The following is a 68519-nucleotide window of genomic DNA, read 5'->3' as shown; positions in this document are numbered from 1 at the left end:
AAAATATTGAGCGACACAATTTAACAATGTCTTTTAAAATCGTCATATAAAAAAGGATATTAAAATTAATGACAAATAATTGATTTTGTCACTTAACCTATTTTTTGTGACAAAAATAAATCACCTTTAATTCTTATAAAATATGACGAATCAAAGTGTCACAGATAAAATTATTAGTGACAAAATTTGCAATGTTAGTAATTCAAATTGGATCGTCATAATAATAAATTGTCATTAATACTTTCATTCATTAGTGATGATTTTACAACGTCACAATTTTGTTTAAAGTCATTGAAATGTTTCCCACCAAATTTGTTTTGGAGGTAAATTTTGGCTCTAAACATATAGTGACGGAAAACAAAGACCATTTTTAAAATTGTCATAATATATATATCAACACTAAATGTGACAAACAAAAATGTCACCTTTTAGTATATTTTGTGACGTTTTTACACAACGTCATGTAAAAATTTGTCATAATTTGAGAATTTTGTTGTTAACTCTACCTAAACTGGTTCGCAAATACCAACGGGATTTTTTTCGACTCCTTAACCAAATGATTCCCCTTTGTTTCGGCTACCTAAAGTATATTGATGTTGTTAAAAGAATAATGCCTCATTTATTTCATTTATTCACCCTTAATTTATAATACAAAGGTTACATGTATATATACAGAATTGTAAAATAACTGCTACTAACTGCTTGTTAACAACCCTAACAACTCTTAACTAACTAACTAATATCTATTATCTCACACTCCCCCTCAAGTTGGTGAGTGAAAGATATATGCAACCCCCAACTTGGTTGTCAAATACTCATGTTGCAGAGTACCAAGCACTTTAGTCAAGACATCTGCAGGTTGTTCCTTGAAGGTATGTGTTCAGCTGTGATAAACCCTTCTTGAATCTTATCTCTAACAAAGTGGCAATCGATTCAATATGCTTCGTTCTTTTTCATGAAAAACAGATTAGAAGTAATCTACAATGCTGCCTCACTGTCACATAATAGCTTAGCATGCCGATTTTTGTCTCACTCCAAGTTCATTCAGCAGTCCACTTAACCATACCGACTCTGTTAGTCATGGCCATACTTCTATACTCAGCTTCTGCTGAAGAACGAGCCACTGTTATGTTTCTTTGACTTCCAAGAGATCAAGGAGTTTACCAATTTTATGCAATATCACGTTACTGACTTTCGTGATATCAGGCAAGTTGCCCAATCCGAGTCACAAAAAGCAACTAACTCACATGTACTTGAAGCATCTAAAAAAATTCTCTGCCCATGATTCTTTTTAATATATCGAACAACCCTCAAGGTTGCTTCCATATGCACCTTTCCAGACTGATGCATAATTGGCTTAGGTTGTTGCACTGAATAGGCTATATCAGGCCCGGTGTGGGTTAAATATATGATATTCCTATAAGTCTTTGAAACGGTGTCTTGTCAATCATACCTTCGTCATCATGCTTCAAACATTTAGTATCTGTGATAAGTGCTTAATTTAGTTAATATTTTGCTTTTAAATTACTCCTTAATCATTGGTTTTTGTGGCTTATTTGTTAGTTTTGATTCATTTTATGTGCAGGAAGTTAGATTCTGGAAATTACACTAAAAGGACAGAATTCTACAGTTTTTTTTTATTATTGGAATCGAAGCTAGATTAGTGGGCATGAATTCGGGCATGAAACATCCGACGAGGCGATGACGTCAGCACCTTCTAGAAGATCCAATCAATGTTTCTAGAAGCACGAATGGATTGGCCGCACGTTTCTGCAATTCAGATTTGAATTAAACTCAAGTTTTAGGATAATATTTTTTATCTTTGTTTTAGGTATTTTAGTTTAAATATGTTTTAGTATTTTAATTAAGTTTTAGGATAATATTTTAAATATTATATTTTATCTTTGTATTTTATTTTAAATAGGTTTTAGTAATTTAATTAGGATTTAGGATATTATTTTAAATAGCATTTTATTTTATATTTGTTTTAGGTATTTTAGTTTAAATAGTTTTAAGAGTTTTAATTAGGATTTAAGTTATTATTTTAGGAATTATTTTTAGCTTGTTTTTAGGAATTTGAAGGCTATAAATACCCTCAAGGGTGAGCCTAGAAACATATCTCTCTCATCTGAGAATAAAATCTTCTTTTTCTCTCTAGCTTTCTCTCTATTTTCGCATACTCCTTTATTTTCTTTTAATTTTCGTTTTCAACAATTATGCTAAGTATGACTTTGGTCATGCTTATCTAATTTTCTTTCAAGCCGAAGACTAAAGCGAAGGCTCAATTCCAAACATGAGAATTGTAAGGTACTTAAATTGCTTAATATTTCTCTCTATGTTTTCTAAGTTTACTTTTCAAATCAAAACGATTTCGACATTGGTTCGGATATTGTTATGGTTTACGTTTGAAGAATGATTTGCTTATTGAAGCATATTCAACTTCCCGAGAACACACTTAGCAAAATTGTTTGCTAAAAGGAAACTGAGATCGGAGTCAGTTATTGTTGAAACGACACAATCTGAGTTGGCAGCGAAGAATTGTCCTTATAAGTCGACGTGAATCTTGAAGTAAAAATTTGTTTCGATGATCCGATGAATTTGAGGCAAAGCTGAAGTCTGAGGCTGTTTCACTATAAGTTTCTCTTTATCTCAATCTCTTTAATTATTTATTTACTTATTTATTTTATTTAATTCTTATCTTTTATTTAAAAAAACTTTTAAAACCCCCCTTTTTTTTTTTACTATTATTATTATTTATTATTTTCCCTTTTATTTATTATTATATATTTTATTTTATTAAATCTTTTCAACTTTACCTGGAATTCTATCTCATCCTAAAATCAAGAAACATTTTACTAAATCAGAAACACCACAGTCCCTATGGATCGACCCTGCTTCTCTATACCACATTTTCCTTTCTATTTAAGAAGCCGAAATTATTTTGATAGCAAAACGACGGTTAAAAGTGGCGTCGTTGCCAGGGACTAACGACAAGTACTGATTTATTTTTCTAGTTTTTGATTTATGACCAGAAGAAACCCAGGTGAATTAGTAGATCTAGATCCGGAGATCGAAGCACGAGCACGAAGATTCCATGCACAAACGCTTCAAGAAAAGAGAAAAAGACAAGAAGAACAAGAACAGAGTTCAGAAGCAGAATCAAATCTGGAAACATAAGCATACGCATACATCCCGATGACAAAAGAAGAACAAACGATCCAAGAACTAGCCACAACTCCTGTCACTCAGATGCCATTTTGCATCAATTTTCCTAGTGGCGGGACTCCGTTTTAATTAAAGACGGGACTCATTCATCTTCTTCTCACTTTCAACGGCTTTCCCACTGAAGATCCATACAAACACTTGTTGGAATTCCACATGGTTTGCACTAATATGAAACCACAGGGAGTTACTGATGATCAAATTAAATTGAGAACTTTCCCTTTCTCTTTAGCTGACTTGGCTAAAGATTGATTATTTTATTTATCTCAAAATTCAGTTAATTCATGGGCTGACATGAATCAAATTTTTCTTGACAGGTTCTTTCCAGCGGCTAAAGCAAGCGAGTTGCGAAGGAGCATTATTTCCATTTAGCAAAAGAGCGAAGAAAGTCTTTATGACTGTTGGGAGTGATTTAAAAAGCTTTGCGCACGTTGTCTGCAACACGGATTAAGTGAGAAAATGTTACTTCAATACTTTTATGATGGTCTTTTACCAATGGAATTGAAATGGTGGATGCCGCCAGTTGAGGAATATTAGTCAACATGACCCCAACAACAGCAAGGGAATTGATTTCAACCAAGGCAGCCAACTCTCAACAGTTTTCAAGTGAACCCAGCCGATGGGTTCACTAGATAAGTACATTTTCCCTTGCAAATAAGTTAGATAAATTAATTGAAGTAGTTAATTCACTTGTTGCAGGAAAATCTGGAGCAACAAGAGCATGTGGATATGCACAAAGCTAGACCATCCGACGGATTGTTGCCCACTGATAGAAGAAGGAGGCAATGCAGAAATCAATTCAGTATGGAACTTTCCAGGTCCTCCACAAAGACAAAACAACCCATACATCAATACTTACAATCCAGGATGGCGAGACCACCCAAACTTCAGTTATGCGACAAATCAAAGACCAACTTATCAACCAAGGCCTCCTCCTCAACAACAAACGCAAAACTCATCATTGGAGGAACTCATAAGAAAGTTAGCAATCTCACAAGAAAATTTCATTGCATCCCAGGAAAAAATCCAAAGTCGAACCAAAACACATCTTCAAGAGTTAGATAACCAAGTAAATCGACTAGCTCAAACTTTGGGAAAATTAGAATCACAAGGAAGACTACCTTCTCAAACAGAGTTAAATCCGAGAGAAAATGTTAGTGTCATCACACTCCGAAGTAGAAAGGTTATCTCACCCGAAGTTCCAGCAGAAAAAGCCGCACATCAGAAAGAACAAGAGGAAACACCACCTCCAGAAATACAAGGTACGTCTGTGTAATACCCCAAAATTTAACCAGTGACTAAAATGTAAGTTTAGAAAGTTTAGTGGCTAAAGTATAAACTTTGAAAAGTATAGGGACCAAAATTTGTAATTTTTAAAAGTTATATATTTTAGCCTGTAAATGAAAAGTTTGGATTAAAACAGAGATTTTAGAGGGGATCAGAATTTTGGTACGGGAATTGTGATAAAAGCTATAAAGTAGTAAAGTTCGGTATTGAAATCAGATAATCGGATCGAACTGGAATTTCACGAAAATTTGAATAATGTTATAAAATTGTTGGAAATATTATTTTCATATTTTAGATAAGAAATCTGGCTCAGAACAGTGCAATTTTTCAAATTTGACCGAATAATGGAATTTTAGTGACTAAAATGCAATTTTTGAAAATTGCATGTTTAATTTCAAAAGTCAAAGTCAAGTTGTATCATCTTTGACCAAGGAATATTTTATTGGAAGATAATAAATGGCATTTGGTAATTTTCAATATTTATTAAGGGTATTTTTGAGATTTTTCATTAATTGAATATTAAATTCAATTAATTAGAAATTGCCATGTGTTTTATGTTTTAAATGCTAGAATATTCAAGACAATTAAGCCATTCTCAGCATTCAATTTCTTTTTGGACGAAACTTCAATCTCTCCCAAGGTAAATTTTTATTTTTGAGTTTTGAAGCAATATACTTGATTTTTGGATTTAGTTATTAGATAGAGAATTAATCTACATGAAATTCTCTATCATTTGGTACCAATATTTCATGGTGAAGATGATTATGTGATGAGATTTTATGATTTGGGGTTATGAAGAGTTAAGTGATTTTAAAGAATTAGTGGTAAGAATTGATGAAGAACCTAAGGATGCAAATTAATGAAGACAGTTTAGATTTTTGAATCTGACAGTGAGTTTGAAAATTTACCAGAAATTATATAAAAATTATTTGGAGGTTATATTTATATATTATGTTCTTATATCAATCTAGTTTTGTTTAAAATAAACAGGGATCAATTTCAAGGTGTATACAAAAAGATATGAATTTTTAACCGAGGAAAGGTCAGAAAAATGGGCAGCGGATTTGTACTTGAGTATAGTTTTCAATGGAATAAATGAAATTAAATTTCAGTATGTATATAAATACAGAATACTGATTCTTTAAAGGTAGTGCAAGTTGTCTGAATATGGAAATTTTAGAATTTAAGTTGAAATGGATTAGAAGATGAAGATGAATGTTTAAATGTTGAGTATATTTTTGGATGCTTGGAATTTAAGTTAAATGGTAAGAGACTATTTTGAATAAATTGGAAATGTTGAGAAGAATTTTAAAAGAATTCATTTTAATGGTTAGATGGTGGAATTCGAAAGATTCCAAAACTTTGAGGACTTGTTTGCAAGTTCTTAAATGAAGAAGTATTATTTGAGTAAATTATCGAATGCTGGAAAATTTATTAGTATGCTGAATTTTGAATTAAATATTAAGTTGATGTGACATTTTTGACTCGTATATCGAGATATATACGGGTTAAGGGTGTTACATTTATTGATATCAGAGCTATAGGTTTATCCGATTCTCGACCTAAACCGAGCCTATATTATGTCATAAATATGTACATGCCACTAGGATGTCAAAATTACTGATCTGGTATGGTCTGATGATTTTATTTATGATGTTGCTTCTTACTAACGTAAATTTGTGATTTAGTTTAGATGTCGGGTTCAGAAGACATAAAAGGGGACACCGAATAAAAGGTTTCCGAGGGAACCGGTAGTGGGAGTAGTAACGAGGTAGAGTGTATACCTAAATGACAAGGAGCATAGACACATCATGGGGTGTCGGCTCTATATCATTGAACGTTTTTGCAAGTTCTAGATGTTATTCTGGCTTAATATCAGCCAATTACAGCAACTCTCCTTTCTCCATCTCCTCCTCCAGTTTCGGGAATATCATTTCCAAAAGAATTAAAAAGTTTAGGAGCTTTAGAATTTAAAGGGGAAGGAAATGAAGGCCGCTAGTGGCATATATGTGGTTGAATGATGTAAAAATAATATTTGACAGTTTTCACTATTTTGACGATGAAAGATTGGATGGAATAGTTTTATTGTTACGAGATCAGGCTCGTATGTGGTGGACGAACGTAACGACACATGTTCCTCTATATCAGATCACTTAGGGGTTTTTCTTAGAGGCATTTCAGAAGAAATATATCGAGATGGTTCCCACTGAAAGAGACATATGTCAGAAATTTATTCGAGGTCTCCGTCCTAGACTCAGGGAACTACTGTTGACTGCAAATTTGACCATTTTTCAGGAAGTGGTGAATAAAGCAAAAGATTTGAAAATGGGCAAAATGAGAGTTATATTATAGAGCGAAGATGACAAGCTAAAAGACCAGGAGCATCATCACCATTTCAAAATTGGTCGAGGTATTCGGTTATCGGTACCAAAATAAATATGAAAGTGGTACTTCCTATCTTTATGATGAACCTATATTTGTTTTGATTGATCCGGGTTCTACGCATTCCTATGTTAGTTCAGAATTAGCTAAAAATAAGAATATTCTGTTAGAACCCATCAATAGTGATATGATAGCTGTAAATTAATTGGGTCATAGTGCTAGAGTTGCACGGATTAGTAGAAATTGTCTAATAAAGATTCATGGGGTTGTATTCCCGAAGAATCTTTTGGAGTTATAGTTTGACGAGTTTGAGATTATATTAGGCATGGATTAATCATCTCGACATTATGGTTGGGATTGATTGTCGCATGAAGTGATTATTTATAAAATATGTAAAGGGTACCGAGATAATAGTAAATGTAGAAAAAGCGAAATCTTTTCCAATGTGATATTAGCAATGATAACAATGAAAATGATGGGGGGGGGAAATTGTATAGTTTTCTTAGCAAATGTGATTGATACTCGAACATTTGAAATTCAATTGGAGAATATTCTGATAGTTCGAGAATTTCTAAATGTAATTCCTAATGAATTACCCGGATTATCTTTTGATCGAGAAGTAGAGTTTAAAATTGATATTTTCCTGGGCACTACACCTATTTCAATGGCTCCATACAGGATGGCTCCAACGGAATTTAGAGAATTAAAGGCCCAATTACAGAAGCTACTTGATCGAGGTTTTATTAGACCAAGTGTATCTCCGTGGAGTGCATCAGTACTTTTTTGTTAAAAAGAAAGATGGATTGATGCGATTATGTATAGATTCTTGCAAACTGAAAAAAGTGACAGTAAAGAACAAATACTCTCTCCCGAGATCGATGGTCTGTTTGGTCAGCTCAAGGGTGCTTTAGTATTTTCAAAAATTGATATTCGAGTAGGGTATCATCAGCTAAAGATAAAAGAGGAAGATATTCCAAAGACAACTTTCAGAACTCGATATGGTCATTATGAGTTTGTTGTAATGCTGTTTGGATTGATAAATGCTCCAGCAACATTTATGGATTTGATGAATCAGGGTCTTTCATCCGTATTTGGATCAATTTTTAGTTGTGTTCAGTGATAATATTTTAGTGTATTCTAAGACTAAGGAGAAGCATAATGCACATCTTCACATCGTACTACAGATGTTGCGAGATAAAAAGTTATATGTTAAATTGTCAAAATGTGAATTTTGGCTGTCAGAGGTCGATTTTCTGGGCCACGTGATTTCAGCAGAATGAGTTATAGTAGATTTCAAGAAAGTGCAAGCGATAGTGGAGTAGAAACCTTCGCAAAATGTTTCGAAAGTCTGAAGCCTCTTGGGTTAGCTGGATATTATCGGAGATGTGTGAAGAATTTTTCAATAATGGCATCTCCACTTACCAAGTTATTCTGAAAGGATGTACCATTTGTCTGGACCGAAAAGTGTCAAGGAAGCTTTGATATGCTTAAAAAGATTCTGACAGAGGCCCCAATATTAGTGTAGCCAGAGTCAGGAAAAGATTATGTAATCTACAGTGATTCATCCCATAATGGTTTGGGAAGTGTTCTAAATGTAAAAAGGTAAAGTGGTAGTCTATGCTTCAAGGCAGTTAAAGGCACACAAACGGAATTATCCAACACATGATTTGGAGTTAGCAGTTGTAGTGTTTGCCCTGAAAATATGGCGACATTACTTATATGGTGAACGAAGCTACATTTGTACAGATCATAAGAGTTTAAAATATTTGCTCACTCATAATTAATTAAATCTAAGGAAAAGAAGATGGATGGAGTTTCTCAAAGATTATGATGTGATTATTGATTATCATTCATGAAGGCTAATGTGGTAGCTGACGCACTTAGCCGAAAAACCTTTGTTGCTATGAGAGCATTAGATGCACGACTATCAAAAGATGAAAATGGTGCATTAATTGCAAAATTAAGATTGATACCTTCCCTATTAGATTTAATCAAGGATCTTCATAATAAAGATAAGAAGTGTCTAGATATAATGGAATAAGCATAGAAAAAAATGATAGATTTTAAAATGAAGTCTAATGGATATTTGAATTATCGGAATCAGATTTTGCATACCAGATTACGAAGATCTAAAGAAAAATCTTCTTTCTGAAGCTCATTATAGTCTTTTTACAATGCATCCAGGAGGAATAAAATGTATCAAGATTAGAATAGGTAAAAGCTATCACTGAGTTTGTTTCTAAATGTTTAACCTGTCAATAGGTAAAAGTATAACATCAAGTACCATCGGGGTTGTTGCAACCTATCTCCATTCCTCAGTGAAAATGGGAACGAGTTACCATGGATTTCGAAACAGGTTTGCCTCTAACACTCAGCTAGAAAGATTCGATCTGGGTGATAGTGGATAGATTGACAAAGATAACACACTTTATCCCAGTTCGAGAAAATTATTCTGTGAACAAGTATGTTGAATTATATATCAGAGAAATAGTATGACTTCATGAAGTACCCATTTCTATATTTTCAGTAAAAGATCCGAGATTTCACTTCGAGATTTTGGAAGTCTTTGCATGAGTCATTGGGAACTCGATTAAGTTTCAACACAACTTATCTTCATCAGACATATGGTCAGTCTGAGCGAACTATTCATATACTTGAAGACATGCTAAGGGCGTGTGTTTTTGATTTCAAAGGATCACGGGAAAAGTATTTGCCTTTAGCATAATTTTCTTATAACAACAATTATCAATCAAGTATCAAAATGGCTCCTTTTAAGCATTATATGGAAGAAAATGTTGAACGCCACTGAATTGGTATGAATTAAAAGATCGAGATGTAATTGGTCCATATTTAATTAAGGAAATGGAAGACAAAGTGAAGATCATCCAAAATAATCTCAAGATAGTTACTAATATACAGAAATCTTATGCTGATTTAAAGAGAAAAGAGATTGAATATCAAGAAGGTAAATTGAGATTCAACGAACTTATCATACGAAGAGGAGTCAATAATGATTCTAGCACATGGAGTCAAAGAAATAAGAAATAATATGATACCACTGGTAAAAGTTCTTTGGCGGAATCATAAAGTTGAAGAAGCAACTTGGGAACGAAAAAAAGACATGAAGAAAACGTTTCCTCATTTATTTAATTCAGATATGTAGATACATAGAGAAAATTCGAGGACAAATTTTCTTTAAGGGGGAGGAATTGTAATACCCCAAAATTTGACCAGTGACTAAAATGTAAGTTTTGAAAGTTTAGTGGCTAAAGTATAAACTTTGAAAAGTATAGGGACCAAAATTTGTAATTTTTAAAAGTTATATAATTTAGCCTATAAATGAAAAGTTTGGATTAAAATAAAGATTTTAGTGGGGTTCATATTTTTGGTACGGGAATTGTGATAAAAGCTATAAAGCAGTAAAGTTCGGAATTGAAATCAGATAATCGGATCGGACCGGAATTTTATGAAAATTTGAAGGATGTTATAAAATGGTTGGAAATATTATTTTCATATTTTAGATCAGAGAAATTTGGCTCAGAACAGTGCAATTTTTCAAATTTGACCGAACTGTAGAATTTTAGTGAATAAAATGCAATTTTTGAAAATTGCATGGTTAATTTCAAAAGTCAAAGTCAAGTTGTATCATCTTTGACCAAGGAATATTTTATTGGAAGATAATAAAATGGCATTTGGTAATTTTCAATATTTATTAAGGGTATTTTTGAGATTTTTCATTAATTGAATATTAAATTCAATTAATTAGAAATTGCCATGTGTTTTATGTTTTAAATGCTAGAATATTCAAGAAAATTAAGCCATTCTCAGCATTCAAATTCTTTTTGGAAGAAACTTCAAGCTCTCTCAAGGTAAATTTTTATTTTTGATTTTTGAAGCAATATACTTGATTTTTTGATTTAGTTATTAGATAGAGAATTAATCTACATGAAATTCTCTATCGTTTGGTACCAATATTTCATGGTGAAGATGATTATGTGATGATATTTTATGATTTGGGGTTATGAAGAGTTAAGTGATTTTAAAGAATTGGTTGTAAGAATTGATGAAGAACCTAAGGATGCAAATTAATGAAGACAGTTTAGATTTTTGAATCTGACAGTGAGTTTGAATCTTATATCAATCTAGTGTTTTTTAAAACAAACGGGGATCAATTTCAAGGTGTATACAAAAAGATATGAATTTTTAACCGAGGAAAGGTAAGAAAAATGGGTAGCAGATTCTGCACAAATAGATTCTGTCAGTCAACTTTGAAAATTCACCATAAATTGTACAGAATAAATTAGAAGGAGTTCTTTATATGGATAGATTTTTATTCGAGTCTAGTTTTCAGCGGAAGAAATGGAATTAAATTTCACTGTGTATATCAATACAGAATACTGATTCTTTAAAGGTAGTGCAAGTTGTCTGAATATGGAAAATTTAGAATTTAAGTTGAAATGGATTAGAATATGAAGAGTAATGTTTAAATGTTGAGTATATTTTTGGATGCTTGTAATTTAAGTTAAATGGTAAGACATCATTTTGAATAAATTGGAAATGTTGAGAAGAATTTTAAAAGAATTCATTTTAATGGTTAGATGGTGGAATTCGAAAGGTTCCAAAACTTTGGGGACTTGTTTGCAAGTTCTTAAATGAAGAAGTATTATTTGAGTAAATTATCGAATGCTGGAAAATTTATTAGTATGCTGAATTTTGAATTAAATATTAAGTTGATGTGACATCTTTGACTCGTATATCGAGACGTATACGGGTTAAGGGTGTTACAGTCTGACTCACATCCTTCTTTTTCTTCTCATGAAATCACGCCACCACCCTTCCCATCAAGGTTTATGAAGCGTGATAAAAGAGCTGAAAAAATGAGATCTTAGAGGTGTTCTAAAAAGTTCAAGTCAACATACCTCTTCTTGAAGTAATTCGACAAGTACCAAGGTATGCTCGATTTTTAAAAGAACTTTGCACTACAAAGAGGAAATTAATGGGCACGAAAAGGTAAATTTGGGAGAACATGTCTCTACAATTTTTCAATGAAAGTTCCCACCAAAAATGAAGAATCAAGGTATGTTCGCTATACCTTGTAAAATAGGTGATTTTAAAATTAAACGTGCAATGTGTGACTTAGGAGCTTCAATCAATGTTATACCATTTTCTATTTATAAAATGATTACTAACGAGCCTTTGAAGGAAACATGAATAACCATACAGTTGACTGATCAATCTGTGATCTATCCAGTGGGAGTAATGGAAAATGTCTTTGTAAAGGTCGATGTATTATTTTTTCCTGCAGATTTCTTTGTCATTGACATGGAGCATGTAGGTCGGATTCTTTAATTGATGAATATATTGAATCTAATTTTTCTTATAATCTTTTTAAGGATCCTGAACTTTGTCACGAAGAGGAAGAAAGGGAGTTTGAAAATATTAATTCAATCAATTCTGATTTATCTTTATCTTCCTCTAAAACTAGAATTTTACCTTTTGTTTTGCATGCAACTGAGAAAGAATTGAAACAAATGCCAAAACACTTAAAGAATGTCTTTTTAAGAGAAAATGTTACTTCACTGGTTATTATTTCATATAAGATTTCAAAGCTAAAAAAGATCCGAAGAAAAGCCTATGAGAAAGTCAAAATCTATAAGAAAAAAATAAAATAATTATACGATCGTAGAATTTCTCATAAGGAAGTTCTTAGTTGGAAAAAGCGTATGAAGTGGATGAAGTATTTCTCTCGAAACTTATAGTCTGAATCAAGTCTTCGAGCTGACGACGTTAAACAATAGCGCTGGATGGGAGACAACCCATTTCGTTCTATTTTATTTCCTTTTATTTTTGTTTTATTTCGTTTTATTTTTAGCAAACTTTATTTTATTCTATTTATTTTATTTTATTTTATTTTATTGAGCAGATTTGAACAATGCAGTGCAGAAAAAAACAGTACAGAAAAAAAACAGATTTGGTTTGAACTGTGCAGAAAAAACTGATTTGGTTCGAACAGTGCAGAAAAATACACAGCAGATTCGAACAATGCAATGCAGAAAAAAAACAGATTTGGTTCAAACTGTGTAGAAAAGTTCGAACAGAATAGTGCAGAAAAAAATTGGTTCGAACAGTGCATAAAATTACATAGCAGATTCGAACAGTGCAATAAAATTTTAATGGCTTCTCGATCGGACATTCTACTCTACAAATGCTCGTCTCGACGTGGTCGTGGTCGCCACTAGATTGAGGAGTATTCCTTTTCCCTCTCTTTGTTTTTCAATTTATTGGGACAAAACGGAATAAGTGAGGGGAGAAGGATAAATATGTCGTCAAATTTTTCCTTGACTTGTTTGATTGTTTGAAATTCAGTTGTTCTAATATTGATATGTAGGGATCATTGGTTGCTAGTCTTGAATTCCGCTTTATACTCTTGTTTGCTTTTGGATTACGATCATGTTTTGATCGAATTTAATTTGCATGATTGGTGATTGATATAGCTAGTGATTTTTTGTTAAGTATTGATATTTAATGCTTTTGCCGATAGAGATGAACTTGACTCAATGCATATAAACTCTTCTTGTAAGATTTGAGCCTAACGAGCATACATTTTCTTTCTTGCTCATTGTTTGACTTGTGTGTGCCGGACTAATTAGGATATTCTAGAACTTGTAATCACAATGCATATCGAGACTACATGTTGAACGTAATGTTTTAATGTGATAGGGGAACCTAGGATAAACCCACTTCCCCCCCCCCAAAAAAGCCTACATGTTTATATATCCACTAGTGAACCACATTTGAGTCTATTTCCCTTTCTTTGTTTTACACCTCATAATTAAACCTGAAGCCTTTCTTTTTATTTTTCCTCTCTTTTCACACCCTTGTCGAGACTTGAGATCTTGTATCACTCTTGTTCCAAGAATAAAAAAATGAGAAAAATTTCACTGTTTCGAAAAAAAATTGAAAAAATAGCAAGATGTTCACTGTTTCGGACAACAAAGAAAAAAAACAGACCCTTGTTCGAAAGAAAAAAAAGGAAGGAAAATCGACCGTTTCAATTATCTTTCATCTATTCTTTTTTCCTTGTTTTGTTCTTCATTGCGCTTCATGTTGATTCTTGGATTGTTCTTAATTATTTTGATATCTTGTTTCGGTATTTTAAACCCTTCTTTTTGGCCTTTTCCCTACCCTAACCTAAGCCCCGTTACACTTTGTTTAAAGACCCCTTAATTATTGCATTATGTTCACTTTTGTAGTGGAGACTTGTTTGTATTTCAAGCCTATGGTAATATTTTGGTTAGTTTTGTAATGCCCCAAAATTTTATTTAAGGATTAAATTGAAATGATTTAAAAATACGAGGATTTATTAAATTAAATAATGAAAGACGAGAATGAATAGGATTCATAGCTTAGACTAAATTGTAAGAAAGGATGATTAAAAGGATATTTTGGTCATTTGGATTAAATTTAATTTAATATTCAATTAGTGTAAGATAAGAGATAAGATAAAGAGGGGAATAGGAGGTCAACCCTTTCATCTTCTTCTCTTCTTGCCGTGGAAAACTCTCCCCTTCAGCTCAAAGGTAAGTTTTCGATTTAATGGTTATTTCATTCGATTTTTGATGGGGATTGAAGCTTTGTATATTATGGAAGCTAAAGGAAGGTTTAAAAGAGATTAAAAATAAGTTATGGATGAGATATTAGAAGTTAAAGAAAATGGGTTTTTGAGTGACATGATGAAATATGAAGATTTATGAATGTTTTATGGTAGATTTGACTTGTCATCAACTTAATTAAGAAATATGAAGTGTTAGAATTGGATTTAGAACATGTTGAAAATTGGGTATGATTCTTGAATCTCATGTGGACGATAAGATTTTGAGGTTAAGGATGTGGTAAATGTGTATAAATGAGTTTAAATGAAGATATTCGAGTTAAGAGTATGAAAGGGGTTGAAATATGGAGCATTTGAGCTGGAATGAAGTGATTTTCGTGCTCAAAATGTAAATTCTGGGCAAGGTGCATCGATGCATAAGTAGTGTACCGATGCACACTTAAATAAATAAACATCGAAGGTAGTGAGTGTATCGATGCACAGGTAGTGTATCGATGCACCCCTTAAGATGAAAACATCGAATGTAAAATGTGCACCGATGCATAGGATGTGTACAGATGCACCTGTGAGAGGATGCATCGATACACTATAAAATGTACCGATGCATAAGTTTAATAAATAAATGAAAATAGTCTTTCTTTTAGTTTAAGAAATGAAAGATTTCAATATACTAATAAGTGATATTAAATGTGTCTTTAATGGATGCTTGAGTAGATCGAAACCAAGCTCCCGAGTCTAGCAAAACGAAAGGCAAAGACAAAGTAGCTGAGTAATCAGATTTGCATATTGGAAATAATAGCAAGGCGAACCAGGTGAGTGCATTTAATTATGTACGTACATGTGGTAATAGTTAAAATAGCATGATTTAATTATGTATGTATAGTGATTACCAAATGACACTATATGTGCTAAAATGATAAGAAAAGCATACTGAGTGTATGGATTTCCATATGGAGAACTGAGTGTGCTAAAATGATAAGGAAATCATATTGAATATATGGATTTCCAGATAGGGCATTATATGTGCTAAAATGGTAAGGGAATCATACTGAATGTATGGATTTCCAAATAAAGCCCTAACGGTGCTAAATGATAAGGAAATCATATGGAATGTATGGATTCCAATAATGACTGATAAATGAAGTTAATGGCATCAGTGATGCAAATTATAGTATATCTACTGGAATTAAAGATTCCTTGAACGTTAAATACCAGACTATAACTTGTGTGTAGAACTGTTACTTGTGATTAATTATGCCTCACTAAGTAATACTTAACGTGTGTTTATTTCACGCGTAGGTTGAATACAGCTGAGTAAGGAGATATTTGGATATTCTGTCAAGGTCGCCTCATCAGTAACCATATGACATAATGGACTGTTTTAGTTATATTTTAGTTGGCATGTAATAGATTTTAATATATAAAAATATTTTAAATAAATTTAAACGTATTTGTGTAAATGGTAACTGCATAGTAATGAAAGATTAAGCTTTTATGAGTTTATTATGTATTTTCAGAAATTACTGTAGCAGTGCATCGATTCACATTTTAAGTTCGAAATTTTGGTGAATAGGTACGATGTTCATGTTACTGTAGCAGTGCATCGGTGCACTGTTCACAGTATTGTTCATTACTGTTCACGGTATTGTTTATAAATACATATTTTGCCTTAAATTTTTTTATAAAGAATCATAATTCATATGATATAATATTTTTATAATATTATTTACCATTTTAAGAAATAAATTTGTACGGATTTTTACATAGTAAACTGTTTCGAAAGTGATGGGACATCTGTATCTTGTATACATAAAGGTATATGGGAGATGGGTGTTACAAGTTTCGATTTGAATTCTGTAGTTTTTTTTATTTTCGGAATCGAAGCTGGATTAGTGGGCATGAAACATCCGACAAGGCGATGACGTCAACACCTTCTAGAAGATCCAATCAACGTTTCTAGAAGCACGAATGGATTGGCCACACATTTTGTAATTCAGATTTTAATTAAACTCAAGTTTTAAGATAATATTTTTTATCTTTGTTTTAGGTATTTTAGTTTAAATAGGTTTTAGTATTTTAATTAAGTTTTAGGATAATATTTTAAATATTATATTTTATCTTTGTATTTTAGTTTAAATAGGTTTTAGTATTTTAATTAGGATTTAGGATATTATTTTAAATAGTATTTTATTTTATATTTGTTTTAGGTATTTTAGTTTAAATAGTTTTAATTAGGATTGAAGTTATTATTTTAGGAATTATTTTTAACTTGTTTTTAGGAATTTGAAGGCTATAAATACCCTCTAAGGGTAAGCCTAGAAATATATCTCTCTCATCTGAGAATGAAATCTTCTTTTTCTCTCTAGCTTTCTCTCTATTTTCGCATACTCCTTTATTTTCTTTTAATTTTCGTTTTCAACAATTATGATAAGTATGACTTTAGTCATGCTTAGCTAATTTTCTTTCAAGCCGAAGACTAAAGCGAAAGCTCAATTCCAAACGTGAGAATTGTATGGTACTTAAATCGCTTTAGATTTCTCTCTCTGTTTTCTGAGTTTACTTTTCAAATCAAAATAATTTCAACATTTGTCTGGATATTGTTATGGTTAACGTTTGAATAGGTAAAAGTTCATGTTACTGTAGCAGTGCATCGGTGCACTATTCACTATTCACTGTTCACGGTATTGTTTATAAATACATATTTTGCCTTAAATTTTTTTTATAAAGAATCATAATTCATATGATATAATAATTTTATAATATTATTTACCATTTTAAGAAATAAATTTGTACGGATTTTTACATAGTAAACTATTTCGAAAGTGATGGGATATCTGTATCTTGTATACATAAAGGTATATGGGAGATGGGTGTTACAAGTTTCGATTTGAATTCTGTAGTTTTTTTTATTTTCGGAATCGAAGTTGGATTAGTGGGCATGAAACATCCGACGAGGCGATAACGTCAACACCTTCTAGAAGATCCAATCAACGTTTCTAGAAGCACAAATGGATTGGCCACACATTTCTGTAATTCGGATTTTAATTAAACTCAAATTTTAAGATAATATTTTTTATCTTTGTTTTAGGTATTTTAGTTTAAATAGGTTTTAGTATTTTAATTAAGTTTTAGGATAATATTTTAAATATTATATTTTATCTTTGTATTTTAGTTTAAATAGGTTTTAGTATTTTAATTAGGATTTAGGATATTATTTTAAATAGTATTTTATTTTATATTTGTTTTAGGTATTTTAGTTTAAATAGTTTTAATTAGGATTTAAGTTATTATTTTAGGAATTATTTTTAACTTGTTTTAGGAATTTGAAGGCTATAAATACCCTCTAAGGGTAAGCCTAGAAATATATCTCTCTCATCTGAGAATGAAATCTTCTTTTTCTCTCTATTTTCGCATACTCCTTTATTTTCTTTTAATTTTCGTTTTCAACAATTATGATAAGTATGACTTTAGTCATGCTTAGCTAATTTTCTTTCAAGCCGAAGACTAAAGCGAAAGTTCAATTCCAAACGTGAGAATTGTATGGTACTTAAATCGCTTTAGATTTCTCTCTCTGTTTTCTGAGTTTACTTTTCAAATCAAAATAATTTCAACATTGGTCTGGATATTGTTATGGTTAACGTTTGAAGAAGGATTTGCTTATTGGAGCATATTCAACTTCCTGAGAACACACTTAGCAAAATTATTTGCTAAAAGGAAACTGAGATCAGAATCAGTTATTGTTGAAACGACACAATCCGAGTTGGCAGCGAAGAATTGTCCTTGTAAGCCGACGTAAATCTTGAAGTAAAAATCTATTTCGATGATCCAAGGAATTTGAGGCAAAGCTGAAGTCTGAGGCTGCTTTCACTATAAGTTTCTCTTTATCTTAATCTCTTTAAATTATTTATTTAATTATTTATTTTATTTAATTATTATCTTTTATTTTAAAAAAACTTTTAAAACGCCCATTATTTTACTACTATTATTTATTATTTTATTATTTTCCTTTTTATTTATTATTATCTATTTTATTTTATTAAATCTTTTCAACTTTACCTGGAATTCTATCTCCTCCTAAAATCAAGAAACATTTTTACTAAATCAGAAACACCACAGTCCCTGTGGTTCAACCCTCTTCTCTATACTACCTTTTCCTTTCTATTTAAGAAGCCAGATTTATTTTAATAGCAAAACGACGGTTATCAATCTGCAGCAACAAAGAAATTATTGTTATGCTCCAAAGGTGTCAAGGCAGACCTTGCTTCCCCTGCCCCAATATTTTCTATTAACTCTAAAGCATACTTACGTTGTCTTAAGATAATTCCTTTCTCTGATCTCAAAATTTCAAGCCCAAGAAAATATCTCAACTCACCCAAATCTTTCATCTTGAATTTAGAATGTAATGTATATTTTAGCTCTTCTATCATATCATTATCACTGCCAGTAATCAGCAAATCGTCTACATATACAAGCACAAGAACCAATTTGTTTGCTACTTGCCTTGTGAACATTGAGTAATCATACTTACTTTGTTGAAATCCTTCTGATATAAGTGTTTCAGACAGCTTCTTGTTACATTGTCTAGAAGCTTGCCTAAGTCCGTAAAGAGACTTTTGCAGCCGACAAACCGTATGATACCCCTGGCTAGAAAAGCCTTCAGGTAACTTCATGTAGACCTCCTCAACTAAGTCTCCTTGCAAGAAGGCATTGTGGACATCCATTTACCACAAAGGCTAGTCAGAGATGGAAGCAAGAGCCAAAAAATAACCGTACAGTAGTGAGTTTGGCAACAGGGGAAAAAATCTCTACATAGTCAACACCCTCCTTTTGATTATACCCTTTGGCCACCAACAGAGCCTTAAACCTTTCAACCTCACCCGAAATATAATATTTGATTCGATAAACCTACTTGTAGCCAATAGGAACTTTACAGAGGGAAAAGGAACAACAACCCAAGTATTATTTAATTCTAATGCCTGAATCTCTTCTCTCATGGCTTGCTGCCATTATGGATTTTGACAAGCTTCTTGATAAGTGGTAGGTTCAACAAGATGAGAAGTAGAAGCCAAAAAATTTTGAGTATGAGAAGGTAAATGAGAATAAGAAATATATTGAAAAATATGATAAGTAGCAGAAGGTGAAGTGGATTAGCAAGTGCAGACATAATCATGTAACCAATTTGGAGGCTTGGAGACACTAGTGGATCTTCTAGACACGAGTGGATCCTAAACTAAAGGAAGAGGATTGGATGCACTTGTTGAAATAACATATGGAGAAATAGAAGGAACATCTGAGGTAACATAAGGAATAGGTGACACAACAGGAATTTCTTGTGAAAAAGTTGGAGAGTTGTCAACTTGAGATGCAGGAGTAGGTATTGAAGAATCAAGAATTAAAAAATCATAATCATGAATATGATAATGGGAAGGAAAAAAGGAGAAGACTCTTAAACAGGAAAATGAAAAAGAAAAACAAGTTCATGAAACACAACATCTCGACTTACAAAAAATTACTTGGACTGAAGACTGAACAAAATATACCCCTTTTGAGTTGAAGAGTAACCCATGAAAACACAAGGAATGGCCTTAGGAGAAAATTTGTCAAGGTATTTAAGTTTGGTAGCATAACATAAGTAACCAAATACCCTTAAATAATAGAGATTAGGAGCTTTATGATGAAGAGCTTCAAAAGGAGTTTTGAAATGTAAGACAGAAGAAGGCAAACGATTTATGATATAACAAGCCGTAGTAACACACTATCCCCAAAATTTAAGGGGAACTTTTGAATGAAAACGAAGTGCCCTATCTACTTCGAGAATATGTCTATGTTTGTGTTCATCAACTCCATTTTGTTGGGGAGTCTGAACACATGAACTTTGATGAAGAATTCCAAGTGAAGAAAAAAACTCAGAACACTCATAATTGAAAAATTCAGTGCCATTGTCACTTCGAATAATTTGAACTGTGGTCGAAAACTGAGTTCTAACAAAGGTAATGAACTTTTTAAGGGAAAAAACAATATCACTCTTCAATTTCAACAAGTGCACCCAGGTCATACGAGTAAAGTCATCAACGATGGTTAAAAAATACCTATGACCACTATGTGTAGCAACTCGATAAGGACCCCATAAGTTTATATGAATCAGATTAAAAGGAGCTTGCGAAGAAGTAAGATTGACAGGAAATGAGAGCCTAGTTTGCTTGGCTAAAGGACATATTGGACAAGAATGAATCAATCTAGAATCTAATTTAGTATAATGCAACAAAGGTAACTTGCTCATGGTTGAAATAACATCATGTCCCAAACGGGAATGCCAAATATTTGTATTATTACTAGAAACATTAGTCATACATTCTGAACACAAATGACTACAATCAAACAAATTTGAAGCATATGACATGCTAGAGGAAATTTCAGAAAGCAAAATATTTGAACAATTATGTGTAGATGACAAACCAGAGGGTAAAGCTGATGACTGAAAAAAATAAAGTCCTCTATACTCTTTACTAATCCCCTTCATCCTTCCACTTGATAGATCCTGCAGGATGCAAAAATTAGGATAAAAGCTAACAAAACAGTGAAGGTCACATGTAAGTTTCGAAATAAAAAGCAAGTTGTGAGTGAAATTGGGTACATATAAGACATTAGAAAGACTTTTGGTTGAATCTAAAAAACAGGAACCAATATCTGTAATCGGGACAGTTTTACCATTGGGTAATTGGATAGACTGCAAAGAACACATGACAGGAGATTGCAAGCATTGAGAATCAGATATTACATGGTCTGTAGCACATGTGTCTAAAATCCAGTTAAGTGATTTATGATAAGCATGTAAACAATTATCAACTATACCTGCAAGATTCACAGCGAAATCAACAATAGCAGCAAAAGACAAAAGACTAAGAATCTAATTGTACTGCTCCTGATTGAAAGTAGACGCTATGGAAACAGAATAACCAATCGTTTAGAAGAAATAACAGATTCAGAAGCAGCAACAGGTTTAGAAACAACCATTACAGCTTGAGCACTCTTACGTTTAGAAAACTTAAAATCGGGTGGAAACCCGATAAGTCGATAGCAACTATCACGCTTATGACCCTTGATTTTGCAATAATCGCAAACACCTTGAAACTGACGACGATCAAAAATACCAGAACTCTTGGAATAGAACACATTAGAATAAAGAGTGGAAGACATAGCAGAAAGTTGAATTCACTGGGATTCCTCTTGAGCTATCATAGAATATACCTGGTTTACCGAAGAAAGAGGTTGCATCAACAAGATTTGACTTCTAACCAACGAATAAGTTTCGTTCAAACCCATCAAGAACTGAAGAAGCTACTGCTGGACAATATGCCTAGAATTCTGTTGCGAACTTGCACACTCACAAGAAGAAAATGACACAAGTGTAATATACTTATCCCACAACAGTTTCAATTTGGTAAAGTACGTAGAAACACTCGAATCACCTTGAGAAATAGTAGCAATTTCTCGATGAAGGAAGAAAATTATGGATCCATTAACCTTATCAAAACGATCCTTTAAATCATTCCATACCGAAGCCGCATTCGAAGAAAAAACAATGCCAGCCGAAATCTCCTTACTCACGGAGTTGATAATCTAGGATAGAACGATGGCATTACACCTCTCCCACTGAGGATGCAAATCAAGATCATAATCCTCCTTTTGATATGCACCATCAACAAAACCAAGTTTATTTTTTTTCCAAGAGAGCAATTCTCATCGACCTGCTCCAAACACTGTAATTCTCCAACCCAACTAATTGATGAGAAATCAAAGGAGTACCTGGAGTATCTGACGTATGCAAAAAAGAGGATGATTAAAATCAACCAAAGTTGATTCGCTCGATGGAGGCATTGCAATAGTAGGGATTATCGAATGAAACCCTAAAGAGAACTAATTTAGGGAAGAAGAGAAGAGAGAAACTGCTTCAGCAACGAAAACAAGCCATTGACTGAGCAAGAAATGGGCCAAACAGAAAACCCAAAGGAGAATGGCCTGGAAAATAACTACTACTAACTGCTTGTTAATAACCCACTAACTAACTCCTAACTTACTAATTAATATCTATTATCTCAACAGATACAAAGTATTATTTTATATGAGAGTAATAGGAAATGCTTTGTATTTGTGACACACAAGAAAGATGAGTTCTTCATTGACTTAAGTTTGTTTATATACAAGTTGCACAGCCTGCCAATCATAACTGCCTAGCTAACAAACTAGCTAACCACATAACTACTCAATACTAGAACCACTAGGATACTGACATGAGTATCTTTAATAACAATCTAACATTCCCCCTACATGTTCCAATTTTCTTGTTTGAATTTGAACCCATGAACTACACATATCCTGTTGCGAAAGTCTTCATAAGCAACTCTAGACAAAGGTTTGGTGAAACCATCTGCAACCTGATGTGCAGCTGGAACATAGTTGACCTGCAGCTTTCTGGCAGCAACCTTTTCCTGAACAAAATGAACATCCAAATCTATGTGTTTTGATTGTGCATGGTAAACGAAATTGGCACTCATTGCCACTGCACATGTATTATCGCACCACACCACCGGTTTTTGATACTACTGCAACCCTAGATCAGCAAGTAACACACTCACCCTGTCACTTCAGTAGCAGTATCAACAATACACTTGTACTTCGCTTCCATCGTTGACCTAGACATTGATTTCTTCTTCTTAGAGCTCCATGCAACAAGACATCAACCAACGAACACTCCATAGCCAAAGATTGATTGCCTATCATCAATGTTAGCTCCCCAATCAGTATCCGCAAAAGCTGAAATTGTCAACCCTGCATCTACTGACTGAAACAAGAAAAAACTGAGCATACCAAGGTCCTTTAGTGAAAACCTGTCGCCTAGTAGTTGCACCACCTCTTGAATTGCACTCGATGATTATCCAGTGATGAAAATATCATCAACATATACCAGCACATATATATTTCCATCATCCCTTTTACTGAGAAATAACGAGGGATCTGCTCGCGATGCTGTAAACCCTATTTGCACTTGATTATCTCAAAGCTTGGTATGTCAGTTCCGTGGAGCTTGTCGAAGACCATAGAGAGCCTTTTGAAGCTTGCAAACAAGAAGAGTTCCATCCTCGGTAATTTGATCGAACCCTGGTGGTTGCTGCATGAATACATCTTCATCGAGGTCCCCATTAAGGAATGCATTATTAATATCCACATGCCTCAACTCCCAACCATTTTCCATAACTAAGGCCAAAATAATATTAAAAGTAGAATACTTCACAACCAGGTTAAAAGTATTAGTAAAATCATATCCCGGCACCTATAAGAAGCCTTTTATGACCAAACGTGCCTTATAACGTTGAACGGAGCCATCGGAATTGTGTTTAATCTTAAACAACCATTTTCAGCCTACTGGAACACGTCCTGCTGGTAATTTAACTAATGCCCACGTGTTATTCTTCTGAAGCGCATCATACTCAGCTTGAACAGCCTCCCTTCGACTGGCAGACTATAATGCTTCCTATATTGTGGAGGGTATTTCATTTTCAAAGTAACTAGAGTATAACTTAGGTTTAAATACCCTACATTTGTTGCGTGTCAGCATAGGATAACAATTCTGTATCGAGTTGCTCGGCAAACTACTGCATGCAGTTGTGTCTGCTCCTCCACCTGCTCTAGCATGCCTGTATATACTATCCATACTATGGGATATAACTAGGCTCACAGTAGAATTCATTGTTACAACGGGTGTGACCTCAACAACAACAAGAGGAGCATTACCCTGCTGGTCAGGAACCTGTAGCTATGACTAACACATAGCATCATCATCCACTTCACCATGCATTCTACCATCTACACCAGCTGAAGCAATACCACTTGGCCATTTTCTCACATCAACAATGATAGGAATGTCCTGAGACTGTACCCCTGGTGAATGATGTCGTGAGCTAACCACTGCTTTATCTGCAAAAGGAAACACCATGTCATTAAATACAACATGGCAATATATATAAACTCTACCATCACTCACGAGACACTGTATCCCTTATGCTAAGAGCTGAAACCAAGGTAAGTGCAAGACTGTGATCGAAATGATAATTTATGATTCTGAAAGGGTCTCAAATGTAGAAAACAATGACACCCAAAGACCTTCAATGAAGCGTACTCAGGCTTCTTATGAAACAGTTTCTCGAACGACGTCATCCCTTCAAGCACTATTGTAGGTAAAAGATTGACAAGATGAACAATAGTCACCACTGCATAGGACCAATATCGGATGGGAAAGGATGCCTAAGCAAGTAGAACAAGACCGAGCTCAACTATATGGTGATGTTTGCGCTCAACAATGCCATTTTGCTTCGATGTGTGTGGACAGGACAATCGATGCACTATTCCAGACTTGGTAAGCAACGAAGAGAGGGCACGATATTCACCACCCCAATTTGTATGAATTGCCTTGATTTTCATTCCAAATTGATTATCTACGAGTTTTTGAAACATCTGAAATGCTACACGAGCTTGTGCTTTATTTTTGAGAAGATAATTCCATATATAATGTGTACATGCATCAACAAAGGAAATGTAGTAACGAAAATCATTGGATGCAACGTGAGGAGGTCCCCACAAATCAGAGAAAACAAGCTCAAAAGGAGTAGTGTACTGAGTATTCGATGAAGAAAATGGCAATTTATGACTTTTGCCCATAAAACAAGCCATACAAGTTTTATTAACATCTGAATCAAGTTTTACATTAATTTCTTTAGCTACTTTATCCATAGCATAACTAGTTGGGTACCCTAAGCGGTAATTCTATAACTCAGACTAAGACAAGCCAGTAGACACGAGATGAGCTGCAGCACCACGACCTTCTATATGCTTACAACCAAGTGTAAAGGTATACAATACTCCCTTCTCTTCACCTTGCATAAGAATTTCTTTAGAAGACTCATCACGAACATAGCACTTCTCAGCATGGAACTCAAGATAGACAACATTATCCCTAGCAAGCTTAGAGACCTGAAAGTAAATTCTTGGTTATCCAAGGCACATGTAATTACTCATTTAACAACAAGGTTCTTGAAGAAGAAGCAACAACCGTACTACCAATATTATGAATATCAATAGAAACTTCATTTCCCACAGTGAGTTTACCTGAACCTCTAAACTTAACTGGATTCGAGACATTGGCTGCATCAGGAGTAATGTGGTGCATTGCTTCTGAGTCGACTACCAGTGATCAGTAACTTTGGAGACCACATTAGCCTGTGATTGACCCGCTCCTTGATAACTTCCTTTACAACACTCACAACCCAGATTAAGAGTTTCAGAAACTGAATAATGAGTGTTAGCAGACTGATCTTTGTGAGATCGTGTATCAGAGGTGGCACACATAAAATCCCCATCATAGTGATGCCAACAGCGATCAACTAGGTGGCCAAGTTTACCACATAGTTGACATTGGATCTGAGCTCTTCCACAACCTCGACTACCGGATTTGGTTACTGAGGACGAGCGAGAAAACTTAGAATCACGTCGACCACTCTCAATGGAGTCATGATCCTCCTGACGCTGGGCAACATTAGCACTCATAGGAAGAGAGTCTAATTGTTCATCGAAGTCAGCTAACTGAGCTTCAGTATCTAAAAGAACTGTATAAATACTATCCAAGGAGAGTGTGTCCTTTATCGTGGTGATGACTGCCATAAACGATTGGTACTCCCTGGGCAATCCTTTTAAGATGCTAGCAACATGACCGATGTGTGAACCTGCACTGCCACACGAGGCAAGTGCTTCACAAACTTCCTTCACTATGGTAAGGTAAACACATATATTGTCATTACCTTTCTTAAACGATTGCAGCTTACAATGCAGACTCATAAAATTTGTTGTAGAATCTGTTGGCAAAGAGCTGTTACACCGTGTTCCATATCGCAGGAGTCGATTCAGCACCAACAAACTGAGGAAGAAGATGACAACTGATGGTGGAAAGAATACACGATGCAAGCACACTGTCTTGCGCCACAAAATCCTCAAAAGCATCATTAACACTCACCTTACCATTATCACCAAGAACCGTCTCTGGCGGTGGCTTCAAGGCACCGGTCAACAACCGTTCCAGATGATGGTTATGCACAGTCAGTAGAATTTGCTGTTTCCATAGCAGAAAATTCGTCTCATCGGGAACGACGTTAACTTTCTTATGCGAGAAGCCCCTGGACAACTCCATAACCAACCAAGGAAGAACGAACAGTAACGGAAGCTAAAGAGGGAACCCAAGATCTACGACGAAAGATAGCATAATAGGAAATACTTTGTAACTGTGATACACAAGAAATGTGAGTTCTTCATTGACTTAAGTTTGTTTATATACAAGTTGCACAACCCGCCAATCATAACTGCCTAGCTAACAGACTAGCTAACCACTTAACTACTCGATACTAGAACCATTAGGATACTGACACGTGTATCTTTAATAACAGTCTAACAGAGAGCATATGAAGAACAAAAATATAGAATTTGTCGATTACATAATAAAAGATAAGCTAAAAAATATTTTTACAAATCCATTAAAAATAGATATATTCTATAGACTTAAAAGAAAATTTTAAAATTAGGTGATTAAAAATGTCTATAAAATGTTTCAATTGTTGGAGTTTGAAACATATGGTTGTGTAGAAAAAAATCGAGGAAGAGAAAGCTACAAAATAGAAATGAGGTTTTATATGTAAATTAGGCACAGTAAATATTGATGAATGCATGATCTAATAGTTTATTCTTATAATAATATCGTGTGAAATTATAAGATTATTATATGTCCGTTTCCGCTTCCAACAATATATAGTCATTTGTTTATTTTCCCAAGTCATATCAGCTTTATTAAAAAGGATAAGGAAACCCAAAGATGCCGATTAAGACAGTCTTTACAAGCTAGATACACAAAAAGGAACTACAAGGCATAACAGATATAAAACAGTTAAGGAAAAAGGTTCGTCTACCACGAAGCAATCAAGTTTTCTGCCATGTTCACAGCTTGTTTTGCAACAAAAAACCACCTAAGAGTTGGCTTCTCTACCTTTTTTCTAATCTTTGTCGAACTCTCTTGAAGATCCTAATGAACCACCATGGTTTTCCGGTTGTGAATACGATATATCCCACGCTGATTCCCAACACCAACCCACATCCATAACCCATCAATATAGAAAATTTCCAATTCAATTCATCATCATGGTTGCCATCCGGATCAAATTTTGCTGGAGCCTCATCATTATCACAGCTTCTGGATAACGGCGACCCGCACAAACCCATGTTTCCTATATAGGAATCATTAGTGAAAGTATCAAATTGTTTGCCTTTAGGAATAGGTCCCTCGAGATTATTCTGAGAAAGGTTTAACACCCCTAAGAATCCAAGATCTTTTAACTCTGTTGGAATTCTTCCATGGAGCTTGTTTGATGAGAGATCTAATGACTCAAGCTCAGACAAATCACCTAAGGATGGCGGGATAAGACCTGTTAAACTATTGTGAGAGAAGTTTAGGACAATAAGTGAGTGAAGCTCACCAAGTGTTTTAGGAATCTCTCCGTGGAACTGATTATTCTAAAAGTCAATTACCATCCAGCTGGTTAATAGTGACTGAAAGTCAATTTTCAACCCTTTTGCTGTAAAAGATAAGTCGAATGAATATTGCACCGTTGCAAGAGTCAATGCATCTGCCATGTACTTTCGTTCAACTTTCTTTTCATACCCTTCTCTAATGGCATGCAGATTTTCCAAAAGTTTGGTAGGTAGATAGCCACTCAAGTTATTGCCAGAAACATCGATGATATGCAAAGGAGTGAAAGTAGCATCATAGCTATCCACTTCACCATAGAATCTGTTCGATCTCAAGATAAGCACTTGTAGCTGACCCAAATTTACTAACCAATTCGGAAAAGTGTCATTTAAATAGTTGTTTCCAACATTGAGAAGCTTCAAATCTTTATAATTACTCAAAGATCGTGGTAGTGACCCTTCAACTTGATTGTTGTTGATTCGAAAACTTTGTAGAGCGCAACCTTTAACAAAATTTTCTGGTATTTTACCATGTAAATTGTTCTTCCATAGGCCAATGTGTGAAAGAGAATAACTCATGTTTCCAATGCAGTCTGGAATTTCTCCATCTAAAATATTATTGGATAAAAAGAGAAACTTAAAGGAACTCAGATTGCATAATGAGGAAGGAATTTGGCCTTGCAGAAAATTTAGAATAGAGTTAGAATTAGGAGTTTGAATCATCTTTGAAACAAATAAATAATGTTTCTGATGCAAAACATGCATAATGCGTATAGCCAATGGACATGATATGGTTAATTTACTTCAAACATCATGCCTTTTTTCAGATGAATGAGAACGACTCTTTATCTCGATTACTACTTAATTACTATCTTTAACTCTTGAAACAAGTTATATTTTTATCTTAATTAATGCATTTTAGGGAGTCTGAATCACCATTTTTGTTAAGGAATCGACAAACATATTTTTGAAAAATTCACTTGGATACCACGTGATATTCAACAAATTAGTAAATTTTGGACAAAATAGTTTCCAAGGAAATAGAAAAAAAAAAGTTGATGTTGAAAAGATTTTGATAGTTTCTTTTGATGTACAATAACTCAGATAATATTTAATCCTTAGAATTTGGGGGGGGGGGGGGGGGGGGGATTTATTCGATTTTAGAGTAAATTACAAATTTCATCTCTGAACTTTACTCTCTCTCCTATTTTGCTCACTGAACTTTAAAAGTTTTCAATTTCTTTACTGAGGTTAACACATTGAGTTTTTTTTGGCCACTTTGACATTAAAACGACGTCGTTTTAAAAAAAATCTCAAAAACGACGTCATCTTGCATCTATATAACAACCCATTTATAACGTCGTTGGTGAGAAAACAAATGAGTGACAAAAAAAACCTAATATATTAAGTTCAGTGAGGAAATTGAAAAGATTTAAAGTACAATTAGTGAAATAGAAGAAAGAGTAAAGTTTAGTTACCAAATTTGTAATTTACCATTGATTTTGATATTTAAATTATTTATGTTTGGATGTAAAAAGACACACCAAATGAAAGAAAAAAAATACAAAATTAATTAATACTAACGTATAATAAAGTAATAACAAAAAGATAAGGAAAATGATATTTATACCTATTAAGTTATCGTCATAAAGATCAAGCTCTTCTAGGGAAGTCACGTTTTCAATAACTGATGGAATTTCACCTGAGTTTAATAATAAATAATTTGATGAGTGTAACTATGTGAAATTGTTTGATGGTGTAATTATCATACCAATGGCAAATAATTTGATCAATTATATGAATTAATTATATCATACATCGATTTGGTGCACTCTTTTTTCTTCATCTAGATTTAAGGAGATTTTTTAACGAGACCCCTATCGATGTTTTGTTTTGTATGTATCAATTATATGAATCATACAAAATCTCCTTTCAAAAAAATAAATAAATAATTTAATCAATGGTGAAATAAATTACAAAAAGTTTAAGCATAGACGAGTTTACTGATAAGTAACTCTTTTATATTTAAACATATTATTATAGCATGATGAGTCATTTAGCTTACCTGAGAAATTATTTTGTTCCATGGAGAGATATTTGAGTGAAGTTAAATTTGAGATTTCTAATGGCACAGTCCCCTCAAATAATTGTAGTCCAAAAACAAAAACTTCAACTCTTTGCATTTGAATAAACTAATTGGAATTTCTCCATAAAGTTGACAACTTTCCAGATCAAGATAACTTAATCGAGGAAGATAATCAAACATATTGGATGAGAGATAACTAAAGTGATTGTTGAACCCCAATGAAATAACTTGCAAGGAAGAAATTTTGAAGATTGAGGAAGGAATATAACCTGCACAATAAATAACCAAAACTCAATTTTTTGGCATAATGAAAAAGACTCCTTGTTTTTGGTATAATCACTGGTATTCGATCTATTAATCGACTAATCTAAATCAAATACTGCATAGACGAGGGTGATCCTCCCAGCCCAACTTGCTCTATTCATAAACGCCAATATTCGAACCCCTGACATTGCTTAAGGGGTCTAGTGCAAGTTGAATTCAACCTTAATAACACAATAAATGTTTAATCAAAGTTGAATTCAACCTTAACGTATTATTTCATATCATTTGGACCCAATCTTTTGAAAAATATCGTTTAGATGACTAATAGATAGACTTATTTCAACATGCGAGTTAATCGAACCATTAATCATGCCGTTCTTTTTTTCTCTCTTATTTAAATTGGCTCAATTTAAATAAGGGTAAAGTACACAAAAAATCTTTCCGATTATTGGATATTGCTTTATTGAGTCCCTCGATTATTAAAAGTTACGAAATCATCCCTTGACTATAGGGCATTGCTTTGTTGAGTCCCCCAACTATTAAAAGTTACAAAGTGGTCACCCGACTATTCGTATGTTCTAAACTCTTCCTTTTCTATTAAAAAATTGACATCAGTTTGAGTTGGACGTTAATCTGTTGACTATGATATGATAAAATCTGATCCCACAATCTCAAATGAATAGCATATCTCAGTCAACAAGTGAACATCCAGTTCATATTGCCGACAATCTTTTAACGAAAAAGGACGGGTTTTGAACATATGAATAGTCAGGTAATCATTTTGTGACTTTTAATAGTCAAGGGACTCAACAAAATAATATCCTATAATTGACATACTATTTTATTACTTTTAACGGTCAAAGGACTCAACAAAATAACACTATATAATCGGAGGATCATTTGTATAATTTACATATATATAAATATTTTAAAAATTAAAGATTTACTACAAACCAAGAAGCAAAGATTAGAACATGGTCAAATTTCCGATTTCTATCATTATACTTCCCTCTCATAGAGGCTGTCGATGGCGAAAAAATATTTGTAATGGAAAACCATTTCTTTATTGAGTTCTTCATTGGAAGGTTTGCTTTTCAAATTAAATAGTTTGTTTTTCAAATTTTGCTGTTATGACATTTTTTTATGAATGATTAACCTTTTTTTTCTGCTGAGTAAAAGAAAGAACTGTAAAAAGAAAAAGAAGAAATATGATATTATACCTTTGAAGTTGTTATAAACAAGGTTAATATTATCAAGAGAAGTAAGATTTCCAATAACGGATGAAATTTCACCTGAAACATATAATTAAACCTGTCAAAAAAAATATTCTTCTAACAGACTCTTAATGTCTTTGTTGCGCATTATAGGCATGTTTTTTCATTTCTTCTCTATTTTTTCAAATATAAAACAAAAATTATTTAATTTTTTACTACTTATGAAAACTCCAAATAGTTTTAATTATTCAATTTAATCACATATTTACCTGAGAAGTTGTTAAAAGAAAGGTCAATCTCTTCAAGAGAAATAAGGTTTTCAATAACAGATAAAATTTCACCTGAAACATATAATTAAATTTGTCAAAGAATTTTAATAGTTTTCTAATTGAGCAATAATTTCTTTGTTAGCAAGAGAAGTTGTTAGTTATTGACAATGTGCACACACCATATAGACGTAGCAATGCAATGTTAGTTATAAAATAAACTTTTTACTAGTGAAAATAAATTCAAGATTGAGAAAAGTATGAACCTGAAAGATAATTATTATACAGGTACAACCATTTCAAATTTGAAAGGTTTCCCATAGTCATAGGGATTTGCCCTTTGAGATTGTTGTTAAACAAGCTCAACTTTTCCAGTTTTGACAAATTACCAATAATGGATGAGATAACACCAGTGAAGTTGTTGTCATAAATTAACAAGCCTTGAAGTTGAGCAAAGTTACCAAACCATGATGGGATTTCTCCACTGAAACTATTGTTACCAAAGTTCAAATATTTCAGCCTATGCAAATAACTTAACTTAGTCGGTAAAGAGCCATGGAAACTATTATGACTAATGTTGAGGGAGGCAAGGAAAGATATATTTCCCAATTGAGGTGGGATGGTGCCTGTGAGATCCATACTTGATAAATTCAGAGCAATGACTTTGTGGTGTCTGGATCCACAAGTGACACCTATCCAATTGCAAACAGAGGTAGAAGTGGACCAGTTGGTTGCTAAAGGGTTTTGTGGATCATGACATATATGAGATTTTAAGGCTAAAAGGGAGGATTGATCAGTGGTGATGTTGGCAGACAAAGTAGCACTAAAGGTTGCAAATAGCAGCAAAAACATAAGAGGAGGGAGGAAGGGAGTTGTTGCCATAATGCAAATAAAAAAGAGAGAAGCAGCTAAGTTTAATGCTTCTCTATTCTTAGTTCAACGTCTTTAAATAATATGGATTTAGTCACCGAAAGGAAGGACTAAAATGCAAGACTTAGTCTCAAGTCAAAGAGTAGGACTAAAAATTGTGGCCTAAACTCGATTGGAAAATGTTAACTTTGTTGATTTAGAGTTTGATTGGCACCTATCTGATAGAAATATACATCTAGATGAAAACACCTTTCTTTAAATTTTTTTGAATTAATCACTGGTATCCAATCTATTGATCAACTAATTCAATTTACTCCATTCACAAACGTCAAAGTTTAAACTCTTGACCTTATTTAAGGAATTTAGTGCTTCATCCCACTAGACCAACTGGTTGTTGGTAGACTTTTCTTTAATTTTAGGTGTATATAACAAGCTTCTTATAATAACGTTATAAGAAGGAAGAAATTACATCCATATGAAAAGATGTCAATTCATGAAGCTGATTTTTTTAATTAATCATTGGTATCAGATCTTTTGATCGACTGATCCAGATAGGATACTGGATAGGTAGGGGCGACCCTCCCAACCTAGTTTGTTTCATTCGCAAACGCTAGATTTTGAACTCTTGACCTTACTTAAGAAATCTAGTACCTTATCCCACTAGACCAACTAGTTGTTGGTAGACTTTTCTTTAATTTTAGGGGTATATAACAAGCTTCTTATAATAACATTGTTTCAATTTGTTCTTGTGTTTCTTTCCTTCTTCTATTGTTGAGTAACACTCTTGGGATTGATCAGGGTTAGGCCTATATGATTCTCGCTTTTAATTATATTCGCCGAGAGAGAGAAAAACATTATTTCAAAAAATAATTTTTTAATTGCAAACAGAGGTAGAAGTAGACCAGTTGGTTGCTAAAAGGTTGTGTGGATCATGACTTATATGAGATTTTAAGGCTAAAAGGGCGGATTGATCAGTGGTGATGTTGACAGACAAAGTAGCACTAAAGGTTGCAAATAGCAACAAAAACATAAGAGGATGGAGGAAGGGAGTTGTTGCCATAATGCAAATAAAAAAGAGAGAGAAACAGATGAGTTTAATGCTTCTCTATTCTTATTCAATGTTTTTAAATAATATGGATTTAACCACAGAAAGGAAGGACTATAATGCAAGATTTATAGTCTGTTTATTTCATGTAAAACTTTTTCCGAAAAACGTTTTCCTCACTTTTCAGTGTTTGGTTTGAGGAAAATAGATTGGTCAATGTAAAACATTTTCCTGGTCAACATAATTTTCTTTGCATTTTCTGGAAAATGACTTGCGGTTTAATTTTCCTTAAATCATTTTCCAAACTTTTCACTTCAAAGCATAAATACTCAAAATAATATTATTTTATAAATTTAATATTAATATGATATGTTAGTATCATTTTAATAAAAATATTAATTATTAACATATTTAAAATATATTTATTAATATTTTTAATAATATAATATAATAATAATATTATTACAATAATATACTCAATTATATTATAATAATATATGATACTATTATATTCTTATTTTAATAATATATAATAAATTATTAATAAAAGTTATATTATTTATTAATTTCTTAAAAAATAATATTATTGAATTATTAATAGTGAATACTTTTTTTTATGTATTTAATATTAATATAATAGTCTAATAATATTATAAAAATTCCTTAAAATATATTTATTAATAATACTTTTAATAATATTTATTTATTGAGTACTGCAGAGGTAAGAGCGACTCTCCCAACCCAATTTGCTCTATTCGTAAACGTCTGGGTTTAAACTCTTGACCTTACTTAAAGAATTTAGTGCTTCATCCCACTAGACCAACTAGTTGTTGGTATATTTTCCTTTAATTTTAGGTGTATATAACAAGCTTCTTATAATAACGTTATAAGAAGGACGAAATTACATCTAGATGAAAAGATGTCAATTCATGAAGCTGATTTTTTTAATTATTTATTGGTATCTGATTTTTTGATCAACTAATCCATATCGGGTATTGGATAGGTAGGGGCGACCCTCCCAACCTAGTTTGCTCCATTCGCAAACGTCAGAGTTTGAACCATTGACCTTACTTAAGAAATCTAGTATCTCATCCCACTAGACCAACTAGTTGTATGATTGAGTAGCACTCTTTTTCCCCATTTAGGTTTAGAGAGATTTTCAAAGAGGCTCTCAATCAAGGTTAGGCCTATATGATTCTCGTTTTTAATTATATTTACCGAGAAAAAATGTATTTCAAAAAATAATTTTTTAGTTACTTGTTATTCTATATTTAAATAGAATTTGTGGATTTATTAAAAAAAATGATTTGAAGTTGGAATGCTGAACACGGGAGCTGACTATTCTTTGATAAAAGCATAGAATTGGGACTTTGTATTAAATTGTTTTGGACGAATTGTGTAAGTCAAGGTCGTTGCAACTTGCTAATACATTGACTGAGCAGCAGCTAGGGATCACAAACTTCTTTTTCTTCTTTAAATAATATGGTTATTTTAAGTTAAGGTCTTTGGCATTTATTTCAAAATATATATATTTCTATCCCTATTTAATATCATGCTTGCTTATGTATCAATTAATTAAGATGTTGTTGTCAGCACTGTGGATGAGAAATCTTTCTTATACAATTTAACATCGAATTTAATAAATATAGAAATCCAATTTTGTTAGAACTATAATTTTAAAGGAGATTTTGGAACTGTGTTTCTCCTTCAATCTGATTGGTTCTGTTCCAAAATTAGATATGCTGCGCATCAGGTATTCAAATCCAAGTAGCCGCATTTTTTTAATACCGGAGACTTTCGAGTCACAAAAGCTCTACCCATTAGAGGGTTTGCGGTGCGGCGCCTAAAAAACGGTTAATATACGGCGTGACCGATTAAACAAGTGACCGGTTAAAAATTAGACCGGTTATGTTATATTATTTAACCGGAAATATTATAAAGTACAATAACATACTAGGTAGCGCTTATATAATGTAATAGGTAGCGCTTATATTTACCTATTTTATAAGTAAACCGGTATATTTATACCGATAGCATTGCAAATTTACCTATTACATTATATTATATTGAAAGTGTCCATACTTTTTATAAAAAGGATCGATATTTCTTTTAAAGTTATGTAATTTATGTTTCAATTTTTTTAATAGTGTTTCATGTTTTCTACCTACAATATTAATTTAATAATTTCATTTGCACAAAAAATTATTTGATTGTTTTGATATTTTATAAAATATTATTTAGAATTTTTAATTTAATAATAATATATATCGTAACGTAAAAAATAAATCATTAGACGCCTATAATTACTAAATTAATATCTTAAAACTCACTCAAAAGATAACCTTAAATTAATGTTTTCCACAGTGAGCATTGCAAATTTACCTATTACATTATATTATATTGAAAGTGTCCATACTTTTTATAAAAAGGATCGATACTTCTTTTAAAGTTATGTAATTTATGTTTCAATTTTTTAATAGTGTTTCATGTTTTCCACCTACAATATTAATTTAATAATTTCATTTGCACAAAAAATTATTTGATTGTTTTGATATTTTATAAAATAATATTTAGAATTTTTAATTTAATAATAATATATATCGTAACGAAAAAAATAAATCATTAGACGCCTATAATTACTAAATTAATATCTTAAAACTCACTCAAAAGATAACCTTAAATTAATGTTTTCCACAGTGAGCATTGCAAATTTACCTATTACATTATATTATATTGAAAGTGTCCATACTTTTTATAAAAAGGATCGATACTTCTTTTAAAGTTATGTAATTTATGTTTCAATTTTTTTAATAGTGTTTCATGTTTTCCACCTACAATATTAATTTAATAATTTCATTTGCACAAAAAATTATTTGATTGTTTTGATATTTTATAAAATAATATTTAGAATTTTTAATTTAATAATAATATATATCGTAACGAAAAAAATAAATCATTAGACGCCTATAATTACTAAATTAATATCTTAAAACTCACTCAAAAGATAACCTTAAATTAATGTTTTCTACAGTGAAAAAAGTATGGACACTTTTATAAAAAGGATAGACACTTTACAATATAACCACTACCTATTACATTATATAAACGATACCTATTACATTATATAAGCGCTACCTATTACATCATATGTTTACCTATTATATTGAAAGTGTCCATACTTTTTATAAAAATGATCGATACTTTTTTTTAAAAGTTATGTAATTTATGTTTCAATTTTTTTAACAGTGTTTCATGTTTTCCACCTACAATATTAATTTAATAATTTCATTTACACAAAAAATTATTTGATTGTTTTGATATTTTATAAAATATTATTTAGAATTTTTAATTTAATAATAATATATATCGTAACGTAAAAAATAAATCATTAGACGCCTATAATTACTAAATTAATATCTTAAAACTCACTCAAAGGATAACCTTAAGAACACTTGAAGAAGCAAGAGAACAACTATCCAAGCAATCAAAAACGAGAAAATCCCAACATGATAACAACTGAACATATCATATCAATGTTCAAACTCAAGTTGTAGATTTTGATTTCCTTTTGCTTGGCATCATATGAGATTTGGATTTTGATTTCCTTTTGCTTGGCACCATATGAGCTTTGGATTTTGATGAGCATCGGAAGTATTTCAGACTTATGATTTGGGTGGTACTCAACTTATGATTTTAGTTGCTATTTGTTACATTTCTTGTATACCACCCAGATCATACGCCCGAAACGTTTCTGACGCTTTAAAGTTGACCAAAAAATAAAATGGTCGGGATTTCCCTCGCGTTTATACGTTGGAAAAAAAACAATGGAAATTAGGAATAATCAATGATAACATGCATATTGGCTTGGGCTAATATTTATAGTGGAGCCGAAATATATATTGAAATTCAAACTCAAATTGAAATTTAAATTCAAACTCCAATTACATATGAAATGAATTTGAAATGCAGTGTTAAATTGAACATGAAAATTGCATAATTGATTCATACTGTTCAAGTAACATGCTTTATGAACCATCAAGCTAAAAGACAATATTGATTGAGTTCAAAGCTGAGTTGTGAGTTGATGGAGTTGTCACACTTGTCACATGGTTGGAATAAAGTACTCACATGCGAGATAGATTATTTTGTTATACATAACCCATCTCAACTGAATGAAAATATACATACAATATAATCAAACCAAAACATACTTACACAACAAATTTATATATAACAATGTTCAAATAATGTACCCACAAACTAACTAACATACATACCAATCTCTTAGCATCCTTCACTCTCTGTTTAGCTGCTTCAGTTGTAAACATACTATCATATATTGTTACAACATGATCTACCATATCCAACACCAACAGATACCAATGTGAATTATGGTAGTTTATTGTGATCATGATCTGCAACAAATTTCACACCCAATTTGACAAAATTCAACATTCTATATCCGAAAACATCATTTGCAATTGGTATGGTGTCTTACCTTCTCACAGTCGGTGAATTTCACATAGTTATCCAATATGACACCCCAGAAGGTAGAAATACTCTCAACACTTTCTTTGTTGTTGGCTTCCAACGCCTGTTGCTGTAATTACGCAACAAACATTATTAATTTACCGTCTATAACACTACTTTTCAATATTTATTAATTTAACTCACCACTAAGAGGTATGGAAGGTAGCCAATCCTCCGGAGTGACTTTTGAGAATCGTAGCATATGGTCCAGGCGAGCAAATTGATAACCTAACAAAATTAATTACACAATCAGAACATATTCAATAAGTTTTAACATTTTCTACTTTCTACTTACCACACCGCCAACCCATTCCGTAGGCTTCAACGTTGCAACGTCGTATACAGTAGCGAATTGATTTCCCATTGAGATTACAGAATATCTGTATGAATCATTAGGATTAATATGTTGTCATGAAATATTTAAATATCACTCACAAAACAATATATTTCACTTACCCCGATTCTAACTCGCTATTCCATAAATAATCACAAATTGCAGCTTCGATGTCATCAATTCCGCTTGGAATATCCGCTTTTTCAACCTACAATTTTGCATACAAATTTTTGTCACAACAATATAATAAAAATCAAATTAAGTATTCTTTTATTAAACTTACCTTCTGCTTCTTCTTCTGGGGTGCAGGACATTCCGAATCCAAAACTGCTGCTATAACACTCTCCGGTGTATAAATGACATCGACTTCCTTCCTCCTCATTTCTTCCATCTCTTCTTCTTCCTCCTCCCTCTTTTCTTCTTCATATTTTTTCAGTTCATCGTACTTTTTTTCTACATAGCTCTTCATCTCTTTTATTTCACCCTTCAATTGAGCTCCTTCATCCGAGTATTTATCAACCACCCCCTTCACCCCCGTAAGTTCACTCCTCAAATCCACAACCTCCTTCACCACTCCCTCAAATTTTTCTCCCGTCACCATCTTAATATCACCCCTTAACACCCCAACTTCTTTCACCACTTCACCCCTCAACACCTCTACTTCTTTCACCACTCCATCTATTTTTCCTTCCACTACCCCCTTATGCCTCTCGAGTGTATCTTCGACTCTCTCGAGTTTCTCTACGACTTGATCAAGTTTCTCTTCGACTCTTGATTGTCTTTGCATGATTTCAAATTGGATTTTTTTGATATCAGCCAATTCAGACATCAAAATGTCGAAGTTACTCTGTTTTGCTTCACCGTCGTCCCACTCACCGTCATCCCCCAATACAACCATCCCTCCTTTCTTCTCCTCTGCCTCCACTGCCTCCTCTACATCCTTGCCAATAACCTTCAAAATTAAATTACAATATTAAGACATTGATTATATTCTTAATATTATTTAATTACATTTATTACCATTTCTTGCTTCTTCCCTCTATCCAACTTCAACTTCACCATCACTCTAACCACCTCTTCCTTCCCCCATGCACGGATGCGTGCCACTCCGGTTCTTTCATAAGCCGGCACTGCCTCACAGCCCGACCAAAATCGAACAGTGCAACCTGCATTTATAATAAAATTTATATTTTTATATAAAAACACAAAAAAGTGATTCAACTCATTTACCTCTAAGATTGCTATGCACCCTTTGAGGTATCTCTGGCAGCCCTTTTTAAAGGTGATTATTGATTCAATCAATCTCGAATGGATATATTCAGCCCAATTGAATTCACCCTTCAAGCCTTCATCGCAAATGAGCTTCATATATTCCTTGTTCGTTGACGTATCACCCGTTGGACAAAGAAATATCCCGACAAGGTACAATAGAACTCGGGCCTTCAGCTCATCCCCCCAGTAAGATCCACTTTTGATATCCTCTTCAACTTCAGCATATGTCACCTTATGATTCAAACCATATTTGGAGGCAAGTGCTTTCCAGTTCTTACTCCTACAGACTTCTATAACACTTTTGCCTTTGTTTTGTACCCCCAATACGGCTGCAGCAGTCGATACCCCCAGAGGGAATGAATAATCACCATACTTAGCCATACATTGACTGACGTCAAATTGTGCCATCAAGGATCGACACAATTCCCTCCGAATAGGTCGATCCCTTACTCCGATCAACGATCCAAACCTATTTCTCCCAGCACATTCAACTGATCCTTCTCCTTAAGGTGTTTAATTAATAAATTCACCCTTTTAATGCTGCATCTTATCGACACTTCCTACATTTTTTAACAATATATAATGTTATAGTTCTTATATATTTTGTATCAACGTATTTACAAGTTTAATGAATACCTTATTTTCATGTGCTTTCCTCCGTTCTTTGTACTCTTTACTATCATTCCTTGACTGTGTGATGTAAGGTTCCTTTTCAGCATCACTCATTGAATTCCATTTGGACCTCACATCTTTTTTCACCTAATATTAAACATAAACGTTTCTTAATCAATACATTAACACTAAATACTAATACTACTCAATGTCAATTTCATTTTACATACCGAACCGCTCTGTGTGCCATCTCCCTTCATCCTTTTGCATTCGGCCATACTGTTAACATTTAAAATTTGTAATCAATTTAAAGTTTATCGATACTTTAATCCAATTACCATTTCAACAATAATAAAAAAAGGACATTGATACTTACTAGAAGTACATATATCCACCCTTTGGTTGCTTTCGAGTCTCGGCCTCAATTTCAAAGTCATCTGCTCCACCAACAATTTTCCAACCCATTGACTCCATTTTTCCTTCATATATCAGTTTACGCAAATCAAATTATTTCGTTACATACACTTTATTCAATATACAAATATAGATAACTACTCTTGTGGTAAAACGGTTTTCTTCAAAAGAATTTGAATGGCCACACCAAAATGTGTCGGCACATTTATACAACCTATAATATCATTTTCTACCTATAATATTTAATAAAAGTATCGACATTTATATTTTTCCTTGAATATCTATTTCTACCTGCAATCGGTCTCAAATGCTTCCTTACTCCAAAACCCCAAACAACACATAAAAAACCCTATCGCGATTACTGTAATAATAAAAAATTAGGGTTTCGACAACATACTTTTCGATTCGACTGCAGCAACAAACAAACAAACTTCGCTTTAGAAACGCCTTCTGAAATGCAGCAACAATTACTCTTCGATTTCAAAAACTCGTCCGTTCTATCTTTTTTCATAGGATATTTAGCTATGACCTTTATATTTTCATCGGATATGTTATTTATATTTAATCGATACAAATATAAAAGTGTCGATACTTTTATGTCAGGTGTCGATACTTTCGAAAGGATAATTACCTATTTCTTTGAAAGTGTCGATAATTTATTACACGTACTTACAAAAGTATCGACACTTTCAATATATCCGGTATCATTTTACCGGTTTTATCATTTTGATACCGGTTTTATCATATTTTTACCTGTTATATCGTTGTGGATCGATATATTTTTTTAAAGTATCGACACATTATAGGCGCTATAACTGCTTCTCTTTTAAATTCACAAAGTGTCGATCCTATATAACGTATCGACACTTTTAAATTTACCGGTTTTATCATTTTGTTACCGGTTTTATCATATTTTACCTGGTATATCGTTTTGGATCGATATATTTTTTAAAAGTATCGACACTTTTTAGGATTTAAAACTGCTTTTAAAGTTATGTAATTTATGTTTCAATTTATTTAATAGTGTTTCATGTTTTCCACCTACAATATTAATTTAATAATTTAATTTACACAAATTTTATTTGATTGTTTTGATATTTTATAAAATATTATTTAGAATTTAAATTTAACAATATTAACCAAATATAATAATAAATATGTTTTCAACAGTGAAATAAGTATGGACACTTTTATAAAAATGATATATACTTTTTTGAAAGTTATGTAATTTATGTTTCAATTTTTTTAATAGTGTTTCATGTTTTCCACCTACAATATTAATTTAATAATTTCATTTACACAAAAAATTATTTGATTGTTTTGATATTTTATAAAATATTATTTAGATTTTAAATTTAACAATATTAACTAAAGATAATAATAAATATATTTTCACAGTGAAATAAGTATGGACACTTTTATAAAAAGGATAGATAATTTACAATATAACAGGTAAAAATATGACAAAACCAGATTCATTATGACAAAACCGGTAAAATTTACTTGATATGTTAAAAGTATGGACACTTTTATAAAAATGATAGATACTTACCGATAACCAAAGTTTACCGGTTACCAAATTTTTTAATAGTTTTTCATATTTTCTACCTAAAACATTATTAGTTGTCAACATAATAGGTACCGCTAAACCGAATTTATTAAATACATTTTAATGTATCCGGTAATGCTGTATATTAGCCGTATATTAACCCGCCTTTCCTGAGACATTCCCCCATTAGAGGCAAGTACCCGCAGGTCAAAACTTGGATACTCGCATTTTTGAATCACCGATGCCTAATTAATATTTATTTTATTTTTAAATTTTATATTATTTTAAAAAAATCCACATAAAAATAATATAAAACTTAGAATTTTATAATACATAATAATATAAACATAAAATTTATAAATCTAAATTATATAATCCAAAAATAAAATTTAAAATACAAAAAATAAAATAAAATAATAAAATTACAACTAAATTTAAAATAATTTAAGATTAAAAGAAATAATTTAAGTGTTAAGGCCAAATAATTTGAAAAAAATAGAAATTTAAAACGTTCGGGTGAAATAATTTTGAAATTAAAAATAAAATTTTTAATTTAAATAAAAGAAAAAAAATGGAAACGTTAAAGACAATTTTATGACTCGCCAAAAATAAAGGACCCGCGAGTCCACGGGTCAATTACTTTTGATTCTTTTAGCACCCCTACAGTGAGCAGTAGAACCTTAATCACTGTGCACTTTATTCTCTTATAGCTCAAGCCTGGGACTAAATTTTATCTAGTGTATTTGAGGACCAAAATCATAATTTTCATAAATTCAGAACTATTATATGAATTTACGTAAGTTATAAGGAACTAAGTTGAGAAGTGTCGAAATGGTCTTTTTTTTTTAAGAGTGAGATTTTAAAAATCATATCATTTTTTTATTTATTCTCTTTATGATTAATTTTTAATTAAAAAGTAATGTGATAAAAAACCTCTCGTTTTGAAAAATTTAGGATTCCTTTTGAATAAAAATGTATGATTCGAGGAGTCGCCACCAATCTTTGATTAGGGTGTGATTGGGCACCCCAAAACGTTTTTGTTATTTTAAATAAAAATTAATTTTAATTAAAACAACAAATAGAGGTCTGCGTTACCAAAAATGAGTTAGGGAGTCCGTTACGCGTGGGGAAGAATTAGCACCCCTACAGCGCCCTAAATCGATACCTAGTCGATTAATTAATGTTCTTGCAATGAAATTTACAAATTCGAATTTAATTTGACTTATGATCCCTTAAAACAACAAGATATGAGTTTTACAATGAAATATAATATTCAAAAGCACTAAAATAGATTTAACCAAAATTAAAGCCTTAAAAGAAGATAAAGAATATTCGATTATTTAAAGATATTGAGACAAGATCTTAGATAAGTTCTAACTACCTTTTCTCAAAAAATTTAAATAACCAAATATTTCATTTTCTTTCGTTCCCAAATTTTAATGTGATGAATCAATTTTTAGGTGTCACTAACGGGATACGCTTCTAATTTAAGATCGTCAAAAGCGGATATCTAATAAGTTAAGACAACTCACTTAAAATAATTTAAATTAAAAATGTATTATCCTTAATCCAATTATGTAATATGGGTCACGTGAGGCTATCATGTGAAACTTAATTAAAAAAGTAATCATTTAAAAAAAACAAACACTTAAAAATATAATATAAAATAGCATTTACAATCAAGGATTAAATAAATATATTTTAACTAATATTAACAAACTATATATACATGCATATTAAAAATGATATATAAACAGGACTTAAAAAACGTAAACATAACACTTGTAAATTTACAAACTAATCATACTTGTCAAAACAAGGGTTGAATAATAATAAATAGAAAATTACCCTCTTAACTACAAAAAGCATAATAATCGAGGTAAAAAAACTAATATACCACTTTAAATACTAAAACTAAAATAGAACTATGGTTAATAGAATGGACTAAAATTATAATAAACCCAACATGCCCAAAACCAAAGTGCAACATCCGATGTCTAAACAGCAAAAACTAAATACCATGACACTTAGGACTAAAATTAAATGTGCATGAAATAAAGAGACTAAATTAAATGTAAAAACATTCGGTTTAAGGATTAAAAGGAATTATAAACAAATATTGAAGGACCTAAAGACCAAATAAACCGTTCCTAATCAAACAACCCTAAGTCTCCTAAGCTACACCGTTTTGGGATTATAATTAATATTCTAAATTTGACCTAACAACACATAAGGCTATCCTAGTATCACCTACGAAACTAAACCCATTCTATGTTGCCGTTCCTCTTCTCTACTCCTTCCTCATTTTCTTCTTCGATGGAGAGCCCTAAGGGCTTCGACCCACGGCACAAGCAGCTTCTCCGGTGGCTACTTCTCACTACGACTACCTACCACATCAACAAGGTAAGTCTATAATACACCTAAGACTCACTCAAACCCCCCTTCCCCTTCTCAAACCGAGAGTTCTAGAACTCTCTATTACGGCCACCAAGCTTCGATGGCTACCTCCATCTCCGACTACCACCGTGGTGGTTACCTTCAAGCGATCGAAGATTGAATATTAACCCAGGTAAACGAACCTTCACCCCTCCTCACTTTGTTTCGATTTGAATTTTTTTTTGTTTAAACTTTAACTTCTCTTCTTCAATAATGGAACCAGAAAGGCGATAAAGGGGACTCAACAAGACCCCATACACGTTCGCACAACCCAGGTAATTCCCAATCCCTCTCAAATTTTAGTTTGATTTTCGCATTTATTTTTGAAAGCTATTAAAACAAAATAAATAAATAAAAAAGCAACTGTAAGTAATAATGATGGGAAAACCTTGTATGAATTAGATTTGGTTTTGTATTGCCTTGGCTCGTTGAAAAGAGGGAGCTATTTCATTCATTCGAAAGGGAGGAAAAGACCTTTGTACACTTTTTTTTTCGAATAGCATCACCGAAACTTCTCTTTACAAATTATTTTCCCCCTTTGTTCCCTGCTGAAAACCGAGACCCTTACTTTTCTTCATGAAATCCCTCCCTATTGTGCTGTGAAGAATTGCTTTTGTTGTTACTGTTTTTTTTTTACCGATAGCCTCCCCCTTTTCGTTCGTGTTTTCCGCCCTTTTTATTGTTGCATGTAGTGATCTTTTTGAGTGGTGTTTTTGAGTGGTGTAGTGGGTTTTCCACTATTTTTGAGTAGTGGCAGGGTAGATGTCAACACCAAAATTTCAAGATTTAGTGTTATTAAAAAATACTCGGTGGATTCAGAATTGATTTGGTCTGATTTTGTTGTTGCATGTTGACATATGCAATGACGATGCGGTTGCTCCGTGGTTCGAAGGTTCGGCTGCTTCAGGATATGAGTTGCTCGGGCGTGGTGCTTGGCCGGGCTGCTGCTCGGTTCTGGTGCTTGGGCTTTAAACTGGGTCATGCTATAATTAATTCTTTTTGTAGTTCGGGCCCAATTGAGCTTGGATTTGTAAAGCTTGCAATAAATAAAAATAAACAGTATTAATAATATTAATAATATAATAATAATAATTATATTCCGGACAAAACGGGTGTCTACAAGAAGTATTAAAATCTAGAGAAAATAATTTGAGTGATCGAAAATGTTTTATAATATACGATTTAACTAACTTTTTTGTATTTGCGAAAATAACCAACGAATTCGCAATGTGATTTCAAATTCGTAACACGAATTCCAATTTTGTAACACAGCTTTCAAATTCGTAACGTGAATTTAGAATTCGCAACATAAAATTTGGAATTCGCTATACAAAATTTAAAATTTGCAACGCGAATTTGAATTTTCGTAACGCAAATTTCTTTTTAATCACAATTCCAACACGTCCCAAAGTTAAGGTTTTCGTTGGGACCTATGTTTATTTTCGCAATGCGAACTTAAATTTTCGCAAAGCGATTTTCTATTTTTGCAAGCTATCTCTTGTTTTAGTTTTTATCGTAGAGATGCTCTCCTCTCCGTGTTGTTGTCTTTTCCATCAGATTCCTCCGCGTTTCCTTTGACTCTATTTTATTTTAACTTTTTTTTATTTAACTTTATTTCATATAAATTCAAGTTTAAGCAGGTACAACAAGTAGTTGTTGGCTTAATAAGAGACGGTTCTTTATCGACGCACGGGAGGCGATGGTCATCAGACACCGTTCCCGCCAAAACTACACACAGTTCCACAACAACACCGGGGACTGAGTACATGTCCGCCGAGGAGTTCGTCGAGGTCACCATCGATCTCCAAGACAATGATACCATCATCCTCCGAAGCATCGAGCCGGCCACCGCCATTAACTTCGATAAAGGTTCTGATACTCCGACATCCACTTCGCGATCACCGAGCATCAAGCGGAGCTCATCCAATATATTTAGACAGTTTTCACAAGAACTAAAGGTCGAAGCAGTGGCCAAAGCCAGGCAATTCTCACAAGAGTTGAAAGCCGAACTACGCAAGTTCTCATGTGGCCATGGACACGCATCTCATGTGGCCAGGAAAAGAGATGAGCTTGCGAAAATAGAAATTCGCTTTGCGAAAATAGACATAGGTCCCAACGAAAACATTAACTTTGGGACATGTGTTGGACTTGTGATTAAAAAGAAATTCGTTTGCGAAAATTCAAATTTGCGTTGCAAAAATTCAAATTTGTGTTGCGAATTTCAAATTCTGTGTTGTGAATTTCAAATTTGCGTTGCGAATTTGGAAACTGTGTTGCGAAATTGGAGTTTGTGTTGCGAATTTGAAATCGCGTTGCGAATTCGTTGGTTATTTTCGCAAATCCAAAAAAAGTTGATTAAAATCGTATATTATAAGGCATTTTCGATCACTCAAGTTATTTTCTCAAAATATAAAGTCTAAATTACAAGGGAATTATGGAAATTAAGGACCAAGTTGGAGGCAGGGGAAAACTTTGAGTTTAAAAGGTGAACTTTGAAAATATCAGTGAATTTGGGCGTAATTTGCTTTTTTTTGGGAGCCATAATCGAGAGGAAATTATGAAAAACAATGATCATGTAACCCCCACAGACCGATAAGGGTAACCCGATCCGATCCGGGGTGTCACATTTAGGCCACAGGAGCGACCCACTGTAAAAATAGTGGAAAATTTAAAACTTTTTATCAGAACATGTAAATTAATAAAAATCATTTGTTACTATTTAAAAATAAAACAGATTTTCAGACTCATATATAAAACAAAATACAATTACATGCCCCCTAATCACATGTATCATACTCTGCAACAACGCCGGAAGAACTCCCTTACTGAAGTCGATAGATGCACTGGTACAATTCTTTTAACCTGAAAAGGTGAGTAATAGAGTGAGCTTTGGAAAGCTCAGTAATACAGAACTACCAGATGATGCTGATGAACGTGCAGATACATATAAATATATATTTTTCCTTATTGGTTCAGATATTTATAGATCTTTATGTTGAGCTGAGGTCCATTGATATCGCAGGTAGTAACAAATAGTATTTATTTCATATGGAAATATTTCAGATGTCTAGGTTCAGGAGATCAGAATAGGTTTTCTAGTGTGTTCCCGTAAAATCAGTACAAAGATACAGATCTTTTAAAATATATATATATATATACCCCTATCCGTTCACATCATAAATGTGTAGGTTTCCCAAAACCATACACCCAACCCAACACATCATATAAGGCCCTGAGCACAAAGCCGAGGAACCTGCGGAAATTCTTCCTCCAACAATAAACCCCCAGATAAAACATTTCTCTGTCGGCAAACGGAGATATCAGAAATCAAAACATAATTCAGATAAGATATAGAACAGAATCCAGGTTAGGAATCAGAACAGATGTCAAAACAGAATTCAAATAAGAAATCAGATAAAATATTCATATAAGTAGGGAACACACCAGAGTTTATGGATATTATTTAGAGGGACTGGATAATCTTCTAAGGCAGAGAAACACGGATCATCAGTTTACCGATAGAATGCCGGTATTTAGAATCACTATAGAAATAGTTCAATAACTAACGGAATCATCAGTTATTCAGATTATAACTTGAGCTGATAAGGAAGAAATGAAGATTTAGGACATTTACAGTCGGCGTCGATTTATCGGATTATTAAAATAACTTAAGTTTAACAACTCCCAAAACTAATGCATGTTGATCTGTCCATTCGTTGTCCTACCAGGTATTCACTCTTTAATACCAACAATTATTGTCCCTAAATCAACTTTTGAGTCATCACTGAATATATCTTAAGGAGACGAACAAATACTCTAATGGTTTTTATTCCCTTTTCACGCTTCCACGATACCGTGAAATGCTGACGTACTTGATTTGTGGTTCATAATCCATAGGGATGATACATCATATAAGTTCATCTGAATTTCCAGACTTATCCTAATCACTTACTTAATCCTCAGTCATTGAGGTTACTTAGTTCATTTAGCATTCAAGTCCATTCAGTTACTTCGGGATTTTCCAGAGTAATTCAAACGTTCCTAATTTCAGATACATATTGTACTTTCGATCCATTCAATTTGGTCTTCGTAGTTGATTTATCGAACAAACGTCAAATTCTTAGTATTGAATGCGATCTAGAGTTGAGCTGAGTTGAATATTTCCAAAATTATCATCAAGCCAAACTTGAGAAGACGAACACGCATTCAAGTAATATCTATGTCATTCAGGTATTGACATAGCTTTAGGGTTGATCTATTCACTTAAATTGTGTTCCATTACTTTTAAAGGTAATCCAATACCTATGCTTATTTGGATTCCTTAATTAATCCAAGACATTTACTTAGTATAGGCCATAAGGGTATTTTGGTCATTTTGGCATTTAGTTTTATTCCATTCATTACAGAGCTCGAGGATATCTAATCATTCATGAGCTTGGTGATATTCTTGGGTCATTTCTATTACAAGGGTATTCTGGTCATTTTACAGATCCGGTGTATTTCAATCCTTTCTTTCCATTCTGTCTTATTATTTAATTCCACTTATCATTTATTCCAGACATTTCAAACAATTCTGACACAAGAACACACTCGATAATTTATTCTTAACTATGAATTTTCAGGTCGTTGTATTCTCAGAAGTTACAAACAGGTTATCAGGAATTTTCTGTACAAAAACATGATTTTAACAATTAAATCCGTACTTAATCGAGTTAAGTACGAATCCTCAAAGTACTTTCTCATTCAGGGTCAACTCAAACTATTTTACCTCTCAAGGGCATTTTCATAATTTCTTAACCAGATAATTTCGGTATTAACTCTTAACAAAAATAATATAATTTTGAGATCCTATAATTAATTATTTTCTCGAACCTTCTCTGATCTTGAAATGATTCCTTAACAGACTTCTAGTATCTTCCATAAATCCTCTTGGGGTTAAAAACCGGTTATCCATAATTTCCAAGTAAACTACATTTCTTATGCACATCAGTAGTTATATCGGATCAATATGTCTTTTTAGAGTTATTAACCAACTTCGAGGGATAATTCTTGTCATCCTACAATATAAGGGTATTTTCGTAATTTTACCCTATCAGAATATTCTTATAATTTCTCATCCGAGTACCTTTAATATTTAGCCTTTGTTGATATAAATTATAAAATACAGATCCAGGTTAATTTCTTTACTACCAAACACAGAACTTGAAATTTAATTCTAACAAATCCTCAATCTCTTATATTAGACATTCGATCTGTATTCAGTTACAGAATTTCTACCACATTCATATCGAGTGTATAAATTATTCAACTCCACAAAAGTGATCAACATTATCCTATTCATGGATTTACCAATATCAACATGTTCCATAAAGCATAAAGAGGTAGTAAAGTATTACCTCGATTTTCGTGCAATACTGATCGACCATAAAAATTCCATTCACATAAAAATTCCATTCACACGCCTTTGATCTTGAATCAACTTCCAATAGTTCCTCAGATACATATAAACAGAAATTACATAAAAAACGGAACTTAATTACGATAAATGGATTGAATCAGGTGATAAATCAGTGAAAAACAGCTTACCGCGTTCGAATTTGGCGAAACGGAATTCGGATTCGGATTCAGGACTTCGAAAGCATAAAATATGACTTTTCAGAAATTTGGAATTTTTGGTCAAAATCAAAGTCAACGGGTTTGACTGGCAATTTCGAGGCCTTCGAGTCTGAATTTTGAAAAACGGACTGCAGAATCAGATTTGGAACGTCGAAAAATGTCAGGATAGGTATACTCGGTCAAAGTTAAAGTCGTTTAATGCCCGGTCAAAGCCAGTCAAGGTTTTGGTGAACAGTGGTCAACGGTCAACGGATCGGGTCGGGTAGGGTTAACAGGTCGGGTTGTGACCGGTCAAACCAGTAAAAACAGTTCTAAAACTGGTCAAACCGATCACTTTTTCCTTCCCCACGCGCAGTGGCGACGCGTGGGGGTGCATGAACAGTGTTAAATTCCCGGAAAAATTCCTAAAAATTATTTTGAGCGATTTCGAGATACTTACAAAACTCGGTTCACAATTTTGAACGGCGGATAGCTCGATTTTAACAAATCGTAAACTTTGACCGTTTCACCTCCTCACGCGCCGCCGTCGACGGAGACCAAGGATGACACCGGTAGACTCGGAACGGAACAAGGAACACGATGGTGCGGGATGTGTCGTAAACGGATGCTCGGATCGTCGTGAATTGATGAAAAACCAACTGAAATCGGGTTATTACCGACGATACTTCCGACTGAAATTAACGACGAACGACGACGATTCATGACGAAAGGTTTGAGGGGTTTTGTTCCTCGCTCGATAACGAACACGATGGTGGTTTCGACTCGTCGATCGGAGGTAGGACGACGAGTAGATCGGAGTTGAAAGTTGGTGACCGGGAGAGGAATTATGAGCATTTTCTGCAGAAAATGCACGGAAAATTGGGGTTATATTAACTCCTAAAGAAAAATGGTCAAATCATGAGTTTAGCCACTGAACGTCCTGCACTTCTTAAAATGGTCTGCCAACTTTGAAATTTTACAATTTAATCCACTGTTTCTTTCAAAATACCAATTAAATCCACCACTTTATAATTTCTTAAATTTAGCCCCTAAATTGGGGTGTTACATATCAAGTTGAATGCATGGGAAAACTTTGAGTTTAAAGGGAATCTTATTTTATGTAAATTTTTATTTTTACTGACAATGGGAATCAAACATATTCATCATTGTCAGTATCATATTTCACACCCACGTCATCAACACATCATCTTCATTTTTCCGAAGGTAATAGAAACTCAAAGCACACGACCATTCAATGAGATTTTCTGCTCTCTCCGCTGCTTGTTTTGCAACAAAAATCTGTCAAAGAGTTCTCTTCTTTATTTTTTTTGCAAAACTTTGTCGAACTCTCTCGTAGATCTTAATAAACCACCATGGTCTTCCAGTTGCGAGTACAATGTATCCCGTACTCAGTCCCAGTACCAACCCACATCCATACCCCATCAATATTGAAAATTTCCAGTTCATTCCATCATCATCATCTCTATCAAATTTGGTTGGAGTTCCCTTTTAATTATCACAACTTTTTGATAATGGCAATCCACGTAAACCCAGGTTTCCTATGTAGGAATCATTTGTGAAAGTATCAAATTGTTTGCCTCGAGGAATGAACCCCACAAGATTATTCTGAGAAAGGTTCAACACTGCTAAGAACCCAAGATTTTTCAACTCTGTTGGAATTCTTCCATGGAGCTTGTTTGATGACAGATCTAATGATTCAAGTTCTGACAAATCACCAAATGATAATGGGATAGAACCTGTTAAACAGTTATGAGACAGGTTTAGCACAACAAGTGAATGAAGCTCACCAATTGTTTTAAGAATTTCTCCCATGAATTGGTTATTTGAGAAGTCTATTGCCATCCAAATGGTTAATAGCTTCTCAAACTTTGTCTCCAACCCTTTTGCTGCAAAAGATATATCTTGAGCATAATACACCTGTCCTTCAACTGATGGATATGTCATGTACTCTGGTTTAACTTTGCCTGCATACCCTTGGCTAATGTCATGTAAATTTTCAAAAAAATTCACAGGTAAACAGTCAGTGAAGTTATTATTAGAAAGGTCAATGACACGTAAATGAGTGAAGGAAGTTGTAACTCCTAAGTTATCCATCTGACCATAAAACCTTTTGGATCTCAAGATAAGGACTTGTAGTTGCTCCAAATTTTCTAACCACTTGGGGAAATTCCATTTAAATAGTTGTTTCCAACATCGAGAAGCTTCAAATCTCTACAACTACCCAAAGATCGTGGTAGCGACCCTTCAACTTGGTTGTTGTTGATTCGTAAACTTTGTAACGTGCAACCTTTATAAAAATTTTCTGGTATTTTACCATGAAAACTATTCCATTGTAGCTCAATCTGTAAAAGAGTAGAACTTAAGTTTCCAATGCACTCCGGAATTGTTCCAACCAAACTCTTGTTAGAAAAGAAGAGAATCATAAGGGAATCCAAATTGCATATTGAGGAAGGAATTCGCAAAAATTGGAATAGAGTTAGAACTAGGGGTTTCAAGGTTATTTGAAACATAAAATGTCACAAGAAAACAAGATATTATACTTGTTAAGTTGTTATTGGAAAAAATAATGACCTAGAGAGAAGTTATGTTTCCGATAATCGGTGGAATTTTACCTGAAACATAAAATAAATTTATCAAAATAGTTAGATAATATAACTATGTTATATCTTGATGAGTGCAACGGTAAATAACTCTTTTATATTTGAGCATATTAGTAAAGCAGGACGGGTCATTTAGCTTACCTGCGAAGTTGTTATACTCAATGGAGAAATATTTGAGTAAAGTCAAATTTGAAATTTCTAATGGCACAATCCCTTCCAAATGATTATTAACCAAATATGCATATTCTAACTCTTTGCATTTGAATAAACTTATTAATATTTCTAGTATACCTTTAATTTCTTTGACCACTTAATTATAAGATTGGTTTCGATATGACCACCATACTTTTAATTTTGTCAATATGACCACATAACTATTTAAGTGATTTCAATCAAGCCACATGCCATTAACATTTAATGGAAATATTGATGTGGCAATTAACAAAATTTGTATAATTACATATTTGACACTCAATACTTATACATTTAATCAATTCGGTCTTGATTTTAATTTAATTTAATAAATTTAATCTTTAAATCAGGAGGTGACATGTGTCACCATCTGATTGGATAGAAAATAAATTAGAGATGATATACGTTTGGGGAGGATTGATCCTGGGTTCTCTGGGTTGGAAGTAGAATGTCCAAGATTGAATGAATAAGTATTGAGGATCAAATGTGTAATTATATCAATTTTGTTAACTGTCATGTCAACACTTCGGTTACATGTTAAAGGTAGGTGGCTTGATTGAAACCACTTAAATAGTTATGTGGTCATATTACCAAAATTGAAAGTATGATGGTCATATCGACACCAACCCCATAGTTAAGTGGTCATTTTAGTAGTTTACCCTATTTTTTACTACTTATGAAAATCACAAATAGTTTTGATTATTCATTTCAATCACATCTTTACTGAGAATTTGTTATTAGAAATGTCAATCTCGACAAGATAAATAAGGTTTTCAATACTTGATGGAATTTCACCTCAAACATATAATTAAACTTATCAAAATTTATTAATACCTGAAACAGCTGAGTTTAATGCTTTAGTGTTAGTTCAATGTCTTTAAATAATATGGATTCAAGCAGGGCATACTTTAAGTCATAATTTGAATAAGAAATACGAACAATTATGGGGCACCAACCACAAATACAGGGCACAAAAGGGAAGGCCTAATATGGAAGACTTAGTCTCAAGTTGAAGTGTAGCGTTAAAAATGTGGCCCCAACTGAATTGGGAAACTCTGGTCTGGTCATCTCCAGAAAAAAGAGCCATGTCTTTTCTGATTTAAAGTCTTTGCATGCTGTTACCAAGTCATTGCCGTGGAAAGCAAGTTAATCATCTTAATATGTTATTTTTTTAATATTTCAAATGAAAGTTTTAGTTTTAATAATGTGTAAAAATAAATAAATAAATAATTTCAACATAAAAATTTGAAATAAGAATTTGTTGTCAATCAACCATGACATTTTTCACAATTGTATGCATATAGAAACATGCCTGCAAATCAAATCGAAACACCATTCATATGCCGAACATCAAACTAAAAACAGGACAGTGAACTAATATTCACTCTGCCATGAGCATCTGCTGTCATTCCATCCCCGATTTCATCAATATATTAACCCAGAACATTAAATTCTCTGGATATGTCAACCAAATCCACAATGAAACTCATATAAAAGGTAGGGCTGTAATGAGAAGATACAAATTTCAAGATATTTGAATTCGATTCACTCAAAGTTTGGTCAACACTCGATTCGAATGGACTCAATTCAAGCTTAAACTTGATTACAGTTCTTAACAAGCTAAAACAAGCTACTTTATACCTGACTCAAAAAGCACGCTAGTAACTCGAAAAAATAATATATTAAATTTTCAATTTTTAAATTAATTTTTCAATAATATTAACATTTATATGTTATTATTGTTTATTAAAAAACGTAGTATAAGATTTTCATATACTTAATGTTCAAATTCAAGCTCAAGTTCAAGCTTTAATCGAACTAAATCTGAGAATATTTCAAGTTCAATTTTTTCGAGCTTGAGTTGAGTTTCATTTTTTTTCGATCAAATTGAGAATTTTATTTTATATAAATTTTTATTTTCACTGAAAATGGAACCAAACATATTCATCATTGTCAGTATCATATTTCACACTTAAGTCATCATCTTCATTTTTCCAAAAAGTAATAAAAACTCGAAGCACACTGTTGTAACCGGTTTTCGCCCGGACACGAATGTTTCTTGGCGGAAAAGCGAGTGAATAACTGAAAAGGTTTTCAATGAAATGTTTTGAAGTCGCCATCAACTTTTTGGGTTAGATAGGTCGAATACCTAAAAATCATCTTTTAAGAAGAAAAAAAACTATTTAAAAGATAAACCGGTGTGCGTATAACCAAAAATTCATTCTTTTTAGTAAATAAAAGGGATTCGTGGTCGGTTACGTTTGGGGAATGATTAGCACCCCACAACGCCCAAAATTGGTACCCGTTAATTATAAATTGTCTTTGATAATATAAATTTAAGAATTCGAATATAAATTTAATTTACGATTCTATTATTTCATATTCAATCGCATAATTTTATTTAAAGAAAATTATAAGGAAAAATATAAAATATTCCAATATTTCTAATCGAAGAGAAACTAATCCCTAAAATGCTTTTAGGACGAATATTTCTCTTTTCGATTGAAATAATAAGAATATGATAATTTCTCCTAAGAACTTAATATTTAAATAATTTAATATAACCAAAATGAATATAATTAAAGTAGGAATATTTTATTTTTTTAGGTTTTTATAAGGTATTTATTTATTTTAAAATATCAGAATATGACATCTAGTTGCTTTAAGACAACCCTTTCTTAATATTTAAAAATATATAAATATCATTATTCTTTAATTAATTTACAAAATCGGTTAAGTTAATTAGCAAAATGCATTGATCCTCAGTCAAGTAGTAATTTTTGTCCAACTGTAAAAAATATTAAAGACTAAATCATGTATTAAAATTTTTTTAAGTGATCAACATAAGCTGCGTGAGACTAATAATGCAAAAAAAAAAAAAAAAAAAGTCAAGAGTAGTTAGAATTGAATTAACATAGCTTTACTAACATGTTCCTACGTTCATTTCAAAATCACATTTATATAATATAATTATCATCACCTAACATCCATAATCAATAAACAAATCATATAGGTATTAATAGTATAATTTAATCATAATTAATTATAAGGGATTAAAAATAAAAATTATTAAAATTACAGGGTATAGAAAAAATAAAATACTAAATTAAAATATTGAAATAAAATTATTAAAGTAGTAAATTAAAAATATTGAAATTAAAGGGGTAATAATAAATAAAATAAAATAATGACCAAAATAAAGAAAATTAAAATTATAAGATTAAAATATAAAATATCAATTAATAGTACTAAATATAAATACTATAAAATATAGTTACTATTAATGTAATTTAACCATAAATATTTAATCAGGATTAAAATAAAAAATAGTAAAATATAAGGCACTAAATTAATTATTTCCCCTAAATATATAAACATATAAATAGTGACTAAATTATAAATAAATAAAACTCGAAGACCAAATTAAGATATATGGAAAAATGATTTAGTGACCAAATTAAAAGGTTTACAAATAAGAAGTATTGCGGAAGTGAATTTCCCATGCAGGAAAATTACACAGACTCCCCTCACCAAAACGACGTCGTTTTGGTGAGGGTTTAAATACCCTTTAAACAAAGGGCCATCTTCTTCATTTTTTCTTTTTCACTTCTCTCTCTCTAGGAGAGAGAAGTTCAAACTCTCTCACTTCTCTCTAAAATCATCCACCGGAGGTACGATGGTCACCAGCCGACCACCGTGAACCACCAACGACAACTGTCGCCAACCACCATCCACGGTGGCCGGAGTTCACCAAAATACCCTAGATTAAATCCTCTATTTTTTTAAACTTAAATCTAAGGTTGTTTTGGTCTAAAACCTTACCAAACGTTGTAGATCTAGGATTATTCCTTTCGACGTTTCGGTTCTCCGACAATGGTATGTTCTTCTCTCTTTTCTTTTGGTTGTTTGTTGGTATGGTTGTTGTTTGGATCTCCCTTCCTCTCCCTCTCGATCTCTTGCAGGGGATGGCCTTTTATAGGCCATCGATGTGGCTATCGTCACAAGGGTGGCCATCGATGGATTGCGACGTGTGCGGTGCTTGGGAGGCCATAGGAGGCTTTGGTGTGACGTTGGTGTTGTGGCAGCAGATGACTAGGGAACATAACGGTGGAGCAGGTGGAGTGGTTGAAGGCGGCGCCAAAATCGTACTAGGGTTGGTGAACCCTAGGGTTTATACTGGGAGAGATCTGGACCGTTGGATCTCTCCAGATCCAATGATTGATAGCGTTGGTGGCTGGAGAAGATGCTGAAAACCCTAGCTACATCTGGATCGGGTCTTGGCCCGGGTCTGGATCTGGGCCTGCTGTTGGACTTCAGTAATTAGGCCTTTAGGTTTTGTAAATGGGCTCCCAATTTATTTTGTATTATGGCCTGTAATAATAATATTATTATTTATAATAATATTTATAGTAATTATTATAATAATAAAATAATAAAAATAAAAAACGGGACAAAAATTTATTGTCTACAGTTGTCCCTCTTTGCTCATTCTTGTGTTAACAAGAATAGGGTAAAGACGAAAAGATAATAAATTTTTGTTTAGTTGACTTCTCTTAATTAAGATAGAGTTGTTGAACCCTCCATTGATGGATTTGAATCTTTGCTGAAATCCATATTTTCAAAGCTTTGAAAAGTATGGTATTTTTTTGCTGAAATCTTTGCTAATCTTTGGAATTCAAATAAAGAAACCCCCGAAGACTTAGTTTCTTAGTTGTCAAGGAACCCATTTGTTAGGCTTAGCTTCCTTTAACAGCACTTTTGAGATAATTTGAAACACCCCAATTTAGGGGTTATGTTTTTTCTAGATTAAATATGAAGTTGGTTGGAAAAATTGTTTTATTAGACCATTGTTCTATTAAACAAATAGAGGATAATAGAGTCGGTAGAAGTGAACAAATTGTTGGTTGTGATGGGATTAAATTAAGGATAATGCATTGTCACCATGAAACCCATTTAGTCGGCTGAAAAAAAAATTAATTAGTGCTTCCATGGCTTTATTCTCTGTTGGATTTTTCTTAAAGTTCCCAACAATCCATGTGCAGTTTCAATCATGGAGCTTCTTCTGGCATCGCATGTGTCTCAATCATCATAGCTCCCCCTCTTCCACTAATTATTTTGCTCTCTTCACCATACCCTTGTAATCAGTTGTTGGTATATATATTCCTACTTTAGTTCTTATGAGTAAAAAAATAAAAAGAGGCCTAGCTAGTTTTAGCTATCTTTCAATGGCAAGGAATGTCGGTTCTGTAGCTTGCAACCAATTATGGTCCATCAGCGAGGACTCACTGAGAAGATACGTTCAATTTGCAAGTGAGAGTTGTGTGCAGGAGTTGTTAGTGTCGGCTTCGTCCGAGAATTCAAGTCGTGGCCGTGACAGATGGAAGGTTCTCAGCCGTAACAACGACATGGAGATATCGAAACGAAGGTTGAGATCCATTCAATTGAAACCAAGAAAACGCATCTCGATCTCTTTACTGTTTCTGAAGCTCATCTCAAATCCCTTATCTTCAAGCTCAAAATCCCCAAACAACCAACGTTTTGAGCCAAAAATACTCCGTTGCTTGAGCAAAAATGTCGAACATGGAATATTGTATGTACGAAGCAAAGTATTCGGAGGTCGGATTCGTGATGAAGAGTTTGATGCGATTCAAACCATGTATATTAGTTCTCAGATGACGACTAGTGACGACGGTTGATACGGTGGTTGTCGGCGTTCAACTACCTATCGACGAGCTTCCTTGTTCATCTGCAAAATATGGCTTGAAGCTTTAAAGGTTAAGTAAAAGAATGAAAAAGAAATGGTGGAATGAAACAAGGCACGTGGTTTGGGGGGTTGTTATTAAAGTGAGAAGGGAAAATTTCAAGGTAAGCCATCCAAGTTGTTAAAAGCTCAACCTTGTCTCTTAGTTTTCATATTAATATAATTATGGCATAATGGTTTAAATAAGATCAGTTTAGTCCATGATGTTGGTAATTAAATATTACTAGCTCTTCAAGTTTTTAGTTATGCAAATTGGGTTTCCAAATTATTAATTAGATTCTAATAAGTTATTTTTTTATGGCAAGGAAAATTATTGGAAGTTGTATTTGTACGATGAATTATCCGTGTTCGTTAGAAAAAGATTGGAAGCTAGAAATCAAGTTGGTGAGCTGGAATTTAAGACTAGTATTTTGGGTTTTGTTGATGTTCCGATTTTAAGGTCTATTTCACCAAATTCAAACCTGATAAGATTTTTTCACTGATTTATCACCCGATTCGATCCGTTTTTCGGAATCAAGCTCCGTTTTTGATGTAATTTCTGTTAATATGCATTGAGGAATTATTGGAAGTTGAATTAAGGATCAAAGACTTTCAAATGAAAATTAATGATCGATCAATATGGCACAAAAATTGAGGTAATACTTTACTACCTCTTTATGCTTTATGAAACATGTTGATATTACTTGTGAAAGCTTCAAATAGTTTTAATTTTTGAATTCAAACACATTTTTTACCTGAGAAATTGTTATCAAAAAGATCTATGTATACAAGAGAAGTCAGAGTTCCAATAACCGATGAAATTTCACCTGAAACATATAATTAAATTCGTCAAAAGTTATCTATAATTTTCTAACTCTTTGTTGAGCACTATAGGGATCTATTTTCCATTTCTTTTCTTTTATTCTTAAATGTGAACTTATATTGTCAAGCAAAAAGAAAAATTGTACAAGAAAAGACAAAATAAGTATAATATTATACCTTTTAAATTGTTACCAGAAAGGTCAATCTTCTTAAGAGAAATAATGTTTCCAATAACATATGGAATTTCACCTTAAATATAAAATCAAATATGTCAAAAATACGGTAGAAATTTATTAATATTTTTTTCTAGCAAATCCTTAATTTCTTTGTTCAGCACTAGAGAATCTGTTTCTTTTCTTTCTTTTTCTAAACATGAAAATACTATTCAATTTTTTTACCATTTATGAAAGCTCCAAATAGTAACTCAATTTTATAAATTTAGTGGCAAATAAAAGTTCATCCATCCAAGGTTTGAGATATAATATTGACAACGATTATCATACTTCAATATCTAAACAATTGTTCATAAAAAATTAAAAAAATTAAACGAGTCATTTAGCTTACCTGAGAAGTTGTTTCCTTCAATGATGAAAGTCTCGAGTGAAGTTAAATTTGAAATTTCTAATGGCACAGTCCCCTCTAAATGATTATGACCCAAATATATATATTCTAACTCTTTGCATTTGAATAAGCTCATTGGAATTTTTCCAGAAAGTTGACATCCACCCAAATCAAGATAAATTAATCGAGGAAGGTAATCAAACATATTGGAGGAGAGAGAAATAGAGAATTTGTTTTGTTGTCCTAACGCAATATGTTGCAAAGAGGAAATGTTGAAGATCGAGGAAGGAATACGACCTGCCCTACATATCATTTAGAACCAATTTGTTGGAAAATGTTGAAAAATAATAAAAAGCAACTGAAACTAAAAATAAGTAATTGTTTACCTTTGAGATTGTTGTAACTGAGATACAAGAATTTGAGCTTAGTCAAATTTCCAATTTCTATAGGAATACTTCCCTCAAAAGAGTTGCTATACAATGATAACATCGTCAATTCCTTACAATTGAATACATTATTTGGAATTCTACCTGAAATTTGATTTCCTTCTAAGTCGAGTACTTGCAATTTCGAAAGGTTGTCAAACATTCTTTGTAACCCCCTCAGACCGATGCGGGTAACCCGATCCGATCTGAGATGTCACATTAGGGCCACCGGAGCGACCCACTGTAAAAATAGCGGAAAATTTTAAACTTTTATTAAACATGTAACTTATAAAATCATTTATCAGTATTCATAAATAAAACATATTTCCAAACTCGTATATAAAACAAAATACAATTACATGCCTCCTAATCACATGTATCATACTCTGAAAACAACACCGGAAGAACCCCCTTACTGATGTCGATAGCTACAGTGATACAATTCTTTTAACCTACAATGGTGAGTAATAGAGTGAGCTTTGGAAAGCTCAGTAATACAAAACTACCAGATGATGCTGAAGAACGTACAGATACAGATAAATATATAATTTACATATCCATGGTTGATTCCTTATTGATTCTGAACATCTACAGATTCTATACTGAGCGGAGATCCTACTGATATTTCAGGGTAACGAACAATGAGCTTTCAGGTCAGAAAAGTGTTTCGGATGTCTAGGTTTAGGAGATCAAAATATGTTATCTAGTGTGTTCCCGCAAAACCAGTGAAAGGATACATATCTTTTTAAAACATATTTTTAAACATTTAGAAATCATAGTAATTCCCTCAACCGCACACGTTCATAATGTGTAGGTTTCCTAGAACCATACAACCCCGGCACAACAGTAAAGTCCTGAGCACACAGCTGAGGAGCCTTCATATATTCTTCCTCCAACAATAACCCCCCAAATAAAACATTTATCAAAAACCATAGTAAATCCCCCAACCGAACACATCATAATGTGTAGGTTCCCCAGAACCATACAACCCCGACACAACAATTAGGCCCTGAGCACAAAGCCGAGGAGCCTGCATATATTCTTCCTCCAACAATACCCCCAAATAAAACATTTTTCCATCAATAAACGGAGATATCAAAAATCAAAACAGAATTCATATCATATATCAGATATCATATATCAAAACATAATCCAGATCAGAAATCAGAACATAGTTCAGAATCAGAAATCAGAACATATTTCAAATCGGAAATCAGATAAAATATTCATATGATTAGGGAACACACCAGAGTTTACGAATATTAGTTAGAGGTACTGGATAATCTTATCAGGCAGAGAAACACAGATCTTCAGTATGTCGATAGAATGTTGGAATTTAGAATCACTATTGAAAGAGATCAATAACTGATGGAATCATTAGTTATTCAGAATGTGATTTATCGAGATCATATCTTATTCAGACATTTTTCGGAAGTTGTACGTAATCAGAAGAGTATTCAGAATCTTTACATCTGAGTTACTTGTGTTTCAGATATGACCAGAGTAATTTGGATAATAAGGAAGAACGAAGATTCATGACCTTTACAATCTATGTCGATTGATCGGATTATCGAACAACTCGAGATGAACAACTCACAGAACTGATGCTTGCTAATTGGTCAATTCACCTTCAAGGGTATTTACTCTTTAATACCAAATATTCTTGTCCATAGATCAATTTCTGAGTCCTCACTGAACAGATCTTAAGGAGACGAACAAATATTCTAATAGTATTTATTTCATTTCCATGTTTTAACTATACCAAGAAATGTCGACGTACTTGATTTATGGTTCATAATCCATAGGGATGATACATCATGTAAGTTCATCCGAATTTCCAAGCTTATCCCAATCATTTACTTAATCCTCAATCCTTGAGGTTACTTAGTTCATTTAGCAGTCAAGTCCATTCCAGTTACTTCGGAGTTTTCCAGAGTAATTCTCTTCATGTATTTACTCATAACTCGGATATTTTCGGGTCAAGTGCCTTCTCAGATTTTACAAACGGAATATCAGGAATTTTCTGCATTAAGACAAGATCTTAACAATCAAATCCGTACTTAATCGAGTTAAGTACGAATCCTCAAAGTACTTTCTCATTCAGGGTCAACCCAGACTATTTTACCTCTCAAGGGCATTTTCATAATTTCTTAACCAAATAATTTCGATATTAGCTCTTAACAAAAATAATTATAATTTAAAGATCCTATGGTTAATTGCTTTCCCGAATATTCTCTGATCTTGAAATGATTCCTTAACAGACTTCTAGTATATTGCATAAACTCTCTTCGGGTTAAAAATCGGTTATCTGCATTTCCTAAGCAAAACTAACATTTCTTATGACATCAGTAATTTTACCGGATCAATATGTCTTTTCAGAGTTATTTACCAACTTCCAGGGACAATTCTTGTCATCTTACAACATAAGGGTAATTTCGTAATTTTACCCAACCAGAGTATTCTCCTAATTTCTCATCCAAGTATCTTTAATATTTAACGTTTGTTGATATAAAATATAAATTACAAATCCAATGCCGATTTCTTTATCACTAATCACAAAACTTGTAATTTAATTCTAACAATCCCTCAATCTCTTATATTAGTCATTCGATCCGTATTCATTTACCGAATTTCTACCACATTCATATCGAGTGTATAAATTAATCAACTCCACAAAAGTGACCAACATTATCTTATTCATGCATTTACCAATATCATGTTACATAAAGCATAAAGAGGTAGCAAAGTATTACCTCAATTTTCGTGCAATATTGATCGACCATAAAAATTCCATTCGAACGCCTTTGATCTTCAAATCATCTTCCAATATTTCCTCGAATCCATATAAACAGAAATTACATAAAAAACGGAGCTTAATTCTGAAAAACGGATCGAATCGGATGATAAATCAGTCAAAAATAGCTTACCGGGTTCGAATTTGGTGAAACCGACTTCAGATTCGGATTCAAGACGTCAAAAGCATAAAATATGACTTTTCGAAAATTTGGAATTTTAGTCAAAATCAAAGTCAACGGGTTTGACCGGAAATTTCATGGTCTTCGGGTTCGAACTTCAAAAAACGGACAGAGGAATCGGATTTGGAACGTCGAGAAATGTCAGGATAGGTATACTCGGTCAAAGTCAAAGGTCGTTTAATGCCCGGTTAAAGCCCGTTAAAGTTTTAGTCAACTTTGGTCAACGGTCAACAGTCAACGGTCAACGAGTCGGGTCAACGGGTCGGTTTGGTCAACGGGTCGGGTTGGGTCAACTGGTCGGGTCGTGTAAACGGGTCGGGTCGGGTTGTGACCGGTCAAAACAGTTCCAAAACCGGTCAAACCCGTCACTTTTTTCCTTCCCCACGCGCAGTGCGGCGCGTGAACAGTACCCTGATGTCGGAAAATTCTCGGAAAAATTTCTAAAAATTATTTTAAGCGATTTCGAGATACTTACAAAGCTCGGTTCACAATTTTGAACAGCGGAGAACTCGATTTCAACAAATCGGAAACTTTGACCGCTTCACCTCCTCACGCGCCGCCGTCGACGGAGACCAAGGATGACACTAGCAGACTCGGAACGATACAAGGAACACGATGGTGCGGGAGGTGTCGTAAAAGGATGACCGGATCGTCGTGAATCGACGAAAAACCAATTGAAATCGAGTTATTACTGACGATACTTCCGACTGAAATTAACGACGAACGACGATGATTCACGACGAAAGGTTTGAGGGGTTTTGTTCCTCGCTCGACAACGAACACGATGGTGGTTTCGGCTCGTCGATCGGAGGTCGGACGGCGAGTAGATCGGAGTTCAAAGAGGGGTTGACGGGAAAGGGAAAACTGGAAAATTTCTCTGGAAAAACTTGCGCACGGGGTTTTATAATTCAACCTATATAAAAAAGGGTAAACCAAGAGTTTAGTCACTGAACTTTATGCATTTCATAAAATGGTCTTCAAACTTTAAAATCTTACAACTTAATCCCGATTTCTTCCAAAAATACCAATTAATTTCACCACTTTATAATTTCTTAAATTTAGCCCCTAAATTGGGGTGTTACATTCTTGATGGTAGATGACCTGCAATGAGATTGATAGCTGTAAAATCAACTTCTTTTTTTTAGTAATGAGAGTATATTTCAAGTCATAGGAATCTGACCTTTGAGACTGTTTTCATACAAGCTCAACGTTTCTAGTTCTGACAAATTGCCTACGGTGGATGGGATAACTCCAGTGAAGCTGTTATCGTACAACCACAAGTCTTGAAGTTCATGAAAGTAACCAAACCATGATGGGATTTCTCCATCGAAGTTGTTGTTACCAAAGTTCAAATACTTCAGCCGATGCAAATTAGTTAACTCGATGAGTAAAGAGCCATGGAAACTATTGTCACTTACGTCGAGCGAGGCCAGGAAAGATAAATTTCCCAAGTGAGATGGGATGGTGCCTGTGAGATCCATACTTGACAAATCCAGAGCAGTGATTCTATGGTGTTTGGACCCACATGTGACACCAATCCAAGTACAAACAGAGATAGAAGTGGACCAATTGGTTCCTAAGAGATTGTGTGGATCATGAGTTATATGGGATTTTAAGGCTAAAAGGGCGGATTCATCAGTGGTGATGTTGACAGAGAAAGTAGCCCTAAGGATTGCAAATAGTAACAGAAACATAAGAGGAGCGAGGAAGGGAGTTTTTGCCATAAGGTTGGGTGTGAGAATAATGCAAATCATGAACAGAGAAACAGCAGAGTTAGAATGGTATTCTTTGGTAAAGGCACAACTTATAGCATAGAATTGAGACTTCGCATTAAATTGTTTTGGAAATGGTCGTATAAATGATTAATTGCGTTAGTCAAGGTCGTTGCAACTTGCTAATACATTGATTGAGCAGCAGCTAGGGATCACAAGCCTCTCTTTCTTTTTTAAATAACATGGTCCCAATGTCTGCATGATTTCAAGTGCGATGCTATCACCATTAAAAGTGTCCTTTCCCAATCCCCTAGGTGTTGGTTGTATTAAGTCAAGGTCTTTGGCATTTACATAAAAAAAAGTATCTATCCATGTTTAATATCATAAATGGACAAAAGATATACATGTGACAAATTCATGGTTAAGTGTTACAATCATAACTCAAAATAATTTTGTACTGTATATAATTAATCTAAATATAATTTTAGTCAAACTAAATTAAATACAATTTATTTTAGTGGTTGAGTGTTACAATTATAACACAAGTCATTCAAAGTCATATATGACTCTAGAAAAAAACTTATCGATTAAGCCAATATAAATATAATAAAAGGTGCATATAACATAATGTGTATATAATCTTTAATTTAAAATTTAATAACAATTATATATATATATATATATATATATATTAGTGTGTGTGTGTTTGACGTTAAAAATGAATAAATGAAATATCAAACTTATTTAGTAAATATTAGTTTAAATTACATCAATGGTCATCAAACTTTTGGGGTGTTTGTATTTTGATCTTTGAACTCATAAAACTCGCAATACAATCATTAATCTTTTAATTAAATTTCATTACGATTATTTTTATCGACTTCCATTAAAATATACTGATGTAACATATTACAGTCATTTTTCCTATAAAAAAACTTTATCCAACAGGAATAATAATATTCAAAACACCTCAAATTATTCAATAGTCTAACTTAAACAACTTTATCCAAACTTTGCAAATTATATATATATATAAAAGCTTATCCATTAAAATTGCAAGAACCAATTATCTGCAAAAATTGATATTACCATAATCTAAGTATCTTTCTTTAAATCTTGTCAAAAAACACGATTTCACACATCACCTTTGGGTTAAAAGTAATAGCTTAGCCTAAATTACTACCAATCAAATAGTATTTCGACACTACTTCAAAAATATATTGTATTTTAAATTAATATAACATCATTTATTTTTATCCTCGTCATTATATTAATAAAATGAGTTAAAATGGAACTAACAACCGATTAGTTTAATGAGATAAAGCATTATATCCTTTAAGTAAAGTTAGGATTTCAAATTCTGACGATTGTGAATGGAGCAAATTAAATTGAAAGGATTTCTCCCCATAATAAACCTATAGAAAATTCGATCTGAATAGTTTGATTAACTGATTCGATAACGGTGATTAAAAAAGGGGTAAACTATGCAAATAGTCCCTTTTGTTTAGGGTCTGTCTGACTTTGATAACCAATTTAAAAATAAAAGATAAATGGTTCTTAACATTATCGGCATGTCTAATTTAAGTCCCTTCGTTGTTAACCCTTAACGAATATGTGACATACCTGAGGGACTAAAATCGAACGGGAACTAACGGCCGAGGGCCTAAAATCAAATGGATCGGTAACGTTAGAGACTAAAATCGAATGTATCAATAACATTAGGGACCATGTAGCCTTAATTTTTAAATTGGTGACCAAAATCCGTCAAACTAAAAACAAAGGGGACTTTCATATAGTTTACCAAACAAAAAAATAGTTAAAAATGAAGCCTAGAGTAAATATGTTTTGGTCTCCCGAGTCAAAGAATCTGGAATCTACCACGTGGGCAATTCTGAAATCATTGCTTCAAATAAAATCTAAATTTTATTATTATATAATAATTAATTAATTAAGAGAATCAGGTTCAGCTGGCTTCGCTTTCCTGCTTCCTTAAACCAGAAATAGACCCTCCATTTCTTCAAATAAGAAATATAAATTCTGGAAAATTTGGAATTTATTAGAGGAAGAGAAAAATAGAGATATGAGGATACATGCGACTTGTGCGTGTAGCGGAGGCGAAGGTGCTGTGCTGCTCCGACGAGGCGGCGCTGTGTTTGGAGTGCGACGAGAAAGCCCACGCCGCGAACAAGTTGGCCAGCAAACATCATCGTGTTCCCCTCTCTTCTTCTCACATGCCTAAATGTGACATTTGCCAGGTACTTTAATTTCCCCTGGATTTTCCCCCCTGTTTGCTTATAGTTGTTTTTATGTGAGAGGTAAGGTGGAGTTTGGATTGAATTCGATTTTCTTTAGTTGATTTAGCTTAATTACCAAGGGAAATTATGGTTATACTGAGAGAAGCAAGAAAAATTGGGGGAAGCCTATCGTCGTTGAATTTGAAGATCTTTACTTTCATGAAATTCTATGAACGAGCTAAAATTCAATTTGTATTTAATACTAAGAGGTGATTACAAGGTAGTTTCTGTTCACGATCCTTATTAACCATGAACAATGGACACACACAATACAGATGTGGCTCCAAACCGCAATCTCTAGGGAGAAAACACTCCGAGGCCGTTTGGGTTCTAAAATTCAATTTTCGAATTGTTGCTTTTGGGACTATAATTTAGGATTGATTTCTATTTCTTCCTTAAAATAACAATTGTATCTGTTTCGTGCATTTATGTACTGTTCATGAAATTTTCTCATTTTATGACTGTGTTTAAGGGTATTTATATATAATTATAGTGTCTTGTTCATGAATTTCTGGTATTATGATGGTGTTTAAGTTGTATATTGCTATACATACAGCAAATCCTTATGTCTCTAGTCACCAAAGATTGTGCTTACTGGAGTAAAGGTTGGTCTTGAACATCAAC

General features: G+C 32.9%; 2 protein-coding genes across 3 annotated transcripts; both read right to left on the bottom strand.

Moving 5' to 3' along the window:
* Positions 1–27794: 27794 nt before the first annotated feature.
* Positions 27795–53161, bottom strand: LOC120208159 (receptor-like protein 43). 2 transcript variants are annotated; one of them, XR_005524273.1, is made up of 2 exons: positions 53115–53161; positions 27795–28743 (listed from the first exon to the last, which is right to left on the bottom strand). XR_005524273.1 is itself a non-coding variant. In XM_039207502.1 (2 exons), exons 1-2 carry the CDS (start codon positions 32776–32778, stop codon positions 28112–28114), a joined length of 1248 nt encoding a protein of 415 aa, XP_039063433.1. In that variant the 5' UTR covers positions 32779–32827; the 3' UTR covers positions 27795–28111. The 2 variants fall into 2 exon arrangements, 1 of the variants encoding a protein (XP_039063433.1); XM_039207502.1 differs by lacking the exon at positions 53115–53161 and adding an exon at positions 32163–32827.
* An 11550-nt stretch (positions 53162–64711) lies between these two features.
* LOC120208160 (putative receptor-like protein kinase At3g47110) lies at positions 64712–65649 on the bottom strand. The gene is made up of 2 exons (XM_039207503.1): positions 65070–65649; positions 64712–64802 (listed from the first exon to the last, which is right to left on the bottom strand). Exons 1-2 carry the CDS (start codon positions 65641–65643, stop codon positions 64798–64800), a joined length of 579 nt encoding a protein of 192 aa, XP_039063434.1. The 5' UTR covers positions 65644–65649; the 3' UTR covers positions 64712–64797.
* Between the last annotated feature and the right edge of the window lie 2870 nt (positions 65650–68519).

The sequence above is a fragment of the Hibiscus syriacus genome, unplaced genomic scaffold (genome assembly GCF_006381635.1).
Source record: "Hibiscus syriacus cultivar Baekdansim isolate YM2019G1 unplaced genomic scaffold, ASM638163v2 tig00015967_pilon, whole genome shotgun sequence".
NCBI lineage: Eukaryota > Viridiplantae > Streptophyta > Magnoliopsida > Malvales > Malvaceae > Hibiscus > Hibiscus syriacus.
This window is presented reverse-complemented; position numbering and strand designations above follow the sequence as displayed.

Bases quoted from the DNA above. Each gene is read 5' to 3' on its own strand.
- LOC120208160 (XM_039207503.1), bottom strand. From the start codon at position 65,643: ATGATTTGCATTATTCTCACACCCAACCTTATGGCAAAAACTCCCTTC.
- LOC120208159 (XM_039207502.1), bottom strand. From the start codon at position 32,778: ATGGCAACAACTCCCTTCCTCCCTCCTCTTATGTTTTTGCTGCTATTT. The intron at 28,744-32,162 runs GTTCATACTTTT...ATTTTCTGCAAG, and splicing joins GTATAATAATTATCTTTCAG to GCCAAATTCCTTCCTCATTA.